We start from the raw sequence: 72,089 nt of genomic DNA, 5'->3' as shown, positions 1-72,089 counted from the left end.
CACCCCGCCCCGACGTGTGGGAATAAGGAACCGCACATCTCCCGGGGCCAAAGACGGACTTGCCAGGAGACTTGGGAGTTGCAAGATGCCACGTGGACACATGTGACAATTTGCATTTTTACCGAAGCCTATTAGCCTATAAACCCTTTGGAGTGTGAGAGGGAACCCGGAGCACCCGGAGGAAACTCATGCAGGTCACGGGGAGAATGTACAAACTCCGTAAAGACAGCACCCGTAGTCAGGATCGAACCCGGGTCTCTGGCGCTGTGAGGTAGCAGCTCTACCCGCTGTGCCACTGTGACGCCTTGGTCGGCGTGGACAACTCGCACAAAGAGTCTGTTTTTGTGCAGTATCGCTCTACGCTCCAAAGATCTAAAGATGAGGGGACACCACATTGAAACTTACCGAATGGTGAAAGGCTTGCATGGAGTGGATGTGGAGAGGATGTTTCCACTGGTGGGAGAGTCTAGGACCAGAGGTCACAGCCTCAGAATTAAAGGACGTTCCTTTCGGAAGGAGATGAGGAGGATTTTCTTTAGTCGCTGGGTGGTGAATCTGTGGAATATTTGGCCACAGAAGTCTCTGGGGGCCAAGTCAATGGAATATATTAAAGGCAGAGATAGATAAATTCTTGATTAGTACAGGTGTCAGGGGTTATGGGGAAAAAGCAGGAACTGATTGTGGATGATCAGCCATGATCATATTGAATGGTGGTGCTGGCTCGAAGAGCCGAATGGCCTACTCCTGCACATATTGTCTATGTTTCTAGGTTTCTAATGGGGTTATGTGGGAATGAGAGAACAGCCATAATAGACAATAGGCAATAGGTGCAGGAGTAGGCCATTTAGCCCTTCGAGCCAGCACCGCCATTCAATGTGGTCATGACTGATCATCCACAATCAGTACCCCGTTCCTGCCCTCTCCCCATATCCCCTGACTCCGTCATCTTTAAGAGCCCTGTCTAGCTCTCTCTTGAAAGTATCCAGAGAACCGGCCTCCACAGGGAACCTGAGGCAGAGAATTCCACAGACTCACAACTCTCTGTCTGAAAACATGTTTGCTCGTCTCTGTTCTAAATGGCCTACACCTTATTCTTAAACTGTGGCCCCTGGTTCTGGACTCCCCCAATTGAATGGCGGAGTAGACTTGATGGGCCGAATGGCCTAATTCTGCTCCTATCACTTATGATCTTATGAAAGCTAAGTTCTTTCCTTGAAAGACATGAGTGATTCAGATGCATTTTTACGACAATCCAGTGACGTCATTGTTATAGTCGCTGGGCCAAGCTCGTGTTTTAATGCCAGATTTATTTAATTACCCCAATTTAAACTGCTCAGCTGTGGTGGTGATTTTGAGAGAGTTTCAGGACAAGGGCTCCAGTACAACAAGTATATCTGAATGAATGAATACGTTTATTGTCATTGCACAATACTGTGCAACGAAATTCCATTGCATCTCCTCCGGTTAAAAAATACAAACACGACAACCATTGACACATATGTACACTTATTAGTAAAAATAATAAATAAGTATTTTAAAAGAATTTTAAAAGAATGTTGCATTTCTTGGAATTACATTTTGCTTCCCCAGCGTTCTCTGTTGGAATTAAGTTCTTTTATCGCACATGGGTAGAAACTATTGTTTAGTCTACCGGTGCGAGCCTTCAGAGTCCTGAATCGCCTCCCAGAGGGTAGCAGAGTGAAAAGGTGGTTGGCAGGGTGGGATGTGTCCTGCTTGATGTTTGTGGCCCAGCGCAAGCATCGGGCCCTGTATATATCATCCAAGGAGGGCAGTTGAGCGTTTGTAATGCTCTGTGCAGTTTTTATAACTCTCTGCAGCGCCCTCCTCTCAGCCACAGTGCAGCTAGCAAACCACACCAGGATGCCATAGGAGAGGATACTTTCCACGGCGCATCGGTAGAAGGACAGCAGCAGCGGCTGTGAGACGTTTGCTCTCCGCAGAGACCTCAGGAAATACAGCCGCTGATGTGACTTCTTCACGAGAGTGACGATGTTTATTTGCCATTTGAGGTCCTGGGAGATGTTTATTCCCAGGAACTTAAAGCCAGTGACTCTCTCCACCATGTCTCCTTTGATGTATAAAGGAGCAGGTTCCTCTCTCCTCTTCCTCCTGAAGTCAAGGACCAGTTCTTTTGTCATTGATGGGTTGAGTACCAGGTTGTTTTTGGTACACCAGACAGTCAGTTTTTGGACTTCATCTCTGTAGGCAGACTCGTCGTTGTTGTTTATCAGTCCCACCACAGTCGTGTCGTCCGCAAACTTGATGATCCTGTTTGTACTGTGTGTTGGTGTGCAGTCATAAGTGTATATTGTATACAAGATGGGACTCAGCACACAACCTTGTGGTGCTCCTGTGCTGAGCGTCAGGACTGGGGAGTAATTGGACCCCATCCTGACAGTCTGTGGGCCGTCTGTTAAGAAGTCCTTAATCCATCTGCATGTGTTTGCATTAACACCTAGATCAGACAGTTCTGCACATTACCCCACTCATTCCTGGTGAGGTTAAACATTCAGTTTGTAAATTATAAAACGTCACACTTTTATCAAATGTCCTGGATATACTGGTAGAGGAAGAAATAGTTGAGTTTAGTTTATTGACACCTGTACCGAGGTACAGTGAAAAGCTTTTTGTTGCGTGCTAACCAGTCAGCGGAAAGACAATACATGATTACAATCGAGCCGTTTACCTTAAAGACACAAAATGCTGGAGTAACTCAGCGGGACATGCAGCATCTATGGAGAGAAGGAATGGGTGACTTTTCGGGTCGAGACCCTTCTTCATCACTGTTCCAGGCGTAGACTGACCTTATCCCCGAACTCTACCTCCGCTACAGGGTTTCCAACACCCATTTACAGGGTACAGATACATGATAAGGGAATAATGTTTAGTGCAAGGTAAAGCCCGATCAAAGATAATCCGAGGGTCACCAATGAGGTAGATGGTAGTTCAGGACTGCTCTCTGGTTGTGGAGGGATGATTCAGTTGCCTGATAACAGCTGGGAAGGAAATGTCCCCGAATCTGGAGGTGTGCGTTTTCACACTTCTGTACCTCTTGCCCGATGGGTGAGGGGAGAAGAGGGAGTGGCCGGGGTGGTCCTCGATTATGCTGCTGGCCTTGCCAAGGCAGCATGAGGGGTAAATGGAGTTAATGGAAGGGAGGTTGGTTTGTGCGATGTCTGGGCTGCGTCCACAATTCGCTGCAGTTTCTTGCAGTTTTGGATGGAGCTGTTTCCAAACCGTGCTGTGATGCATCCCGATAAAATGCTTTCTATGGTGCATCTGTAGAAGTTGGTGAGAGTTGTAGGGGACATGCCGAACTTACTAAACCTTCTAAGGAAATCGAGGCAATGGTAAAAGAACAAATCTCAGTTTAAGTAAATGCACTGGCAAAGATTCCAGTTTAAATCTGTTATCCGTGTTTGCAAATTGATTCCATTGCTCTGTCTCCTCCCAACACAACTTCCTGTCTCCTCCCAACACAACTTCCTGTGTCCTCCCAACACAACTTCCTGTGTCCTCCCAACACAACTTCCTGTGTCTTCCCAACACAACTTCCTGTGTCCTCCCAACACAACTTCCCGTGTCCTCACAACACAACAAACTGCGTCCTCACAACAGAACTTCCTGTGTCCTCCCAACACAACTTCCTGTGTCCTCACAACATAACTTCCTGTGTACTCCCACACAACTTCCTTGTCTTCCCAACACAACTTCCTGTGTCCTCCCAACTCTGCTTCCTACCGACCTGTGATCACTTGATCCTTCTAGGGCTCCTCCACTGTCAGATTGAGGGCCAACGCAAATTGGATGAACAGCATCTCACATTTTGCTTGGGCAGCTTCCAGCCCAGTGGCATGAATATTGACTTCTCTAACTTCAAGTCACCCTTGCTTTCCCTCTCTCTCCATTTCTCCCCCATCCTAGTGGCATTGTTACTATCCCTGCCATCAGTGGCGCTCTAGAACTGCCCACTACTGTGGGCACGACTCGAGAGGCTGTGTGTGTGGGAGGGGGGGGGGGGGGGTGAGTAAACTGCAGGTTTTTCATTTCCTCGTACGACAAGCTTATGACGTAGAGCAAATCCCGTTCTGTCATCCCGTTCGCGTTTTTTTCCAACACGTTGCTGGTCTATTGAATCGTTAGATTTGAAAGTCGGGCTCAACTTCAACGCTTTCAAAATCACGGATCGCAAGTTCAGGACAAAACAAAAGGTGTGTAGGACGTTTATTTAACATCTTATCTAGTTTTTTTTTTTTTTTTTTTTTTTTTCCATCTGTTTTTTTAGATATATACTCCCTTGTGGGTCTTTTAAAATTTGCGAGTTAAACCTCCAGAACGATTTATTCATAGACATTCCTTCTAGTTTTAAAACAAAAGTTAACGGAGAGTGGTCTGAGATCGCATTAATGTGGTGTTTAGGGTTCATAGTGTGCGGAATTAATTTTGTATCCACAAGAAAATAGTGTATCCGTGAGTATGTTTTATGCACCGTTGAATAAAACGAATAATCCCTTCCCGTCGGGTTTGCAATCCTCCACACATCTACTATATTTGTGTTTTCCATATATGTATGTAAAAGTTCACTGGTTTTAGATTTCATATTACCTTTTTGTTTTTGCATCGATTTATCTAGATAAGGGTCTAAAACACAGTTAAAGTCTCCTCCAATTATAACATTTTGATAATTAAATTCTGCAATTATATTCAGAATTTTATTAAAAAATTGAGGGTTATCAAAATTGGGCGCATATATGTTTACCAACGTAATTGGCATATTATTGATCTCTCCTGCTACTATAAGGTATCTCCCTTCCTTATCTGAAATAGTATTCTTTGATTTAAATGAAATTCCTTTACGAATAATGATTGCAGTACCTCTAGATTTGGAAGTGAATGAAGAGTGAATTGTTTGGCCTATCCAGTTCGCCCTCAGTCTCGTCTGATCTTGATGTTTAAGATGCGTTTCCTGTAGAAACGAAATGTCCGTGTTGTATGATTTCAACTGAGCTAGAGTCTTGCCCCTTTTAATAGGTTCATTAATACCCCTTATATTCCAACTACATAGTGCGATTCCTCCCATTTTCTTTTGATTGTCGTCATACATTTTTACCAATTTTGATGACCTTATTTATTATGGTGCATTCATACCTCAGAACTCTGGTTATTTTGGGGGCATTTATATTATAGACTTCCTTGGTAGTTCCCCTCTGCGATTGTCCTTGAAAAAAAACCACATAGATGTGACATATTGTGATTAAAAAAAAAAGTATATCAAATAAATTTACGGTGTCTGAGTTTCCGACACCGTAGTGAGTGGCCCACTCGTCTGTGGGGTACGACATCGATATCGCTTCCGGCGTAGATGTTATGAGGTTAGCCCCGCTGCCTTTATTACCCAAAACCTAGGGGGTCGGTACCGTTTCCAAATCAGTTCTATTTCACCCAGTTGCAGTATATATATATATGTTTCATTCCGACTTATCAAATCTAATCATGTATTCAGTTACATATATTCCTCACTCTTTATCTCTTAACTATTTGTAATTGGTTTTAGTATTGTTAAAAGTGAGCTGTTCGCTGAAAGGGTTAACCGGAGTCAGGCTCCTGGAATTATGCCAGGTGCCTGAGTCTCCTCCCCTCCCCACTCGAGCTGCGGAACATATGTGATTACTGTTGTCTGCGTTATAAAGCAGGCAACACATTTTTATCAGTTTCAATTGCTATTTCTATATTAGTATTGTTAATTATTAATTATTAACAGGACAAAACAAAAGGTGTGTAGGACGTTTATTTAACATCTTATCTAGTTTTTGATGTAATTTAATTTTAATCTAATGATGCGAAATAAGTTAATTAGGCCCCGATATCGGCAACATGATCGTTATCCGTATTTTGTGTAATTGTCTATCCATGATCAATGTTTACATACTATATATCTGATTAAAAACTTCCACAGTACGTACAGTTCGGATTGTGGCCGCCCCCATGTTGAATATGACCGATCTGTATGTATGTCTGGGTAAAACGGCCCTTGTCCTCGATCACAGCTTTTGTATTCAGTCAATGGAAAAACAACAGAGAACAAGATGCTAATTTCCGAGTATGAAAATGACCTTAACTTTTTTAATAGTGAAGATATGAAAGTGGATTAGGTTAATAGTAAAGGATTTTTTAATGCTTTATCTGATGGGATAAATGACAGGTTTAATTTTTAACATCTCAAAATGTTGTAACATTCCTAATCCTAGTTCTCTGACTAGTTTCACTGTCCTCCTGATTAAATTTAACAGATTGCATGCCTCGTTGTCACATGTCCACCTTTCCAAGTTGCTGCCTGACCAGCTGAGTTCCTCCAGCACTTGGTGTTTTGATCAAGGATTAGAGGACTAAGGGCCAAATGCAGGCAAATGGGAAGAGCTTAATAGAACCTGGTTGGAATGGACAAGATGGGCTGAAGGGCCTGTTTCCATGCTTCCATAGTTCAAGTTCAAGTGAGTTTATTGTCATGTGTCCCTGTATAGGACAATGAAATTCTTGCTTTGCTTAAGCACACAGAACATAGAAGGCATTTACTACAAAACAGATAAGTGTGTCCATATACCATAATATAAATATATACACACATGAATAAATAAACTGATAAAGAAACGGCACCGTTTTCTGCCGTTTTCCTGATCCAGGTGAGTTGATTGAAGTTGTATCTAAGCCTTTTAGGTTCCGGAGCTCCGCAAAAGTTGCCATCTTGGCAACAAGCTCGAGAAACTCAATGTTTAGAAGGAATGTGTACAGAAGCTGCACAGATGTAAAAACGTTGTCTTGTGGGAGAAGCAGCTGATGCGGATAAAGGGATCAAACAAGATCAAAGCCGGGACTAATCAGGGCTGAGTTTCTGGTGCATCTTTTGGATGGATCCATGGTAGCAAATGGAAGTCACACTCACGACGATACCTTTATTTTAACAACACAGCTCAAGGTGCCGTTACCGGAAGTTACAAATCTTATGCTCAAGCCATTGAAGGACTTTGAGGGACAAAGGGCAAAAGTTTGGACCGAACAGTAGTTTTGAAAGAATATTTTAATGAGCTGGGAATATTAGCGAGGTGGAAGAGTTCGTAGAGGGATTTTGAGAGCTTTATCTCTGGCAGCTGAAGACACAGCTGTCAAATTGTGAAGCAATTGAAGTCTGGGTTGCTCAAGAATTCGGAATCGGAAAAAGGTGAGAATGTAGAGTATAGAACAGTGAAGGACAAGAAGGGGCCCTTCGGCCCACAATGTCCATGCTGAAGATGATTAATATAGACACAAAATGCCGGAGTAACCCAGTGGATCAATCCCAGCTTGAAACGTCACCTATTCCTTCCCTCCAGAGATGCTGCCTGACCCTCTGAGTTACTCCAGCTTTTTGTGCCTATCTTCAATATAAACCAGCATCTGCAGTTCCTTCCTGCACAAAAGTTAGATAGAGCTCTAGGGACTAGTGGAATCAAGGGATATGGGGAGAAGGCAGGCACGGGATATTTATTGGGGACTATCAGCAATGATCACAATGAATGACGGTGCTGGCTCGAAGGGCCGAATGGCCTCCTCCTGCACCTATTGTCTATGTTTCTATGTTTCTACCACCCATGCAATACATTCCAGGCACTCACCACCCTGAAAAAAATGGTCATGACCCTTCTTCATGCCGAAACAGCCACAAGTTAAGAATAAGGGCTAAGCCATTCAGAACGGAGACGAGGAAACACTTTTTCTCACAGAGAGTTGTGAGTCTGTGGAACTCTCTGCCTCAGAGGGCAGTGGAGGCCGGTTCTCTGGATACTTTCAAGAGGGAGCTAGATAGGGCTATTAAAGATAGCGGAGTCAGGGGATTTGGGGAGAAGGCAGGAACAGGGTACTGATTGGGGATAATGGCCTACTCCTGCACCAATTGTCTATTGGTTATCTATTCCCTCCCCAGATGCTGCCTGACCGCTGAGTTCCAGTGCTCAAGATTCCAGCATCTGCAGTCTCTTGTGTCTTCCTTGAAGCCCTTCCCATCCACATCTGTCCAGATGTCTTTTCAAAGTTGTTACTGTGTCCACTTGTGCAGCTTCCTCCGGCAGCTCTTTCCAGATACGGACTACCCTCTGAGTGGAAAAGTTGTCCCACTTACAACTCTCCCCTCTCATTAAGAAGTACCAAATCGTTCTACTACATGTGAGTCCCTCTTGAAATGAGGTTACTGCTGTCTTTGTAGTGTAGAAGGCTGAGGCGTGACCTTATTGAGTTGTACAAGACCAGGGGAGGCACGGATAAAATGAATGTTTCATGACCTTTTTCCCAATGTAGAGGATTCTAAAACTAGAGGGTGCCTGCTTAAGGTGAGAAGGTGGCTTTGTCCCATTCCTACTTCCCTTGCCCAGAGTAGGGGAATCGGGAACCAGAGGACATAGGTTAATAGTGAAGGGGAAAGACTTAATAGGAATCTGTGGGGACATTTTTTCACACACATGGTGGTGGGTGTATGGAACAAGCTGCTCGAGGAGGTATTTGAGGCAGGAACCATCATAATGTTTAAGAAGCAATTAGACAGGCACATGGACAGGACAGGTTTAGAGGGATATGGGCCAAACACAGGCAGGTGGGCCTGGTGTAAATGGGACAAGTGTAGATGAGACATGTTGACCGGTGTGGGCAAGTTGGGCCGAAGGGCCTGTTGCAACACTGTATCACTCTATGACTCTAAGGATCCTGACCAGAAACATAGCCTGACAATGTTCTCCAGAGATGCTGCCTGACCCACTGAGTTACTCCAGCACTTTGTGAATCGTCACCTATCCATGTTCTCCAGAGATGCTGCCTGACCCACTGAGTTACTCCAGCACTTTGTGTCTTTTTTTTGTTAATTGGAAATGTTAGTTTACATTTCATTGGTGAATACAGAGAGGGAAAAATCTGATGGTGTTGATTTTAGGATAACACAGCAAACAACTGCAGCTGGGAATAACTGCGGTGAGGATAGTTATCTGATGCTATAGGTTTTTAATGAGAGTGCCGGCACCTAGCGTGCTGGGAAAACTAGGGCAAACGCAGACATTTCACATTGTTCATCTCTCGCTCCAATCCCAATTTTGGCTCCGTCTTTTCCCGAAGGAATCGAGGTTCGCGCAATGGTGGTGTTTGGGAAAGTGTTCCACAGATGGGGGAGGTGATTGGGAATAGGTTCACTGCTGCTCTTCGACCCGGACAGCTTCCAACTGGCATCAACCCAGGTCTTCAGTCCATGCTGTGTGCTGCTTGACCTCAAGCTAAGCATCAAGATCAACAAAGTGCTGGAGTAACTCAGCGGGTCGGGCAGCATCTGTGGAGAACATGGATAGGTGACGTTTCACAGAGTGCTGGAGTAACTCAGCGGGTCGGGCAGCAACTCTGGAGAGAAGGAATGGGTGATGTTTCGGGTCGAGACTGAAGAAGTTTGAAGAAGGGTCTCGACCCTCAGAGGTTATGGGGAGAAGGCAGGAGAATGGAGTTTTATCCAGCATCTGCAGTTCCTTCCTACACATCAAGATCAACTCTCCATCTTACACCACGTGGCTGAATGGAGAACATGGTCATTTGTTCATAAGTGATAGGAGTAGAATGAGACCATTCGGCCCATCAATCTACTCCGCCATTCAATCACGGCTGATCTATCTCTCCCTCACAACCCCATTCTCCTGCCTTCTCCCCATAACCCCTGACACCCGTACTGATCAGGATTCTTTATAATGTTAAATTGCTGGAGAAACTCAGCGGGTGCAGCAGCATCTATGGAGCGAAGGAAATAGGCGACGTTTCGGGCCGAAACCCTTCTTCAGACTGATGGGGGGTGGGGAAAGAAAGAAGGAAAAAGGGGGGAGGAGGAGCCCGAGGGCGGGCGGATGGGAGGGGGGGAGGAGACAGCTAGAGGTTGAAGGAAGGGGAGGGGACAGCACAGGCTAGCCAAATTGGGGGAATTCAATGTTGATGCCATAAGGGCGCAAGGACCCCAGACGGAATATGAGGTGCTGTTCCTCCAATTTCCGCTGTTGCTCACTCTGGCAATGGAGGAGACCCAGGACAGAGAGGTCGGATTGGGAATGGGAGGGGGAGTTGAAGTGCTGAGCCACCGGGAGGTCAGGTAGGTTAAGGCGGACTGAGCGGAGGTGTTCGGCGAAACGGTCGCCCAACCTACGCTTGGTCTCACCGATGTAAATTAGCTGACATCTAGAGCAGCGGATGCAGTAGATGAGGTAGTTGTATTCTTATTAATGTGCTGCAATGGCAACAATGTGTTGCAATAGACAATCGGTGCAGGAGTAGGCCATTCGGCCCTTCGAACCAGCACCGCCATTCAATGTGATCATGGCTGATCATACACAATTAGTACCCCGTTCCTGCCTTCTCCCCATATCCCCTGACTCCGCTATCTTTAAGAGCTCTATCTAACTCTCTCTTGAAAGTCCGGCCTCCACCGCCCTCTGAGGCAGAGAATTCCACAGACTCACAACTCTCTGTGAGAAAAAGTGTTTCCTCGTCTCTGTTCTAAATGGCTTACCCATTATTCTTAAACTGTAGCCCCTGGTTCTGGACTCCCCCAACATCGGGAACATGTTTCCTGCCTCTAGCGTGTCCAAACCCTTAATAATCTTATATGTTTCAATAAGATTCCCTCTCATCTTTCTAAACTCCAGAGTGTACAACAATTGAATACGTTTGTTTTTCAGATACATCCAAGTACAGCCAAGTGGGACTAGGTCGGTTTGGCAATTTTATTTAGCATGGATGGATCGATTTGAAGGGCTTATTTCCACGCTATGCAGCTCAAAGGCTAATATTTGATAGTGCTAGCCAGTTTAGTTTTGCTTTTAGTTTGCTTTAGAGATACAGCGAGGAGATTGAATTCCTCAGATTCACCACCCTCTGACTAACAAAATTCCTTCTCATCTCCTTCCCAAAGGAACATCAAATCAAATCCCTTAATGTAGTAGCCTGGTTTGGTCAGATATATGGATAGTAATGTTCCGAATGTTGGGGGAGTCCAGAACCAGGGGCCACAGTTTAAAAATAAGGGGTAAGCCATTTAGGACAAAATGAGGAAACACTTTTTCAGAGTTGTGGGTCTGTGGAATTCTCTGCCTCAGAGGGCAGTGGAGGCCGATTCTCTGGATGCTTTCAAGAGAGAGCTAGATAGGGCTCTTAAAGTTAGCGGAGTCAGGGGGATATGGGGAGAAGGCAGGAACGGGGTACTGATTGTGGATGATCAGCTGTGATCACATTGAATAGTGGTGCTGGCTCGAAGGGCCAAATGGCCTACTCCTGCACCTATTGTCCATTGAATGGATTTCAGGGCTATGGCCCAAATGCAGGCAAATGGGACAAGCCTGTATGTCACCCATACTTTCTCTCCAGAGATGCTGCCTGCCCCGCTGAGTTACTCCTGCATTTTGTGTCTAGCGCAGTATGTCAACTTGGTCAGCATGGACAAGGAGGGCCGAAGGGCCTGTTTTCATTCAGTTTACCTCTGTGACGGACACTAAGATGGGTAAAAGGACAATTCGGGATGGGCAATAATTAACGTGAAATGGGATTAAATATAAAATTGTAGGTAGACAAAAATGCTGGAGAAACTTAGCGGGTGAGGCAGCATCTATGGAGCGAAGGAATTGGTGACGTCACCTATTCCTTCGCTCCATAGATGCTGCCTCACCCGCTGAGTTTCTCCAGCATTTTTGTCTACTTTCGATATTTCCAGCATCTGCAGTTCCTTCTTAAATATAAAATTGAAGTCAGCCCATTGAAAATCACCAACGAGAAAGCTGCTCTTGACATTAAAGGAAATACATTCATACTTTTCCAGTAAAGCAAATTTATTTTAATGCATGTAATTCATTGAAATCTTAATTCAAATAAACAGCATCCACTTTGAAAGATCTTTTGATGGCTGTTTATTACAAAAATCTGCGTGCTACTTGGACGGTAAAGTGCACAGTCACGCAGCGGGTAGAGTCGCTGCCTCACAGCGCTGGAGACCCGTGTTCGATCCTGGCCTCGGGTGCTGTCTGTGTGTGTGGAGTTTGCACGTTCTCCCTGTGGCCGCTTGGGGTGCTCCAGTTTCCTCCCACATCCCTCAAAAACATACGGGTTTGCAGGTCAAATCGGCCCCTCTGTACATTGCCCCTAGTGTGTAGGGAGTGGAGGAGAAAGTGGGATAACACAGAACTAGAACTAGTGTGAACGGGCGATCGATGGTCGGCGTGGACTCGGTGGGCCGAAGGAGGCCATTTCCACGCTGTATCGTTGAACTAAACAAAAAGTTGGTTTCTCATGAATGAAGTTAAATCTATGCTTCAGAGTTAAATAAACCAGCGTCTTAGGAATTGACAGGATTTGTGTTCTCAGGAAAAACAGATTCTGTCTGCAACTTTAAACCTTTTGAGCTCTTTGCAGTTGTTTTTTTCACCTTTTTTTCTCATTAATGGGTTTATAGCTCAGAGCCTCTGCTCATCCAGATCACTTGTACTTAGAGCACCGCACTGAATATAACACTGCTTCGCCGGGAGTCTAAAGCCTAGGGGGAGAGAGGGATTTCCAATTACTTGCTGCTGTTAGTCAGTCAAGTGGAACTGAAGAACAGTGGAGCCCGCAAACTTAGTTAATACCTTGTCAACTCCGAAGCCCACCATTTGTATCACTGGCGGATAACTGGTAGCAGAATGGGCAGCTGCAAATACTGTATATATTTGTGCATTTCCTTTACGCTTCTGGTGTCTATTCCCAGTTTTTACTCTCTCTACTAGTAGAACATCACTGAGTTATGGTCGGTCACGAGATTAAAATTGAATCATTGTACTAGACTGGCCCTTAATGAAGTCAGCTTCTGTTTTGAGCATCTCGCAGGTACCCATTCAAGTAGAACACTGAAGGATTACAGGACAACACACATATAAATCTCCTCTTGAATGCAAAACGTCTCAAAACCATTCCACAGCAGGACTTCAGTGAGTTGAGCTTTTTTAAAAAAATTTTGCTTTAACACTTGATTGCTTTTCCAACTTCCTGTTCTAAATCTCCATTATAACAGTGTCATAGTTAAATGTAACACATATTTTGTGTAAGAAGGAACTGCAGATGCTGTTTTAAACCGAAGATAGACACAAGAAGCTGGAGTAGCTCAACGGGACAGGCAGCTACTCTGGAGAGAAGGAGTGGGTGAGGTTTCGGATTGAGATCCTTCTTCAGAACGGTCACCCATTCCTTCTCTCCAGAGAGGCCGCCAGTCCCGCTGAGAACGTCCTTGTCCCTCTGTCAGATGTATGACAATAAAACATACTTGATCCTCTCCACTTGAGATGAGTGTTAAGGGGCCTGTCCCACTTGGGGGACCTAATCCGCGCGTTCTGGCGAGTTTGCCCTCGACTCATATTTGCAGCATGGTCGACACAAGGTCGTAGGAGGTCTTCGTAACTCTCCTTCATGCTCGAGAGTGGTCTCCGTGTACTCGAGGCCTCAGCTAGGTCGCGGCGTTTTTTTCAATATGTTAAAAAATGACCGCGAGTAAAAAAAGGTCGCCACGGAAAAAATCGATACTTTTTTTACTCGTAGGTTTAGTCGTAGTATGTTGTAGTAGGTCGGCATGTTAGTCATAGGTAATCGAGGGTAGTCGAAGGTAGTCGTAGATAGTCTTCATCATAGTCGAAGGGAGGTTGAAGGAGATCGAAGGAGGTTGTCTTCACTCTCCACTATTCGGTGTCCAATTTTCCCAAAGTTAGTCATAGCTAGTCGTAGCTAGTCGAAGCTGGTCTTCTACATAGTCGAAGGAGGTCTTCAACATGTTATTTTTTAAAACCCTTCTAAACTCGCCAATTAGGTCGCCCAAGTGGGACATCCCCTTTAGGATATTTGCCAACTCAGACAAACATTTACAAGGCACTGGGAAAAAGTACATGGATAGGAAGGGATTAGAGAATGTGGGCCAAATGCTGGCAGGTGGGACTAGCTTAGATGAGGCATCTAGCTTGGCACAGACTAATTGACCGAAAGATTGACGCAAAATGCTGGAATAACTCAGCGGGACAGATAGTATCTCTGGAGAGAAGAAATGGGTGACGTTTCGGATCAAGACCCTTCTTCGGTCTGATGTGTGATTGTGTTGTGCTGCTGTAAGTAAGAATGTCATTGTTCTATCTGGGACAATAATACACTCTGGACTCTTGAACATTGCTAGTGTGCTGGGACTTGTTGATAACCCACCGTGGATACTAATGGACCTGCCGATGTTTACGTATCTAAATGGAGGCAAGTGTGGAAGCTTGGAAACATCCCATGGCCTTGAATATATCCAACAGCAGTTCCAGCTGTACGTGTGAAAATCATTCGCTGCTGAAGTCCCATGGAGTTCAATAACAGGACTCAGTCAAGCTGCGATTCCCATTATTTATCTTGTGGCAATGGCTCCTCGATCTTGCGCCAGATTACACTTGATTTTAAAAAGAACTGTGAAGCTGCTGTAGAGAAAGTGGAAGCAGAGTTATTGAGTGACACAGCGTGGACACAGGCCCTTTGGCCCAACCAGCCCACACTGGCCAACATGCCCCATCTATACTAGTTCCATCAGCAAGCTTTTGGTCCATATCCCTCCAAACCTGTCCTGTCCATGTACCTGTGTAGGGAGGAACTGCAGATGCTGGTTTAAATCGAAGGTAGACGCAAAATGCTGGAGTAACTCAGTGGGACAGGCAGCATCTCTGGAGAGAAGGAATGGGTGACGTTTTGAGTCACGGCATGTCTATGAAATAATGAGTCAAGCAGTGTAGGAAGGAACTGCAATGCTGGTTTACACCAAAGATAGACACAAATGCTGGAGTAACTCAGCGGGACAGGCAGCATCTCTGGAGAAGGTAGACACAAATGCTGGAGTAATTCAGCGGGACAGGCAGCATCTCTGGAGAGAAGGAATGGATGACGTTTCGAGTTGAGACCCTTCTTCAGGCTCAATGAGACAAGCAGCCTCTTGTTAGGACGTGATACGCACAGAGGCAACTTCAAATGCGCCGACTTCAAGAGTAAAACCTTGCACACTTTATCGATGTCCTCTATTTCCTTCGTTCCATAGATGCTGCCTCACCCACTGAGTTTCTCCAGCATTTTTGTCTACCTTTGATTTTTCCAGCATCTGCAGTTCTTTCTTAAACCTTAATATCTGTACTGGTTTGAAGGTCCTGATCTGTAAAACATTCCCAGAATATCCTGCATTCACAAAATGGTTTCATGTTATATTCGATTTTTCAATTTACAATTTTACCGAAGCTAATTAGTCTTCAAACCTGCACGTCTTTGGAGTGTGGGAGGAAACCGGAGCACCCGGAGAAAACCCACATGGGTCCCCTTTCACAATACCTGTCGGTGTCACAGCGGTAGAGTTGCTGCCTCACAGCGCCAGAGTCCCGGCTTCGATCCTGACTACGGGTGCTGTCTGTACGGAGTTTGAACGTTCTCCCCGTGACCTGCGTGGGTTTTCTCTGGGAGCTCAGGTTTGCTCCCACACTCCAAAGAAGTACAGGTTTGTTGGTTAATTGGCTTGGTATAAGTGTAAATTGTCCCTAGTGTGTGTAGGATAGCATTAGTGTGCAGGGATCGCTGGTCGGCGCGGACTCTGTGGGCCGAAGGGCCTGTTTCCACGCTGTATCTCTGAACTAAAGTATACTAAACCTGCTTTACATTTGACTCCTCCCATTTCCTCCAAACACAAGGCGTAGCTATGGGCACACGCATGGGCCCCAGCTACGCCTGCCTCTTTGTCGGGTACGTTGAACAATCCATGTTCGAGACGTACCAGGGCCCCATCCCTGACCTCTACCTCCGCTACATTGACGACTGCTTTGGCGCCACCTCCTGCACCTACACACAACTGACTGACTTCATCCACTTCACCACCAACTTCCATCCGGCACTCCAATACACCTGGACGATTTCCGACACGTCCCTACCATTCCTTGACCTCACCATCTCCATCGCAGGGGACAGACTCCTGACCGACATACATTACAAACCCACTGACTCACATGGCTATCTGGACTACACGTCTTCCCACCCTGCCCCCTGTAAAGACTCCATCCCCTACTCCCAATTCCTCCGCCTACGCCGCATCTGTTCCCAGGATGAGACATTTCATACCAGGGCATCGGAAATGTCCTCGTTCTTCAGGGAACGGGGATTCCCCTCCGCCACCATAGATGAGGCTCACACCAGGGTCTCATCCATACCCCGTAACACTGCTCTCTCTCCCCATCCCCGCACACGCAACAAGGGCAGAGTCCCTCTGGTCCTCACCTTTCACCCCACCAGCCGGCAAATACAACACATAATCCTCCGCCATTTCCGCCACCTCCAACGTGACCCCACCACTCGCCACATCTTCCCATCTCCCCCCATGTCTGCCTTCCGCAAAGACCGCTCCCTCCGCAACTCCCTCGTCAATTCTTCCCTTCCCTCCCGCACCACCCCCTCCCCGGGCACTTTCCGTTGCAACCGCAAGAAATGCAATACCTGTCCCTTCACCTCCCCCCTCGACTCCATCCAAGGTCCCAAGCAGTCGTTCCAGGTGCGACAAAGGTTCACCTGTATCTCCTCCAACCTCATCTACTGCATCCGCTGCTCTAGATGTCAGCTGATTTACATCGGTGAGACCAAGCGTAGGTTGGGCGATCGTTCCGCCGAACACCTCCGCTCAGTCCGCAATAACCTACCTGACCTCCCGGTGGCTCAGCACTTCAACTCCCCCTCCCATTCCCAATCCGACCTCTCTGTCCTGGGTCTCCTCCATTGCCAGAGTGAGCAACAGCGGAAATTGGAGGAACAGCACCTCATATTCCGTCTGGGGACCTTGCGTCCTTATGGCATTAACATAGAATTCTCCCAATTTGGCTAGCCCTTGCTGTCTCCTCCCCTTCCTTAACCCTCTAGCTGTCTCCTCCCATCCGCCCGCCCTCGGGCTCCTCCTCCTCCTCCCCTTTTCCTTCTTTCTTTCCCCCCCTCCCATCAGTCTGAAGAAGGGTTTCGGCCCGAAACGTCGCCTATTTCCTTCGCTCCATAGATGCTGCTGCACCCGCTGAGTTTCCCCAGCAATTTTGTGTACCCCCTATACTAAACCTGCAACAGTTTAAAGCTCCTAATCTGTAAAACCATTCCAAAATGGTTTCTTGTTATATTTGATTTCTGACAGCTGATATGTTGCTTGCCGTTCATTGATCGAGTGCCAACATGGTGATTCTTGAGGGAGACACAAGAAACTGCAGATGCTGGTATCCAACAGCAAAAAATAACTTTTTTTTAGATTTTAGATTTTTTTAGATTAAGGTGTGGAAGCTTTGGAGAGGGTGCAGAAGAGGTTGATCAGAATGATGCCTGGGTTAGCGGGTAGTAGCTACAATGAGAAGTTGGATAAACCTGAATAGTTTTCCCTGGAGCCTCTTAAGTTGAGGGGAGACTTAATGGAATTATATATGTGAGGTCTAGATAGGGTAGACAGTGAGAACCTTTCACCCAGGAGGGAAATATCAAAAGTTAAAGGGCATAGGTTTAAGGTGAGAGGGGCAAAGTTTAAAGGAGAGGAGAAGGGAAGGGCAGAGGAGGGGGCGGAGTGGGGGAGAGAGGAGGAGGGGGGAGAGGGACCTGACCCGAGACGGACCCGACCCAAGACGGACCCGACCCGAGAGCTCGTTCTTCACTCGCAGCGCGTGGAACGCATAGCGCAGATCCATTGTGACGTCATCAGCAAAAGACGCAGGTTTGTTTTCAAAGTTTTTTCAGATTTGCGAACACTTTGATTAATAGCTCGAGCAATAAAGCAGGAATTTTGCAGATAAGGTGATTTTGGACTCCACGGGATAAATCTCTAACGGAATATGTAAAATATTTACCGTTAGCGCGTCGTTTTTTCGAGAAGGTGTGATTATACACACACACACACGCACACACACACACACACACACACACACACACACACACACACACACACACACACACACACACACACACACACACACACACACACACACACACACACACACGCACACACACACACCCCAAGATCAGAGTTTTAAAATTATAGAGATGAGTGTGGTAAGTTATTTTTTACACAGAGGGTGGTGGGTGCCTGGATCGCGCTACCAGGGGTGGTGGTGGAGGCAGATACGATGGTGATATTCAAAATGCTTTTAGATAGGCACATGGATATACAGAGATATGGATCGCATACAGGCAGAAGAGATTAGTTTAACTTGGCATCATGTTTGCACACACATTGTGGGCCGCAGGGCCTGATCCTGTGCTCTACTGTCCTACAGTATGTTCTTGTTTAAGAAAGAACTGCAGATGCTGTAAAAATCGAAGGTAGACAAAAATGCTGGAGAAACCCAGCGGGTGAGGCAGGATCTATGGAGAGAAGGAATAGGTGATGCTTCGGGTCGAGACCCTTCTTCAGACAGTATGTTCTTAATTTTCCAGTATTTGAGAAATCGATAATCTTAACTCATTAACCATTAGTCCAATCAGTTTATTTCTATATTTATAGATTTTGCTATCAAATAAGGTTGATGATTGTGGCAAAATGTGTAGGAAAGAAGTGCAGATGCTGGTTTAAATCTCAGTCACTCAGCGGGACAGGCAGCGCCTCTGGAGAGGAGGAATGTGCCACCCAGTCTGAAGAAGGGTCTTGGCCCGAAACGTCACCCATTCCTCATCTCCAGAGATGCTGCCTGTCCCACTGAGTTACTCCAGCTTTTTGTCCCTTAATGATTGCCGGGATGGATATGCAGGGATTAAAGGGATATGGGTCACGTGCAGGCAGAGGAGATTAATTTAACTTGGCATCATGTACAACATGGACATTGTGGGCCGAAGGGCCTGTTCCTGTGCTATACTGTTCTATGTGTAGGAAGGAACTGCAGATGCTTGTTTAATACTGAAGATAGACACAAAAAGCTGGAGGGACAGGCAGCATCTTCACTCCAGAGATGCCTACTGTCCCGCTGAGTTACTCCAGCTTTTTGTGTCTATCTTCTGCACTGTACTATGTTCTATGTTGCAATTTAATGGTGGTTCCAATCGGTTAGAAAGAGCAGTGGGCAAGATTACAATGCAAAGCGTGTGGAAGCTGAAACTGGGGACTGATGCATTTGGTTATCAACAGCTGGAGATGCTGGAAACTGAAGTAGAAATGGGAAGGTTGTTGGCAATCAGATAGGTCACGTTCAAGTTCTCAAATTCAATCGCAATGTGAACCTTTGATCAGGGAAGATGAGAGTTGAGATCTGTGGTGTGCATTGGACAGTCACAGCCCTTCTTCCCAGCAGTACAAATGTCAAAGACTGGAACGGTGCAAGGAAGAATTACGAGGATGTTGCCAGGACTAGAGGGTGTGAGCTATAGGGAGAGGTTGAGTAGGCTGGGTCTCTATACCTTGGACGCAGGAGGATGAGGGGTGAACTTATAGAGGAGTATAAGATCATGAGAGGAATAGATCGGGTAGGTGCACAGAGTCTCTTGCTCAGAGTAGGGGATTCGAAGACAAGAGGACATAGGTTCAAGGTGAAGGGGAAAAGATTTAATAGGAATCTGAGGGGTAACTTTTTGACACAAAGGGTGGTGAGTGTACGGTACAAGCTGCCAGAGGAGGTAGTTGAGGCTGGGACTATCCCAACGTTTAAGAAACAGTTGGACAGGTACATGGATAGGACAGGTTTGGAGGGATATGGACCAAATGCGGGCAGGTGGGACTAGTATAGCTGGGACATGTTGGCAGGTGTGGGCAAGTTGGGCTGAAGGGCCTGTTTACACACTGTATCACTCTATGACTCTGTGAATAAGATTTAAGTTGAGAAGTGGAAAGTATAAAGGAGATGTGGGACGGGGTTAGTTTTTGTAAACAGAGGGTGGTGGGTGCCTGGAACGCGCTGCCAGAGGTGCTGGTGGAGGCAGATACAATAGTGGAGTGTCACCTTGTCGTGGTGGAGAAGCTCGTGTGGACCTGAGATCCTGAGAGCGATGCCGTCTGGAGCTATGCTTCTGTTAGGGCCACCCATGGCGGTAAGGTCGAGGGGGAGGTCTCTGACAAAGAGCAATCCAACCAAGACCTCAACGGTGGAACAGGCGGAGGACGATGGCTGACTTTAGTGGAGCGTCACAACGGCTGGGAAGGCGGATGAAGGCTGCAGCAGAAAAGGGTCTCCGGTCGTCTTGGACTCCATGCCACTGGATCCTGACCCAGATCTGTCAAGGACCATGGGGTGGCTGTCTGTGCACCAGTCTCCCCACGTTAAACAAAGTCACGCACAGGCGTCCTCCATGAGAGGACATTCATGCTCCCTTCGAGTGACCGCCGATGATATTGATGATGATGATGATGATAGTGATGTTCAAGAAGCTTTTAGATATGCAGGGATTGGAGGGAGATGGATCATGTGCAGGCAGAGGAGATCAGATTAACTTGATGTTGTGTTTGGCACGGACATTGTGGACCGAAGGGCCTGTTCCTGTGCTGTACTGTTCCATGTTCTATGTTCTAAAAATAGAAGATGCCTCGCATTTCTAACTCTATTGGAAACAGGCGGGATCCAAATCCGAAGATGTTATTAAAAGAGCACAAGGAAGTGGATTCTCGTCAGATATGTTGCCAGCACCCACTGGCATGGGAATTACCCACAGGAAAAGAACAACGGCCGTCTTCCCAAACTCACAGCCAAACTATGAATGAAAGCATAACTTGTGCTTGGAGAGCATCTTTCACAACTGCCTCGCAGCGCCAGAGACTCGGGTTCGATCCCGACTATGGGCGCTGTCTGTGCGGAGTTTGTACGTTCTCCCCGTGACCGGCGCGGGTTTTCTCCGAGGGTTTTTTCCTCACATACTCCAAAGGTGAGCAGGTTTGTAAGTTAATTGGCTTGGTATGAATGTAAAATTGTCCCTAGTGTGTGTAGGGCAGTGTTAGTGTGCGGGGATCGCTGGTCGGTGAGGAAGGGCCTGTTTCCGTGCAGTATCTCTAAACTAATCTGAACTAAATGGAGGCTGCAAAGGCTACTGATTATTTGTCGCATACTTTTCTGCTTCAGATCACAAATCACCAAAGGTTAATGCATTTATAGAGACACAAGAGGCTGCAGGGCGGCACGGTGGCGCAGCGGTAGAGCTGCTGACTTACAGCGCCAGAGACCCAAATTCAATCCTGACCTCAGGTGCTGTCTGTGCGGAGTTTGCATGTTCTCTGTGACCGCTTAGGTTTTCTCCCGGTACTCCGTTTTCCTTCCACGTTCAAAAGACGTGCAGGTTTGTAGGTAAATTGGCTTCCGTAACACATTGTCCCTGGAGTGTATGATAGAACTGGTGTACGGGGTGATCGCTGGTCGGTGTGGGGGCCGGTGGGTAGTTCAGGCAGGTACGAGAATAACATTTAGACCAGGTACTTTGATAGGCAAGGTTTAGACAATAGACAATAGACAATAGGTGCAAGAGTAGGCTATTCGGCCCTTCGAGCCAGCACCGCCATTCAATATGATCATGGCTGATCATCCCCAATCAGTACCCCGTTCCTGCCTTCTCCCCATATCCCCTGACTCCACTATCTTTAAGAGCCCTATCTAACTCTCTCTTGAAAGTATCCAGAGAACCTGCCTCCACCGCCCTGTGAGGCAGAAAATTCCACAGACTCACATCCTTCTGTGTGAAAATGTGATTCCACGTCTCCGTTCTAAATGGCTTACCCCTTATTCTTAAACTGTGGCCCCTGGTTCTGGACTCCCCCAACATCGGGAACATGTTTCCAGCCAGGCGGGTCACGGGGAGAAGGTACAAACTCTGTACAGGCAGCGCCCGTAGTCGGGATCGAACCTGGGTCTCCGGCGCTGCATTCGCTGTAAGGCAGCAACTCTACCGCTGCGCCACCGTGACTGAACTACTTCGGGTTCAAGCAAAACCAAGCATGGGAAGGAAGCAATGTTTGATTGATTGGTTCTGACAAGTTCAAGTCATGCTGCACAAAGATCTTGAACGATTCCGACAGTCATCATTGATTTTTCTCTGAGTTTGCTCTCTGGATGCTGGTGCGAGCGACAGGCCATGTTTACGGCCCTTCCCTCATTACACTGACCATCTGACCATTGCTGACCAGCTGCAGCGAGACCCAAGACCCAACCATGCTGTGTGGGAACTGAGTCCCACCTTCATGAGTTCATACGTTCTAGGAGCAGAATGAGGCCATTCGGCCCATCACATCTACTCCACCATTCAACCATGGCTGATCTATCTCTTCCCCCTAATTCCATTCTCCTGCCTTTTCCCCATAGCTCCCGACACCCGTACTAATCAAGAATCTGCCAATCTGGACCAGACTAACTTCAGGTAGCAGAGGCTCTTCCTTGAACAGGTACATGAGTGGATCAGTTAGAATATTCACCTCTAATCATCATTTTCTCAACCCAAAATATACCAGGGGGACTTAAAAATAGACACAAAGTTCTGGAATAATTTGGCGGGTCAGGCAGCATCTCTGCCAAACATGGACAGGTGGCATTTTGGGTCTGGACCCTTCTTCAGTCCCGAAACGTCACCTATCCATGTTCTCCAATGATGCTGCTTGATCCGCTGAGGTACACCAGGGCTTTGTGCCTTTCTTTTGTAAACCAGCATCTGCAGTTCCTTGTGTACCACTGTGGTGAGTTACATCAACTTCGCAGCAACCAGTCTTTCCAGGTGCGGCAGAGGTTCACCTGCACCTCCTCCAACCTCATCTATTGCATCCGCTGCTCTAGGTGTCAGCTGCTCTACATCGGTGAGACCAAGCGCAGGCTTGGCGATCGCTTCGCCCAATACCTCCGGTCAATACGCATTAACCAACCTGATCTCCTGGTGGCTCCAACTCCCCCTCCCATTCCCAATCCGACCTTTCTGTCCTGGGCCTCCTCCATGGCCAGAGTGAGTCCCACCGCAAATTGGAGGAGCAGCACCTCATATTTCGCTTGGGTAGTTTACACCCCAGCGGTATGAACATTGACTTCTCCAATTTCTGGTAGTCCTTGCTTTCTCCCTCCTTCCCCTCCCCTTCCCAGCTCTCCCACAACCCACTGTCTCTGCCTCTTCCTTTCTTCTTCCTGCCCCCCCCCCCCCCCCCCCCCACCCCCACATCAGTCTGAAGAAGGGTCTCGACCTGAAATGTCACCCATTCCTTCACTCCATAGATGCTGCCTCACCTGCTGAGTTTCTCCAGCATTTTTATCCACCTTCAACTTCACAGCAGGTCATGGGGTGAGAATTCAACCTACACCAGCTCCATTATACTTGTGCCTGTATCTGCAAACCTCTGGTCCATGGGCTCTCTCCTGGTCCCAGCACACCGATGCAATTATTAAAAGCACATCAGCGCCTCAACTTCCAGAGAAGATTACGGAGAGTCGTTATGTCAAAGAGGATTCTCTGGTACTTCTACAGGTGCACGGTAGAGAGCATGCTGACTGGTTGCATCGTGGCCTGCTTCGGCAACTTGAACGTCCAGGAGCGGAAAGGACTGCAAAAAGTTGTGACCACTGCCCAGTTCATCACCGGCTCTGACCTCCCCACCATCGAAGGGATCTATCGCAGTCGATGCCTCAAAAAGGCAGCCAAAATCATCAAAGACCCACACCATCCTGGCCACACACTCATCTCGCCACTGCCATTGGGAATAAGGTACAGGAGCCTGAAAACTGTAACGTCCAGGTTCAGGAACAGCTTCTTCCCCACAGCCATCAGGCTATTAAACACAACAACAAATAAGCTCTGAACTACAACAGACTATTATTATTATTGCACGATATTTGTTTATTTATTGAGTATGTGTACATGTGTATATACACACTGAACTTTTTTTCTCCCGTTCTGTATTATGTTTATATATTCTGTTGTGCTGCAGCAAGCAAGAATTTCATTGTCCTATCTGGAACACCTGACAATAAACTCTCTTAAAAATCGGCCGACTTGGGGTTACTGACGCGATCTAGGCATAAGCTCAGGGGCGACCGCACCTTTGTGGTTGCAGCTCATAGACTGTGGAACAGCATCCCTCTTCCCATCAGAACTGCCCCCTCCATCGACTCCTATAAGTCATGACTTAAAACTCATCTTTACTCTCAAGCCTTTCTTGACGTCCTCTGAGGGAGGGCTATATGTATGTAGTGATGTATGTACTTAATCTATGAACCAATGTTGTATAACGTTAGTACCACCACCAATGTAAAGCATTTTGGCCAACAAGAGTTGTTTTTTAAATGTGCTATAGAAATAAAAGTGACTTGACTTGACTCTTGACCCTTGACTCATCGCCTTCCATCACAGACTTTATTGCCTTCCATCAACTCGCCATCCATGGAATGTGGAGTCACTGTGGTGGATGCGTATGTCAAACTTTTATGTGTTTGTGTGTCTTGTTGCTCTTTTGTTATGACTGTGGGCCAAACCAAATTCCCCATACGTTTCAAAACAGATTTGGCTAATAAATTCTGATTATGATTAAAGCAAACTAGTGTAATGGGGAATAAAGTACACGAACAAAGACACAGAGCGAAAAGAAAAGATTTAATAGGAACCTGCGGGAGGAGTTTTTCACGCTGAGGGTGGTGGGTGCATGGAGGTAGTTCAGGAAAGTACAATGGCAAGATTTAAATGGCAGGAACCTTCAGCAACAGACTGGTTCCACCAAGATGCAGCACAGTACGCCACAGGAGATCCTTCTTCCCTGTGGCTATCAAACTGTACAACTCCTCCCCTTCCGTCGTGGGGTAGACGGAGACTGAGACGGAGATTGGCGGATTAGTACGGGTGGCAGGGGCGATGGGGAGAAGGCAGGAAAATGGGGTTCGGACGGAGAGATAGAGCATCCATGATTGAATGGCAGAGGAGACTTGATGGGCTGAATGGCTTTATTCTGCTCGCAGAACTTATGAACTTATGGGTTTCCCAATTGTGTGACTATGACTCTACAATGCCAAGTCTTTGCTGAGTTGACATGAGTATGCTTGGGCACCAGTTCGAGGCTGCAGTTGGCCTCAAGGTTGAGAGCTAGAATGGACAGGCGACATATGAGATGTTCAAGAAGGAACTGCAGATGCTGGAAAATCAAAGGTAGACAAAAATGCTGGAGAAACTCAGCGGGTGATGCAGCATCTATGGAGCGAAGGAAATAGGCAACGTTTCATGCCGAAACCCTTCTTCAGCCGAAACCCTTCATCATTTTTGTCTACCAGGCAACATATGAGAGATTGAAGAACTGTCCCGACTCTATATGTCACCTGACCCTGTCACCCACAGATGCTGCCCGACCCACTGAGTCTCCCCAGCACTCTGAGTCTTGCTCAAGATTCCAGCATCTGCAGTTCCTCCAGAACGGAGAGATCTTGCTTCGAAGCTCTGCTGCTCATCAGGCTTTGCTGGAACGTGCCTGTGTGGGGATGTGGTGGAGGATGAGATCAGGCTTGGCTCCAATATTCTCCGCAGCCAAACAGCTGGGTAGCATCTGCAGTTTGATATGCAAAGATATCGGCAGCCCGGACAATGGGTTCACAGTAAGCTTCAATCAGGGCCTCAAGGAACAAAAGATAGAAACAAAATGATGTAATCGTCGATAAAAAAAATCGAAAGAGCTTATGTAATAAAAATTAACTGCAGCTGCTGGTTCATACCAAAGATAGGCACAAAATGCCAGAGTAACTCAGCGGGTCAGGCAGCATCTGTGGAGAACACGGATAGGTGACGTTTCACAGAGTGCTGGAGTAACTCAGCGGGTCAGGCAGCATCTCTGGAGAACGTGGATAGGTGACGTTTCACAGAGTGCTGGAGTAACTCAGTGGGTCAGGCAGCATCTCTGGAGAACACGGATAGGTGACGTTTCACAGAGTGCTGGAGTAACTCAGCGGGTCAGGCAGCATCTCTGGAGAACACGGATAGGTGACGTTTCACAGAGTGCTGGAGTAACTCAGCGGGTCAGGGAATCCCTTGTCAAGTTGTTGGTGATGTTAAATTAGTATAAGGGACAGATCACTCTACCCACTCTGTACTCATGACTGTGTAGCCGGTGCAAACTCCATCATCAAGTTCGCCAACGACACCACCTTTGTTGGACAAATTACAGATGGTGATGAGTCAGAGTATAGAAGTGAGATCGACCGATTTACCAACTGGTGCCAGCACAACAACCTGGCTCTCAATGTCAGGAAATTAGGATAAGAGATATGGTAATCAAACAGACTTGATCCTCTCGACTTGAGATGAATGTGAGGATATGTGCCTACTCAGACAAATAATAACATTTTCAGGACACTTGGAAAAAGTACATGGATAGGAAGGGATTAGAGAATAGACAATAGACAATCAACAATAGACAATAGGTGCAGGAGTAGGCCATTCGGCCCTTCGAGCCAGCACCGCCATTCACTGTGATCATGGCTGATCATCCACATTTAGTATCCCGTTGCCGCCTTCTCCCCATATCCCCTGACTCCGCTATCTTTAAGAGCCCTATCCAGAATGTGGCAGGTGGGACTAGCTTAGATGAGGCATCTAGCTTGGCACGGACTAATTGGCCCAAAGATAGAAACAAAATGCTGGAGTAACTCAGCGAGACAGGCAGCATCTCTGGAGAGAAGGAATGGGTGACGTTTTGGGTCGAGACCCTTCTTCAGACCCATATGACTAAATAGGACTAGCTTAGATGGGGCATGTTGGTCAGCATGGACATGTGTGGTCAAAGGGCCTCTTTCCACACTTCAAGGCTCTGTGACAATCATGACTGTCCCATAAGATGTTAAATCGTAAAAATCCTACACAAACAAAAGGCAAAATGTCAAGCAATCTGCCTTCACCGTGTTCCTGTCTAGCCTTATGTATTTGAAAGCATTTTGAAAATTCTTCAGTTGTCTGATTATTAAAGATGTTGCAACATGATGGAAAAGTATTTTACTTGTGATTGAATCTTTAACCTGAAATTGATTTTGAAGTCAAGGCAGGAGTTTTTGCACTACAGAAACTTCACAAATCAAAATCACCCCAAGCTGTTAATGAAGAACAAATATATTTTATCTGGCAACTCCAAGTGAAGTCAAGAGGCTAAAATTGACTGACGATAGACTCAAAACATTCCTTCTCTCCAGAGATAGACAATAAACAATAGGTGCAGGAGTAGGTCATTCGGCCCTTCGAGACAGCACCGCCATTCAATGTGATCATGGCTTACCATCCCCAATCAGTACCATCGTAGATGCTGCCTGACACGCTGAGTTACTCCAGCATTTTGTGTCTATCTTCGGTGAAAAGGGCCTGTCCCACTTTCCCGAGTCACTCACGAATTCTCCCGAGTTTTCCCCTTGCTTCAAACTCGGAGAATGTCCGTAGAGAGTCTGTAGGAGTCCGTAGATATTTCGTAGCGGCTCGTAATGCCAGCCGTAGGTACATCAGGTAAGTCGGGACGTTTTTTCAACATGTTGAAAAATGTCCACGAGTAAGAAAAAATAGCCCCGAGTACCTACGGCTGGCAATTGCCATAATTTTCCGAGTTTGAATCAAGGGGAAAACTCGGGAGAATTTGTGAGTAACTCGGGAAAGTGGGACAGGGGCCTAAGCCGGCATCTGCTGTTCTTTAAGGGCCTGTCCCACTGTACAAGGTAATTCAAGAACTCTCCCGAGTTTAAAAAAAAGTCAAACTCGTGGGAAGTACGTAGAATGTACGTAGATGGTACGTCGGAGCTCGGGACGTCTCTTAGCGGCTCGTAACGCTAACGGCAGGTACTCGCGAAATGGGGTAAGCTCGTGAAGTTTTTTCAACATGTTGAAAAATATCCACGAGAGCCCCGAGTACCTACGAACGGTCATTATCATATTTCTCCGAGTTTGAATCAGGGGAAACTCGGGAGAACTCTTGAATTACCTCGTACAGTGGGACAGCCCCTTTACTAATCGGCTTAAATTCACTATCTTCGGAAAGTCCACCAGAATTTGAAGTGAAATTTCACGAAAGGACAATGGAGATTGTGTAGATGCTGGTTTGTGGAGTGTAGAGGGAAGTGAAGATTGCTGGACAATATATCGCTTGTGGTTGGAAGGTACAATGGCATAGCTGGTGGAACCACTGCCACCTCTGGGGAAAAGGAACGGGTGACATTTCAGGTCGGGATCATTCTTCAGACCTGAAGCTACACCAGACCAGACCAGACCAACAGCAATTTAGAGTCATGGAGTGGTACAGTGTGGATAAGGCCTGTCTTGATAAGAAAAGAGACACAAAATGCTGGAGTAACTCAGTGGGACGGGCAGCGTCTCTGGAGAGAAGATTTTGTGTCGAGACCCTTCTACAGACAGTCAGGGGAAAGGGAAACGAGAGATATAGACGGTGATGTAGAGAGATGTAGAACAAATGAATGAAAGATATGCAAAAAAGTAACGATGATAAAGGAAACAGGCCTTTGTGAGATGTTTGCTAGGTGAGAACGAGAAGCTGGTGTGACTTGGGTGGGGGAGGGATGGAGAGAGAGGGAAAGCAGGGATTACTTGAAGTGAGAGAAATCAATGTTCATACCACTGGGGTGTAAGCTGCCCAAGCGAAATATTAGATGCTGTTCCTCCAATTTGCGTTTAGCCTCACTCTGACAATGGAGGAGTCCCAGGGCAGAAAGATCAGTGTGGGAATGGGAAGGAGAATTAAAGTGTTTAGCAACCGGGAGATCAGATAGGTCGTGGTGGACTATTGATAAAAAAAGGCTGATTCCACATCCTGAATTATATATTATTGACACTAAATGTATTCTTACAACAATCTGGTTATAAGATTTGTTCCCCAGACTTGGTAGTTGAGGCAAGGACTATCGCAATGTGTAAGAAACAATTAGACAGGTACATGGATAGGACAAGTTTGGAGGGATATGGGCCATACGCATGTAGGTAGGACTAGTGTAGCTGGGACATGTTGGTCGGTGTGGGCAAGTTGGGCCGAAGGGCCTGTTTCTGTGCTGTATCACTCTATGACTCTGTGACTTCTTTAAATCCCCAATTTATAGTGGGATTTCAGGAAGAATTGCCCAGGATACTTGAGATGAGATCAGGTAATTGTCAAACACAGGCAGGTGGGACATATTGGTCGGGGTGGGCAAGTTAGGCCGAAGGGTCTGTTTCCATGCTGTATGACTCTATGACTCTGGGCAGGAGCTCACCTCCGTGATTGGACCATCTGCATCATTGTTGACACGCTGAGTGGGAGGATCGGTGTGAGCGGTCCACGTTATCCCACTTTCCCAACTATTCCAGACACACCAGGGACAATTCACAGAGGGCCAATTAACTTACAAACCCACACGTCTTTGAAAAACTGGTGGCACAGTGGTAGAGTTGCTGCCTTACAGCTCCAGAGGCCCGGGCTCGATCCTGACTACGAGTGCTCTCTGCACGGAGTTTGTACGTTCTCCCTGTGACCTGCATGGGTTTTCTCCGGGAGCTCCGGTTTCCTCCCGTGCTCCCAAGACGTGCAGGTTTGTAGGTTATTTAGCTTTGGTAAAAATTGTAAAATTGTCCGTGGTGTGCGTAGGATAGTGCTAGTGTACGGGGTGATCGCTGGCCGGCGTGGACTCATTGGGCCGAAGGGCCTGTTTCCATGCTGTACCTCTAAACTAAACTAAACACCCGGAGAAAACTCACATGGTCACAGGGGGACCGTGCAAACACACTGAAGAAGGGTCCCAACCCCAAACATCACCTAGCCAAGTTCATAACATCATAGAACATAGGCGCAGAAATAGTCCATTCAGCCCATCAAGTCTACTCTGCCATTCAACCATTGCTGATCTATCTTTCCCTCTCAACCCCATTTCCCTGCCTTCTCCCCATAACGTTTGATTTGAATGGATTTATTGGCCAAGTATATTCACATACAAGGAATTTGCCTTGGTGCTCCTCCCGCAAGTAACAACACAACATACAGTAAACAATTAAGAATGACACTTAAAACATTAAAACATTAAACATGTGAATTAAATGAAATACCAGAGCAAAAGGAGGCTACAGGTTTTTGGTTTTATGTCTGGCTGTGGCAGCTTTGACAATCCGGAGTCGCCTTCCAGAGGGAAGTGATTCAAAGAGTTTGTGGCCAGGATGAGAGGGGTCAGAGATGATCTTACCCTCTCGCTTCCTGGCCCTTGCAGTGTACAGTTTGCAAATGGGGGGGAGTTTGCAGCCAACAACCTTCTCAGCTGATCGAACGTTTCCGTGTTCCCCAGAGATGATGCCCACACTGAACTTTATTTTCTCGTTTATTATATTGTTTACAGTGCACGATGTTTACATATTGTGTTGTGCTGTTGCAAGTAATGGGCCTGTCCCACCTACGCAATTTTTTTCGGCGACCCGTCATAGTCGCACCAGGTCTCCGAAAATGTTCAACATGTTGAAAATCCAACGGCAACCAGAACAAGGTACGACTCTTTGGGCGACTACTCACAACCATACAATTTTCGGCGACCTATGACGGGTGCCGGCAGTCGCCGAAAAAGTTGCGTAAGTGGGACAAGCCCATAAGAATGTAATTGTTCCTTCTGGGACAGAAGACAATAAAACACTCTTGAATCTTGTCTCTCGACCCGCTGAGTAACTCCAGCACTTGGAGTCTTTTTTTTTTTTGGATGCCAGCATCTGCAGTTCCTAGTTCCTGCAGAGATGGCATCGAGTTTGTGTTAATTTCCACATTCAATAAAACTCGAGGACTTCAAGTCACTGGGGAGTGTAATGGAACAAGCCGAGTGTGCCTGAGGTCCTTTTATGAACTCGTTATAAATGGACGATAAAAGAACCATCTATCACCAACTCTGTTGCCATAGTTTTGCCTGGACAGATTTCCACACATAGGGAATAAAGAAACACTGATTAGTTCCAGCCATCAAGGACAGCGCAAAATATCATCGGTGAAAAAGATATTTAGCAAATAACACAGCTGGTTTCATTTTTAATTTAGTTTAGAGATACTGCACGGAAACAGGCCCTTCAGCCCACCGGGTCAGTGCCGACCAGCGATCCCCGCACATTAACACTACCCCGCACACACACACACAAGGGACAATTTACATTTACACCAAGCCAATTAACCTACAAACCTGCACGTCTTTGGAGTGTGGGAGGAAACTGAAGATCTCGGAGAAAACCCACGCAGGCCACGGGGGGAACGTGCAAACTCCGTACAGAGAGCACCCGTAGTCGGGATCGAACCCGGGTCTCCGGCGCTGTGAGGCCGCGACTCTACTGCTGCGCCACTGTGCTGGTGAATACAATGAAGGACAAGTGGCTCACTGATTCCAGAAAATCATAAATTAAGCAGCTAATGTCTGTCATAAACAATTCATGCTTATTTACTGGTATATTAGTGTCTTCCTGCTTACTGAAGGAGAACTGAAAGGTTTAGAATTTACAACTTTGATACACCTGCTGGAAGTGAAAACATTAGCAGCTAACAGTGTGAGCGATGTTCTAAAGACGGCACAGATGAACAAGCAACACACAAATATGTAACCGGGGAGTCTCCCTGCACAGTGCGAGGGAAAAGCAACGTGTAATTCGTGAAAGCTTTTTATAATTACTCCATCAAATATCCGCGTGGATGTGACACAATATTTGATGTAGATGTGGCAGCAATGAATCTGAGCGATCTTTAACAGCTCATAAAAAGGCACTTCAGGGCATCAATCTGTCTACTCCATTCATTGGAGGCAAGAGCAATGCCCACAATGTTAATGAGAAAATTGAAAACGTACCCTGCGAACAGTCATCATGCATCCGCTGCTCTAGGTGTCAGCTGCTCTACATCGGTGAGACCCAAGCACAAGCTTGGCGATCGCTTCGCCCAACACCTCCGCTCGGTTCGCAATAACCAACCTGATCTCCCGGTGGCTTCCCTCCCCTCACAGATGCAGCCCACTATTGCAGAGTCATCTGAAAACCTCTGCAGGAGGCAGGAGACGGAGTTATATCTGAAGTCCGAGGTGTAGATGGTGAACAGGAAGGGAGAGAGGACCTTCCATGTGGGTCCCCTTGTGAAGTCAGTGCCAACTGTTTGTAGTCATTGGAGGAGCTGGGTTCTGGCCCCTTATACACCTCTATAAGATCTCCCCTCATCCTCCTGCGCTCCAAGCAATAGAGACCCAGCCAAGTCAACCTCTCCTTGTAGCTCACACCCTCTAGTCCTGGCAACATCCTCGTAAATCTTCTCTGTACCTTCTCCAGCTTGACAACATCGTTCCTATAACATGGAGCCCAGAACTGAACACAATGAAGCTCAAGATTCAAGATAGATAGATTTACTCGTCACATGTGCCAGATGGCACAGTGAAATGAAATTCCCATACAGCCATACAATAAAAATAAAAATAAAGGACACAACACACTATAGAATTTAACATAAAACATCCCCACACAGCAGAATCAAAGTTTCCCCACTGTGTGGGAAGGCACCAAAGTCAGTCTCTTCCTCCACTGTTCCCCGTGGTCAGGGCCTCCCCAAGCCCTCCGCAGTTGCAGCTACGGGCGGCCCAATGTCCAGGACCGCTCGCCGGGGTGATACAAGACCGACGTCGGGGCTGCGGGACGTCCTCAGTGGCGTGGACGCCAGAGTCGGCCCCCTCCTACCGGAGTCGGCGGCTTCCAAAGTCCGCAGGCCGCGCCGGATGGAGACCCGCTGCTGCAGACCCTCTGCAAGGCGCCCCAGGACTCCACGATGTTGTTCAGCGCCGCCCGCGTTGGAAGCTCTCCGCACCAGAGCTCCACGATGTTGGAGCAGCGGCCCAACGCTCCGGAGCTCCAACCGGCGACCCAGGTAGGTATCGCCCGCTCCGCGGTGACTCCAACGCTGCGCCGCCGCTGTAGCAGCCCTGGTCCGGTTCCCGGTCCCCGGCAGGAAAGGCCGCTCCGATCCAGCTGGTAGGCCGCGAGGTGGGGGGGCGAGGATGCGACTCGGAGAAATAGTCGCGTCCCCGCCAGGAAGAGACTGGGAAACGGTTTCCCCCTTACCCTGCCCCCCTCCCCCACATAGAAAAGTAAAAGTTTCCCCCTAAAACAGACTTTGGACTAACTGAAAATAAAAAAAGATAGAAATGACAGACAGGCTGTAGGTAGAGGCTGCTGCCAGTGCAGCGCCCCTAGAGGACTGAACACTGAAGTGCGGTTACTAAAATTAAGCTGAACACTTAAGCTGAACACTGAAGTGTGATGTTACTAAATCATGCCACCCATCCATGTTCTCCAGAGTTGCTTTGTATAGTTGGCCGTTCATTTCACTGGACATCTTTGTTCAGTCTGCCTCGACCTATCTGATCTACCAGTTGCCAAAAACTTAATTTCCCCTTCCCATTTCCACACTGACCTCTCTGTCCTAGTCCTCCTCTACTGTCAGAGTGAGGCCAAACGCAAATTGGAGGAACAGCATCTCATATTTCGCTTGGGCAGCTTACAACCCAGCGGTATGAACATTGACTTCTCTAACCCTCTCTTCATCCCTCCCCCACCCAAGTCATACCAGCTTCAAAGTCGTCTTGTTGAGTCTCGTTGTCTATAACACGTTTTCACCTAGTTCACTGCTAGCATTGGCCTGTTTCCTTTAACATCGCTACTGTTTTGCATATCTTTCATTAATTTGTTCTATATCTCTCTATATCACCGTCTATATCTCAACAGACAATAGACAATAGGTGCAGGAGTTGGCCATTCGGCCCTTCGAGCCAGCACCGACATTCAATGTGATCATAGCTGATCATCCACAATCAGTACCCCGTTCCTGCCTTCTCCCCATATCCCCTGACTCCGCTATCTTTAAGAGCCCTATCTAGCTCTCTCTTGAAAGTATCCAGAGAACCGGCCTCCACTGACCTCTGAGGCAGAGAATTCCACACTCACAACTCTCTATGTGACAAAGTGTTTCCTCGTCTCCGTTCTAAATGGCTTACCCCTTATTCTTAGACTGTGGCCCCTGGTTCTGGACTCTTCTGCAGTTGTATAAGGCACTGGTAAGAAAACATCTGGAGTATTGTGTACAGTTTTGGTCTCCTAATTTGAGGAAGGACATCCTTGTGATTGAGACAGTGCAGCGTAGGTTCACGAGATTGATCCCCAGGATGGCGGGACAGTCATATGAGGAAAGATTGAAAAGACTAGGCTTGTATTCACTGGAGTTTAGGAGCATGAGGGGGGATCTTATAGAAACATATAAAATTATAAAAGGACTGGACAAGCTAGATGCAGGAAAAATGTTACCAATGTTGGGCGAGTCCAGAACCAGGGGCCACAGTCTTAGAATAAATCATTTAAGATAGGGGTGAGAGAAAAGTTTTCACCCAGAGAGTTGTGAATTTGTGGAATTCCCTGCCACAGAGGGTAGTGGAGGCCAAGTCGTTGGATGGATTTATGAGAGAGTTAGATAGAGCTCTAGGGGCTAGTAGAATCAAGGGATACGGGGAGAAGGCAGGCATGGGTTATTGATTGGGGATGATCAGCCATGATCACAATGAATGGCGGTGCTGGCTCGAAGGGCCGAATGGCCTCCTCCTGCACCTATTTTCTATGTTTCTATGTCTATGTTTCTTAGTTGCGATCGTGTTTTAAGCTGAAAATCAAAAGCTGCCTCAATGTCACAAGCGTTTAAGGCAACAGGCCGTGGATATGTTGTTGGAATGCTGAACACACTGACCCGCCCGCCACAGCTGCAAGCATACAGTGTGGCTGTGTGCCATCAACATCAGCACCCCGCCTGTATTTACCAGACCTTTGCAAAAAAAAAGGGATGAAGAATTTGCATTGTTTGCGTTTCCCTTCACTCCGCGCGTCATCGGGCTAAATAAATGTGGCTGCAATCTTCCGATTTTGTCAGAATGTTTTGGCCGAGAAAAATTTACAAGAAGCAGACGCAACTGTTCAACTTCAACTCCTGTTTCTGTGAAAGCTGTTTCTCCAGTTACAACCAGGTTAAACGAACCAAAACTCAAGCAGCGAACAATTTGCATCCTATACAGCACAATGTTACATGCAGCACAGGGGAAGGCCCTTCGGCCCACAATGTCCGTGCTGAACATGAACGCAAGACCAATTCATAAATTCCTGCAGGTAGATTGGTCACATTACTTAGTTACTCGCTTTACCTCCCCCTTGACTCCATCCAAGGACCCAACCAGTCTTTCCGGGTGCGGCAGAGGTTCACCTGCATCTCCTCCAACCTCATCTATTGCATCCGCTGCTCTAGGTGTCAGCTGCTCTACATCGGTGAGACCAAGCGCAGGCTTGGCGATCGCTTCGGTGGTCCCTGCTTTCTCCCTCCTTCCCCTCCCCTTCCCAGCTCTCCCACAGCCCACTGCCTCCGCCTCTTCCTTCCTTCTTCCTGTCCCCCCACCCCCACATCAGTGTGAAGAAGGGTCTCGACCTGAAACGTTACCTAATTCCTTCGCTCCATAGATGCTGCCTCACCCGCTGAGTTTCTCCAGTATTTTTCTTTACCTTTGACAGGGCGCGACGTTTTAAAAGAACGTTTCGGGTCCACAGAATGTAAACGGAATAAGCTTTGTAAAGAATCCCAGAATAATTACAATTCCATATCCTTGCCTGAGAAGTCTGGATAGAATGACATTTTAAATAGACAAGCTGAAAACTGGCATCTGTTCATAATTATCATGTGTTTGATGCTGGTGTTCTGCTGCTGACCGAAGCAATATTCATTCACACAAAATACGTTACATGAAGAAATACTAATCACACTAAAATTTACATTGCACCTCCTTCTGTTTACTGTGTGGAAATCACAATAACTTCCTACAGTACTTGGCTTTGGAATTAGCCATGCTTGTATCATCTATTGAAACGTAGAAACATAGAAAGTAGGCGCGGGTGTAGGACATTCGGCCCTTCGAGCCAGCACCGCCATTCAATGTGATCGTGGCTGATCATCCAGAATCAGTACCCCGTTCCTGCTTTCTCCCCAACCCCTTGATTCAGTTAGCCCTCAGAGCAAAATCTAACGCTCTCTTGAAAACATCCAGTGAATTGGCCTCCACTGCCTTCTGTGGCAGAGAATTCCACAGATTCACAACTCTCTGGGTGAAAAGGTTTTTCCTCATCTCAGTCCTAAATGGCCGACCCCTTATTCTTGAACTGAGACCTCTAGTTCTGGACTCCCCCAACATTTTTCCTGCATCTAGCATGTCCAATCCCTAAAGAATTTTATCTGTGTCTATAAGATCCCCTCTCATTCTTCTAAATTCCAGTGAATATAAGCCCAGTCGATCCATTCTTTCATCATATGACAGTGGAATTAACCTGGTGAACCTGCGCTGCACTCCCTCAATAGCAAGAATGTCCTTCCTCAAATTAGGAGACCAAAACTATATTTTTATTTGTTCGCAGTCAGTTTTAAGTCTCATTACCATTGCTTTCAAAACATTATACAAAGCTTTTATCAATGTAGAAATCTGCAATATTGTCAAACACAGAAACTACACTATTTTAACCAGCTTTGAAGTTGAATAAAGTTCCCTTGAAACCATTCTCCAACCATGTGGCTATTATTGCTTTGAGTTTCCTGTGCACCATGGAACATTGCGACCACTGCCAATTTTGCATTACAGTAAATTGCTTTAAAATGCCTTCTTCTTATTTGTAAATAAGCTTTGTTGAAACACATGGTTTAAAGCGTAAATTAAGAAAATTAAATAGTCAGGTTTAGCCAAAGCAACCCAAGGCAGAGGAACAAAATGAAATTACACTTACAGATTGTAACCAGATCTGAAGAAGGGTCTCGACCCGAAACGCCACCCATTCCTTCTCTCCAGAGATGCTGCCTGTCCCGCTGAGTTACTCCAGCACTTTGTGTCTATCTTCAGAGGTGAATATTGCTCTTCAAATCAACTGCATCTGTTGGTCTTGAAGTCTGGAGTTTTTGTTTAAGCTGACTTGCCTGAAAGTTTTAAAAGGAACGTATGCTACAGAACAGCTATTTGCTTGGAGGGAGACAAAACGCTGGAGAAACTCAGCGGGTCAGGCGGCATCTCTGGATGTAAGGAATAGGTGACGTTTGGGGTTGGTTTTGTCTCAGGCCTCATCGCTTATTTTAGTTTTAACCAGAGTTTATTTTTGGTAATGATACACACTCATGCCGTGCACTGGTGTACTGGTGTACTGGTGTACTGTACTGGTGTACTGTACTGGTGTACTGGTGTACTGTACTGGTGTACTGGTGTACTGTACTGGTGTACTGTACTGGTGTACTGGTGTACTGTACTGGTGTACTGTACTGGTGTACTGTACTGGTGTACTGGTGTACTATACTGGTGTACTGTACTGGTGTACTGTACTGGTGTACTGGTGTACTGTACTGGTGTACTGGTGTACTGTACTGGTGTACTGTACTGGTGTACTGTACTGGTGTGCTGGTGTACTGTACTGGTGTACTGGTGTACTGTACTGGTGTACTGGTGTACTGTACTGGTGTACTGTACTGGTGTACTGTACTGGTGTACTGGTGTACTGGTGTACTGGTGTACTGTACTGGTGTACTGTACTGGTGTACTGGTGTACTGTACTGGTGTACTGTACTGGTGTACTGGTGTACTGTACTGGTGTACTGTACTGGTGTACTGTACTGGTGTACTGGTGTACTGTACTGATGTACTGTACTGGTGTACTGTACTGGTGTACTGGTGTACTGTACTGGTGTACTGGTGTACTGGTGTATTGTACTGGTGTACTGTACATGTGTACTGGTGTACTGGTGTACTGTACATGTGTACTGGTGTACTGTATTGGTGTACTGTATTGGTGTACTGGTGTACTGTACTGGTGTACTGTACATGTGTACTGGTGTACTGGTGTACTGTACTGGTGTACTGGTGTACTGTACTGGTGTACTGGTGTACTGTACTGGTGTACTGTACTGGTGTACTGGTGTACTGTACTGGTGTACTGGTGTACTGTACTGGTGTACTGGTGTACTGTACTGGTGTACTGTACTGGTGTACTGTACTGGTGTACTGGTGTACTGGTGTACTGGTGTACTGTACTGGTGTACTGTACTGGTGTACTGGTGTACTGTACTGGTGTACTGTACTGGTGTACTGTACTGGTGTACTGTACTGGTGTACTGGTGTACTGTACTGATGTACTGTACTGGTGTACTGTACTGGTGTACTGTACTGGTGTACTGGTGTACTGGTGTACTTTACTGGTGTACTGGTGTACTGGTGTATTGTACTGGTGTACTGGTGTACTGTACATGTGTACTGGTGTACTGGTGTACTGTACATGTGTACTGGTGTACTGTATTGGTGTACTGTATTGGTGTACTGGTGTACTGTACTGGTGTACTGTACATGTGTACTGGTGTACTGGTGTACTGTACTGGTGTACTGGTGTACTGTACATGTGTACTGGTGTACTGTACAGGTGTACTGGTGTACTGTACGTGTACTGGTGTACTGTACATGTGTACTGGTGTACTGTACATGTGTACTGGTGTACTGGTGTACTGTACATGTGTACTGGTGTACTGTAGATGTGTACTGGTGTGCTGTACTGGTGTACTGGTGTACTGGTGTACTGTACTGGTGTACTGGTGTACTGGACATGTGTACTGTACATGTGTACTGGTGTACTGGTGTACTGTACTGGTGTACTGTATTGGTGTACTGGTGTACTGGTGTACTGTACGTGTACTGGTGTACTGTACATGTGTACTGGTGTGCTGTACTGGTGTACTGGTGTACTGTACATGTGTACTGGTGTACTGTACATGTGTACTGGTGTACTGTACATGTGTACTGCTGGTCTGCTGGTCTGCTGGTTTGCTGGTGTGCTGGTGTGCTGGTGTACTGGCACAGTATACAGCCCAGAAGATCACCAACACACACCTGCCGGCCCTGGAAGAGATCTCTCACTCTCGTTGCCTTCGGAAGGCATCACGCATCCTATAGGACTCATCTCATCCTTCACATCACCTTTTTGCCCTTCTGCCCTCAGGAAAACGTTATAGGCCCAACAATCACACACCACAAACAGTTTATACGCCAAGGCCATCACCACTCTGGCCTCTACGCTGAACACACAGCCCCCATAGCTAATATTTTGTACTGCCACAACACTATACTGTGAAACAGCATCTATGGAGCGAAGGAAATAGGCAACTTTTCGGGCCAAAACCCTTCTTCAGATTGATGTAGGGTGGGGGGGGGGGGGGGGGGAGAAGAAAGGATAAAGGAAGAGGAGGAGCCCGAGGGCTGAGGGAGAGCTGAGACGGGGAGGAGACAGCAAGGGCTACCGAAATTTGGAGAATTCAATGTTTATGCCGCTAGGGTGCAGACTGCCCAAGCGGAATATGAGGTGCTGTTCCTCCAGTTTCCGGTGGTGCTCACTCTGGCCATGGAGGAGGCCCAGGACAGAGAGGTTGGATTCGGAATGGGGGGGAGTTGAAGTGCTGAGCCACCGGGAGATCAGGTTGGTTAATGCGGACCGAGCTGAGGTGTTCGGCGAAGCGATCGCCAAGCCTGCGCCTGGTCTCACCGATGTAGATCAGCTGACATCTAGAGCGGCGGATGCAATAGATGAGTTTGGAGGAGATGCAGGTGAACCTCTGTCGCACCTGGAACAACTGCTTGGGTCCTTGAATGGAGTCGAGGGGGGAGGTAAAGCGACAAGTGTAGCATCTCTTGCGGTTGCAAGGGAAAGTGCCCGGGGAGGGGCTGGTACGGGAGGGAAGGGAAGAATTGACCAGGCAGTTGCTGCTGCACCCGCTGAGTTTCTCCAGCACTTTTGTCTACCTTCGATTTTCCAGCACCTGCAGTTTCTTCTTAAACACTATACCGTGAAATATTGCACATCATGACTTGATGTTTTCCTTGCCGTTTTTGTTAATTTGTTATTCGTTATTATTTATCTGTTATGTTGGAGCTCCGCTCGGGCAGCACGCCTGAAATGTCGATGTATGTATTTACAATGACAATAAAGTGTAGTATCTATATTACTAAAAGTCTGTTCTTGACCGGTTTTGGCTTTCTGTGCTGCGATTTCCGAGAGTATACTGCCACCTACGGCTGTCATTTTTGGCCACCTCGCTCAGCGCCCCCCTCCGCCGCATGTGTGCCGAGGATTTTTCCCGTCGATGAAAATTGACAGAGATTTTAATGTTTTTACAAAATTCCCCATTCTCTCTGCTGCCCCTGCTGGAGGGAGGGGGAGGGACTATAAAACCAGGAAGTGGTGTGCCTCAATCAGTCTCTGCAAGTGGTGTGCCTCAATCAGTCTCTGCAAGTGGTGTGCCTCAATCAGAGCTCTGAATGACACTGACAAATGTCTACAGCACTGTGAGTACCCTTAATTTGGTTTGAAAATGAAAATATGGTTAGAGGTAAAAAAGCACTGCCTGCAAATGGTTGTTTGGGTTTGGGTTGAAGTAAAAAGGCACTCTCTCTCACCCCCCCCCTCCCTCTCCTCTCTCCCCCCCCCCCCCCCATCCCTCTCCTCTCCCCCCTCTCCTCCTCTCCTCCTCTCCCCCCCCTCTCCTCCTCTCCCCCCCCTCTCCTCTCTCCCCCCCCTCTCCTCCTCTCCCCCCTCTCCTCCTCTCCCCCCCTCTCCTCCTCTCCCCCCTCTCCTCTCCCCCCTTCTCCTCTCCCCCCCTCTCCTCTCCTCTCCCCCCTATCCTCTCCCACCCTATCCTCTCCCCCCTCTCCTCTCCCCCCTCTCCTCTCCCCCCCCTCTCCTCTCCCCCCCCTTTCCTCTCCCCCCCTCTCCTTTCCCCCCTCTCCTCTCCCCCCTCCACTCCCCCCCTCTCCTCTCCCCCCTCTCTCTCTCTCCCCTCTTTTTCTCCCCCTCCTCCCCTCCATCACCTCCCCCACTGTTCCTACCCTAAACCCCCCTCCCCTCCACACACCCCTATCCCCTTCCCTCCACCCTCCCTCCCCTTCCCTGCTCCACACCTCTCCCCCGCCCCTCATCTCACCCCCCTCTCAGCACTCCCTCTCTCTCCCCCTCTCTCCTCCCCCCTCCCCCCTCTCTCTCTCTCTCCCCTCCTCCCCTCCATTAGCGTGAGTGCGGGGGAGGGGGAGGGGGTAGTTAGTGTGTGGCGCTACATGCCGCCTCCCCCCCCCCACAACCGCACGTTGGGGGAACAGACCCAACGGGTCTGCACTTGGTCTAGATATTATTATTATTGGCTTGGTATAAATGTAAAATGTCCTTAGTGTGTGTAGGATAGTGTTAATGTGCGGGGATTGCTGGTCGGCATGGACTCGGTGGGCCGCAGGGCCTGTTTCCACACTGTATCTCTAAACTAAATTAAGCAACATATTTTACTTTCTGTGAAGTTCACCTTGAAATTCCTCCTTCACTGCTCATGATAAACAAGTTATATGAACATGCAGAATCATATTTCCAAATATCATTTATTAACTTCTGTGGAATTAGGTTTGGAGGCAGTAAGCAAGGGACTGACATGATTACAGGTGGCATTGATCAGTACCAATCAGAGATGCATTTCCAAGCAGATGATTCAAGCAGCAATGATCAAAACGGACGCGTTTATTAGCCTCCTACACAAAACACTGCAGAATCTGCACTATTTATATGAAGTGATGTACTGCTCTCTGACCCATGAAATGAATCACCTCTTTCACACCGAAGATAGAAACAAAGTGCTGGAGTAACTCAGCGGGTCAGGCAGCATCTGTGGAGAACATGGATAGGTGACGTTTCACAGAGTGCTGGAGTAACTCAGCGGGTCAGGCAGCATCTGTGGAGAACATGGATAGGTGACGTTTCACAGAGTGCTGGAGTAACTCAGCGGGTCAGGCAGCATCTCTAGAGAGAAGGAATGGGTGACGTTTTGGGTCCAGACCCTTCTTCAGACTGAGATTCATTGGGAGAGGGGAACTAGAGTTAAGGAAGGGCAAGGTGTGAAATGTAGAATGGTCCACTGTTGGCTGAGGGGAAGGTGTCGTTTTCACACCTCACCCTTCCATATCTCTAGACTCCCTCTCCCCGACTCTCAGTCCGAACAAGGGTCTCGAACCAAGAGGTCACCCATTCCTTCTCTCCAGAGATGCTGCCTGTCCCGCTGAGTTACTCCAGCACTTTGTGTCTATCTTCGATGTAAACCAGCATCTGCAGTTCCTTCCTAGACACCTCTTTCACATACACTTGCATTGCTTTGTGAGATCAGTTGTATGACTTCACTGGGTTACTGGGGTGGAGATTGCAACCTTCATATGGTCCGCCCTGTTTCAATGAATGCAATCAACCAGACTTGCACAAACAAATAGATCAATTAGTACAAGTTGACCTACAATTTTAGGCTGTGCACGCCATACGCAAGAAGAAGAAGGCTGGGTTATACGCAAAACAAAGCATTTGACTCCACCTAGGTACATGTGACAATGAAGTGCCATTGAATCATTGAATGGAATCATTGAATCCATTTCTGAAGTCCCTACAACATGCTCCTGTTCTTAAATCCGCCTCACCTGAAGAAGGGTCTCGACCCGAAACTTCACCTATTCCTTCGCTCCATATGTTAGCTGCCTCACCTGCTGGATTTCTCCAGCATTTTTGCCTCCTCGATTTTTCCCAGCATTTGCAGTTTTGCATGCTGTCCTATTAAACCAGATAATGCCACACGTAATATAATATTAATGAATTAAACCACAAGTTTATGGCAGTTATAGCACGGTGGCCCAGCGGTAGAGTTGCTGCTCACAGCACCAGGGACCCCGGATGATCCTGGACTATGGGTGCTGTCGGTAAGGGGTTTGTACGTCTCCCCATGATCGCGTGGGTTTTCCTCCGGGTGCTCCGGTTTTCCTCCAACCACTCCAAAGACGTACTAGGCTTGTGGTTAATTGGCTTCAGTAGTTTGTAATTGTAGATTTAAGGACGACAGATGGCACAATGGGCTAAGTGTTCATCTGGCAACCGGAAGGTAGCTGGTTCGAATCCTGCTTGGAGTGCATACTGTCGTTGTGTCCTTGGGCAAGAAACTTCACCCACCTTTGCCTGTGTGTGTCCTTGGGCAAGACACTTCACCCACCTTTGCCTGTGTGTGTGGATGTAATTATGTGAAGCACTTTGGGGTCAATGCAAGTTGACTAAAAATGTGCTATATAAATAAAGAAATTTAAATTTAAATTTAGATAGAGACAAAAAGACGGAGTAACTCAGCGGGGCAGGCAGCATGTTTGGAGAGAAGGAATGGTGTGATGTTTTGGGGCGAGACCCTTCTTCAGACTCGACCCGAAACGTCACCCATTCCTTCTCTCCAGAAATGCCGCCTGGCCCGCTGAGTTACTCCAGATCTTTGTGTCTACCTTCGGTTTAAAGCAGCATCTGCAGTTCCTTCCTATGCAGATTTTAAATTGTTCCTAGTGTGCAAGATTGTGCTAGTGTATGGGGTGATTCGCTGGTCAATGAAGGACCTGTTTCGACAATGTATTTCAAGTCTAAAGCTGATGACAATGAAAAATTCTTGACTCTCTTAATTGTTGACGTTGATGTAAAAGTCGAAAGACCTTAAGACCTTCAAGTGGAATAACAGAATTCATTGATCATAAACATACCTTGCCCCACTGTTGAAATCAAACAACATTGAAAGCTGTAGGAAGGAACTGCAGATGCTGGTTTACATCGAAGATAGCTGAGAGAATGGAGCGGCTCGGCTTGTATACTCTGGAATTTAGAAGGATGAGAGGGCATCTTATTGAAACATATAAGATTATTAAGAGTTTGGACATGCTAGAGGCAGGAAACATTTTTCCGATGTTGGGGGAGTCCAGAACCAGGGGCCACAGTTTAAGAATAAGGGGTAAGCCATTTAGAACGGAGACAAGGAAACACTTTTTCTCACAGAGAGTTGTGAGTCTGTAGAATTCTCTGCCTCAGAGGGCGGTGGAGGCCGGTTCTCTGGATACTTTCAAGAGAGAGCTAGATAGGGCTCTTGAAGATAGTGGAGTCATGGGATATGGGGAGAAGGCAGGAACGGGGTACTGATTGTGGATGGTCAGCCATGATCACATTGAATGGCGGTGCTGGCTCGGGGCCGAATAGCCTACTCCTGCATCTATTGTCTATTGTTTATAGACACCAAATGCAGGAGTTACTCAGCGGGCCAGGCGGCATCTCTGGAGAGAAGGAATGGGTGACGTTTCAGGTCAAGACCCTTCTTCAGACTGAGAGTGAGCGGGGCACAGAGGGAGAGCAGCGAGAGAGGGTGTTGCCGAACTGTGGCAACTTCAGGATTATTTTCCACGGCCCACCTCCTGAAACAAAAGCTAGTGACCATGGTTGCTTATTTAAGGAGGCCTGTTTGCCCACGAACAATGGCCGGATCAATCTTTTAGTGCAAGCTAATAGTTGGCAATCAAATAAACCACTGGAACAGGATGCAGGCACCTGATGTTTAAACCCCCAGCAGATTTGCTCAATGGGTTTTGGATGGGAAAGAGCAAGTGGAGTATTTGTGAAGTGGCTCGTCGATCGCGGTCTCCTCCCCCGCCACACACACACACACACACACACACACACACACACACACACACACACACACACACACACACACACACACACACACACACACACACACACACACACACACACACACACACACACACACTGCGATGGGAATTTGTGTCCCTGTAACAAAGAGCCCACTTCACCACCAATCACACAGATCACCCTTGGATACGCGAGGCATGGGATTAATCCAATGTTTGTGACCATTTCTGCCGAGACAAAAGTAAAATCCCATCGAGCAAACAGACCCCTTCACTGCCAGAGGAGGGGGGATGTGATTGCCTTTTTATCGACAACTTTCTGAAGGAGAATGTGCCTCGACCTGAAACGTCACCCGTTCCTTATCTCCAGAGATGCTGCCTGTCCCGCTGAGTTACAATAGACAATAGACATAGACATAGGGGCAGGTGTAGGCCATTATTTTGTTCTACTTCTCTCTATATCACCTTCTATATCTCTCACTAGACAATTGAAAATAGACAATAGGTGCAGGAGTAGGCCATTCAGCCCTTCGAGCCGGCACTGCTATTCAATGTGATCATGGCTGATCATCCCAAGTTCCTGCCTTCTCCCCATATCCCCTGACTCCACTATCTTTAAGAGCCCTATCTAACTCTCTCTTGAAAGTATCCAGAGAACCGGCCTCCACCGCCCTCTGAGGCAGAGAGTTCCATAGACTCACAACTCTCTGTGTGAAAAAGTGTTTCCTCGTCTCCATTCTAAATGGCTTACCCCTTATTTTTAAACTGTGGCCCCTGGTTCTGGACTCCCCCAACATCAGGAACATGTTTCCTGCCTCTAGCGTGTCCAAACCCTTAATAATCTTATATGTTTCAATAAGATTCCCTTTCATCCTTCTAAACTCCAGAGTGTACAAACCCAGCTGCTCCATTCTCTCAGCATATGACAGTCCCGCCATCCCGGGATTTTTCCAGAAGCATGGTTGTCACAAAAATGCTGTAGAAACTCAGCGGGTGAGGCAGCATCTATGGAGAGAGAAGGGGTTGGCGTTTGAGCAGCGGGGAATGGGAACGATCCTGAGCGAACAAAACAATCCTTGTTGCTACTTGCCACGGCCAATTAACATATTTGTCCACAGACTGAGAAGTCAATGTGGCCACTGCCACAGACGGGGATTCAAAGACCAGAATTTCAAAGCCTTATTATTATTATCTGCGGACCTGGCAGAAACTAGACTTTATAAATACCCAGTGGGGCTGGCACTGAACATACTGCTTTGTGAAGGCAATCTGCTGTGACAGATTTTGCGCAAAGCCTTGGTATTTTTCTGGAAGACACCTGTTAACCAAGGTAGCTTCACACATTAAATGAGGCCTCTTATTTACAGGGTCAAATTTAGCTGTTTAACTGTTCAATAACAGCCCTTGTCTGGAATTTATTTTTCGGTGTGATCAAATTAAAGTCATTCATCAATCATTCACATTTTTTGTTAGCGTTTAGAGATACAGCACGGAAAAAGGCCCTTCAGCCCACCGAGTTCATGCCGACTATTGATCACCTGTTCACACACTAGTTCTACTTTCTCATCCAGTCCCTACACACCAGGGGCTGTTTACAGAGGGCCGATTAACCTAGAAACCTGCACGTCTTTGAGATGTGGGAGGAAACTTGAGCGGCCGGAGGAAACCCACGCAGGTCACAGGGAGAACGTGCAAGCTCCGTGCAGACAGCACACGTAGTCAGGATCGAACCCGGGTCTCTGGAGCTGTGTTATTCCCTTTAAAAGTTATCCTGTATTTGTGTCGCTTCTTTTTGCCGACTGGAAAGCATGCAAGAAAAAGCTTTTCACCGTACCTCAGTACACGTGACATTAACAAACTAAACTAACCAAGGGCGTCACGGTGGCGCAGCGATAGCGTTGCTGCCTCACAGCACCAGAGACCCGGGTTCAATCCTGACTACGGGTGCTGTCTGTACGGAAATTCTGTATGTAGTCTTCGTGACCTGCGTGGGTTTTCTCCGGGTGCTCCGGTTTCCTCCCACACTCCAAAGATGCACAGGTTTGTAGGGTTAAATGGCTTTGGAAAAATTGTAAATCGTCCCTAGTCAATGAAAGTAAGCATGCAGGTAGGGCAGGCAGTGAAGAAAGTGAATGGCATGTTGGCCTTCATAACAAGAGAAGTTGAGTATAGGCGCAAAGATGTCCTTCTGCAGTTGTACAGGGCCCTAGTGAGACCGCACCTGGAGTATTGTGTGCAGTTTTGGTCCGCTAATTTGAGGAAGGACATTCTTGCTATTGAGGGAGTGCAGTGTAGGTTCACCAGGTTAATTCCCGGGATGGCGGGAGGGCCATACGCTGAGAGAATGGAGCGGCTGGGCTTGTACACTCTGAAATTTAGAAGGATGCGAGGGGATCTTATTGAAACATATAAGATTATTAAGGGTTTGGACACGCTAGAGGCAGGAAACATGGTCTTAAAGGGCTCTTAAAGATAGCGGAGTCAGGGGATATGGGTAGAAGGCAGGAACAGGGTACTGATTGTAGATGATCAGCCATGATCACATTGAAAGGCGGTGCTGGCTTGAAGGGTCGAATGGCCTACTCCTGCACCTATTGTCTATTGTCTGTTGTGTGTGTAGGCCAGTGTTAGTGTACGAGGTGATCGCTGGTCTGTGCGGACCTGGTGGGCCGAAGGGCCTGTTTCCGCACACTGTATCTCTAAACTAAACGACACCAAGCGGCTGTCCTACCAGCAGCATCCATGATTATGGAAGATAGACATAAAAAGAAACACCTGCATCTATTGTCTATTGTCTATTGACTCGAAACGTCACCCATTCCTTCTCTCCAAAGATGATGCCTGACCCGTTGAGTTACTCCAGCATTTTGTGTCTTTCTTTGGTTTAAACCCGCATCTGCTGTTCCTTCCTGCACATTATTACGGAGATTGATTTAAAATGGCCAGTGAAGAGGCTCTATATTTCTAACTCAGACACTAAACCAGTTTTTACGGAGAGCTGTAGAAGTATCTTTGACAGGCTAATAATTCAAATCCCGGCCTTCTGTTTTCAATAGAGTTCAGTACTGAGCGCAGCGGTTCTTGCCTGGATCTCAGCGTACAACATTACTTCATCATAGCTGATCGTCCATCAAACCTTTCGGGAGGAAAGAAAAACTTCCAGAAACTCCTCTCAATCCAGGCACGTATTAGTGTCCATTTGAACCACTGCCAATGGTTTTAATCAGCCTCGTCTTCTGGAATGGAAGGGGCACTCTTGGCACGAGATGTCAGCCTTTGGAGCCTGAGACATAACTGGGGAGAAACCCATCAAGAGGGTTGGACAACATCGCGGATGAGTGCGTTACACTCTCACTCGGAAACTCACGCCACTAGTCCTCTCAAGAATCCCTTGGGCATCATTTTCCTTGTACCCCACGGGGGAATATCCTTGACCTCACATCCGAAACCGCTTCTTCATTATCCTTCTTCCTGCCATCAGACTCCCAGGAACAGAATGATGAATGGTGATCAATTATCCATAGCAACTGCAGATGCTGCTTTACACCAAAGATCAACACAAAATGCTGGAGCAACTCAGCGGGACAGGCAGCACCTCTGGAGCGAAGAAATGGGTGATGTTTTGGGTCGAGACCTTTCTTCAGACTCTCCGCTGAATTACTCCAATATTTTGTGTCTATCTCTGGTGATGAATTAAATATCTTTTTATATATAGAGTGAGTCCCACCGCAAATTGGAGGAGCAGCACCATTTCGCTTGGGTAGTTTCCACCCCCAGCGGTATTAACATTGACTTCTCCAATTTCAGGTAGTCCTTGCTTTCTCCCTCCTTCCCCTCCCCTTCCCAGCTCTCCCACAGCCCACTGTCTCCGCCTCTTCCTTTCTTTTTCCCGCCCCCCCATATCAGTCTGAAGAAGGGTCTCGAACCTATTCCTTCGCTCCATAGATGCTGCCTCACCCGCTGAGTTTCCCCAGCATTTACTATTTATATTACATTATTTTTACATTATATTATATTATTTATTACAGTACTGAAAAATTAAATAATTCCCTTTACTATATACCTTTTATTATCTATTGTGTATTGTTACTAAATATTCTATTATATTTTATGATTTATTGCATACAAATAGAAAATAATTGTTTTTTTAAATTATATTTAAAGAAGTGAAAATATTTATAAGAAGTGAAAAAAAAAGCGGAGATATATCCCACTACCCTTCACTACGCCCGCTCACCCGATCCTAGCATCGGTATTGAATTTGTGTTCAACCATTCTGTTGTATTATGTATTATTACAAAATAATGTTATTGTTGATTATAACTAAATACTTTTAATATTTGTTATGACTAAAAATTAGTTTTGTTATATTATCCCTTTCATTATTAAATGATATATTTGTTATTATATTATTTATCATGATACTATTAAACTAAATTTTCATTATTTGATCATTTATTATATATTATTACTAAATAATCATTTATATTATTGCTAACGGATTATTTTTTATTGTCTTATTCATTTTATTATTAAATCATATCTTTTTATATTATACTATTTATCACAGAACGGTAAAGCTAAATTATTCCATTTCACAAACTGAATATTAAGTCAGAAATATTAAAAATACTATGTTGCTCGTATCCCGATCTTGTGTAAGAGAATGTGTCACGATCATTATAAATGAGATGAAACATTTTACGCACAGATTTGTTTTATTTTAGAAAATGCATGGATCGTATTGTGTGGAGAGTTCGATCCGGATTATCCAAGGTTTCATCTTTTAATTTCCATCATGCCTCCTCAACAGTTGGATTGAGATTCATTAACTGAGCACAGGGCGGCAAGGTGGCGCAGCGGGTGGTGCTGCTGCCTCACAGCGCTGGAGGCCCAGGATCGATCCTGACATCTGGTGTCCACAGGCGTATGGAGTTTGCACCGTCTCCACTGTGACCGCATGGGTTTCCTCCGGGTGTTCCGGTTTTCTCCCACATTCAAAAATGCGTGTGGGTTTGTAGGTTAATCGGCCCTCTATAAATTGCCACCGTGTGTGTAGGGAGTGGATGAGAAAGTGGGATAATGTAGAACTAGTGTGAACGGGTCAGCGTGGACTCGGTGGCACGCTTTATCTCTAAACTAAACTAAAAATAAACTAAACATGCGGTTTGAACACGTCAGAGAAATCAGCCCTCTGGAGATATTTCACAAAAGGACACAGAGTGCTGGAGTAACTCAGCGGGTCAGGCAGCATCTGGTGAAGAAGGGTCCCGAACAAAATGTCACCTATCCATGTTCTCCGCAGATGCTGCCTGACCCGCTGAGTTACTCCAGCACTCTGTGAAACGTCACCTATCCATGTTCTCCACAGATGCTGCCTGACCCACTGAGTTACTCCAACACTTCATGGCATGGAATTTCCAGCATGCCATGTTTATATTTAATATTACATACATGAAGCTCTCAAACCATCCAGGTCATGTTTGAATGTCACTTTAGTTTTGTTTAGTTTAGAGATACAGCACAGAAACAGGCCTTTCAACCCACCGAGTCCAAGCCAACCAGCGATCCCCGAGCACTAACACTATCCTACGTACACAAGGGACACTTTACATTTAATACCAAGCCAATTAAACTACAAACCTGCAGGTCTTTGGAGTGTGGGAGGAAACCGAAGGTCTCTGAGAAAACCCACGCAGGTACACACTCTGTACAGACAGCACTGGGATCGAGCCCGGGCCTCTGGTGCTGTAAGTGCTGTAAGGAAACAACTCTACCGCTGCGCCCTTGAACATGATGTGCCAAATGGCCTAATCCTTTTCCAATGCGGAGATGAGGAAAAACTCTTTCACCCAGAGAGTTGTGAATCTGTGGAATTCTCTGCCACAAGGCAGTGGAGGCCAATTCACTGGATGTTTTCAAGAGAGAGAGTTAGATTTAGCTCTTAGGGCTAATGGAATCAAGGGAGATGGGGGGTAAGTAGGAACGGGGCACTGATTTTGGATTATCAGTCTTTTTCTTCTTCTTGTGTATGGCGTGCACAGCCTAAAGTTGCAGGACAACTTGTTCTATTTGATTTTATTTGATTGCGCACGCCGGATTGATTGCATTTGTTGAAACAGGGCGGACCACGTGAAGGTTGCAATCTCCCACCCTGGATGATCAGCCATGATCATATTGAATGGCAGCGCTGGCTCAAAGGGCCGAATGGCCTACTCCTGCACCTATTGTCTATGTTTCTATGTTTCTAATGACCCACAGGCACTTTTCACGCTACATGCAGTTTACACTGGCAACATGAGCTCAGAAAACTTCACTTGTGAGGATATACAAGTTTAAAGAGAGAAAAGTCACTCCTTGTTCAACCACAACAAGCAGTTCCTAATTCAAAAGATCAATATTTAAGTCCAGCCAATTCTGAGTGCAATCATCAGCTGGTTTACCATTTGCAGATTGTGCTTTGATCAGGAACATTAGTGAAAGTATGTGTTTCTCATTATTGAGGCCACAGAATGGGGAGATGAGGTGGGGACCAGTTGTAAAACTTACAACCGAAGCGTTGCTACAAATCTCCAAAGACGCACAGGTTAGTCGTTGAATTGGCATGGTAAATGTGTATTAGATGCAACAGTGACTTTTGCCGATTTAGCGATTTAAGTGGAAAACATCCCACTCAGCACTTTCCACTAAATCTCCCACCGCACAAAGACCACAAGAAGCACAGAGGAAAAACAAGTCTCAGATTGAGATGTCCAGAATTATTTACTCCTGTTTGGAATGAGGGTATCTCTGGCATGGCCGGCAGTTACTGTCCAATGTCACCAGTAATGACTCCTCCTGACAAGGCTGTGGCCACCACTGGACCATTGCCACATGCAGCGACTCTTTGCAAGTTGTTAGCCAACAGACAATAGACAATAGGTGCAGGAGTAGGCCATTCGGCCCTTCGAGCCAGCACCGCCATTCAATGTGATCATGGCTGATCATCCACAATCAGTACCCCGTTCCTGCCTTCTCCCTCAGAATTAAAGGGCGCTCTTTCAGAAAGGAGGTGAGGAGGAACCTCTTTAGTCAGAGGGTGGTTAATCTGTGGATTAAATGTGTCGGGAATCTTCAGAACATTCTTGTATAAGACATTAGACACAAAATGCTGGAGTAACTCAGCGGGACAGGCAGTATCTCTGGAGAGAAGGAATGGGTTGCCAGGGCTCAAGGGGCCGTAGCGACAGGGAGAGGTTGAGCAGGCGAGGACTTTATTCTTTGGAGCGCAGGAGGATCTTACAGAGGTGTATAAAATCATGAGGGGAATAGATCGGTAAACGCACAGAGTCTCTTGCCCAGAGGAGGGGAATCGAGGGCCAGAGGACACAGGTTTAAGGTGAAAGGGAAAAGATTTAATAGGAACCCGAGTGGTAACTTTTTCACACAGGTGGGTGGTGGGTGTATGGAACAAACTGGGTGGGGTATGGGTGGGGTGGGGTATGGGTGGGATGTAGGTGGGGTGGGGAGGGGTGGGGTGTGGGTGGGGTGGGGTGGGGTGGGGTATGGGTGGGATGCGGGTGGGGTGGGCTGCCGGAGGCTCAGATCTCACACACATTTTATATTAAGCAGTGCTTAAGAAGGAACTGCAGATGCAGGAAATTCAAAGGTAGGCACAAATCCTGGAGACTGGATAAGGGTCTCGACCCGAAACGTTGCCTATTTCCTTCGCTCCATAGATGCTACCTCACTCGCTGAGTTTCTCCAGCATTTTTGTCTATCTTATATTAAGCAGTAATCGCAGAGGTAATGTGAAACGGAAATTGTTTAATTTTACACACATAACATTTCCGATGGGCGAATCTGACGCATGTAATCGTGATTCTGTTAGAACGTTACATTAATATAGAGATGTAATCAGTATAATGAATTACAAAATGCAATCAGGCTATTGGGTTGCAGATTGCTGGAGTAATCGCAGCAGGTTGGCTCTGCTCAATTGGATGATTTGTGGGGAAAAATCTACTTCAAAATTTTGATTAAAATGTTCCAAATGCATAATGGCTAATGGTATGTTTAGTGGCATGCTTGGTTTAGTTTGTGATGTAGAATGGAAACAGACCCTTCAGCCCATCGAATCCGCTGCGAGGAGATGGTTAGCTTGGTATCATAACCAGTATGGTTATCTCCGTGGATTGTCACCTTGTCGTGGTGGAGAGGCTTGTGTGGACCTGTGATCCTGAGAGCGATGCCGTCTGGAGCTGTGCTCCTGGTAGAGCCACCCATGGCGGTAAGGTCGAGGGGGAGATCTCTGACAAAGAGCAATCCAACCAAGACCTCAACGGTGGAACAGGCGGAGGACGATGGCTGACCTTAGTGGAGCATCACAACGGCTGGGAAGGCGGATGAAGGCTGCAGCAGAAAAGGGTCTCCGGTTGTCTTGGACTCCATGCCACTGGATCCTGACCCAGATCCGTCAAGGACCGTGGGGTGGATGTCTGTGCATTAGTCTCCCCACGTTAAACAAAGTCACGCACAGGCGTCCTCCATGAGAGGACAGTCATGCTCCCTTCGAGTGACCGCGGATGATGAACCAGTATGGACACTGTGGGCCGAAGGGCCTGTTCTTTTTGCCGTTCTGTGTTCTGTGAGACTGATTGAACAATTCAGAGACACAGTCCCTTCGGCCCAGCTTGTGCACGCTGACCACATCACACACTAGTTCAACGTTATCCCATTTTCTCATCCACTCCCGGCACACCAAGGGCAATTAACCTACGTCTTTGGGATGTGGAAGGAAACCGGAGCACCCGGAGAAAACCCACGTGGTCACGGGGAGAACGTGCAAACTCCATCCAGACAGCAACTGAGGTCGGGATGGAACAATGGTCTCTGGCGCTGTGAGGCAGCAACTCTCTCCGAAGGAAGCCATGGGAGATGTCAACGTTATATATTTTTTTGATGACTGTGTTAGTAAGCAATCTTTTGTACTCTTAAGCCGGCACAGAGGCCTGCTTCTGTCCCACAGGGAATAGGTATTAATGTCAATATTGTTCCTTTGTGATCACAGCTTCAAACACAACTCTGCACCGAAAATACAAACAGGAAAAGTCGTTTCTGTTGAGAAAAGTATTTCAACTTATCAAAAAAAAGTAACTGCAGCCAATCCCGGCAATGTACTATCTATAAGAAGAGTGTCTCAATTATTTGTTCCTCTTTTTAATTTATCTCTAAGGACCGTCACAGTTCAGCAGCACGGCTGTAGGGAACAATTTCAATAGTATTAGTTATAGGTCAATGGCAGACTGATCTGAAACGTTGCATTCTCATTCCCCATTCTTCCCACCATAGACAAGATGTAAATCTGGATACAAGACCAGGCCGAGCACAAACCCGCATTAACCCTTTCAAAGCCCGTCTTAATCTTTTTTATAAACAATTGAAGCACATAAAATTATTTTTTTTCTCTCTGAGGAATGGCCCCGACCCGAAATGCTGCCCATTCAGTTTAGTTTAGTTTTGGAGATGCAGCCTGGAAACAGGCCCTTCGGCCTACCGAGTCCGGGTCGACCAGCGGTCACCCCGTACATTAGCTCTATCCCACACTTTACAGAAACCAGTTAACATTAAAAACTGTGCGTCTTTGGAGGGTGTGAGGAAAGCGGAGCACTCAGGGAAAACCCACGTGGTCACAGGGAGAACGTGCGACTGTACAGACAGCGCCCGTGGTCAGGATTGAACCAGGGTATCTGAAGCTATGAGGCAGCAACTCCACTGAGTTACTCCAGCACTCTGTGAAACGTCACCTATCCATGTTCTCCACAGATGCTGCCTGACCCGCTGAGTTACTCCAGCACTTTGTGAAACGTCACCTATCCATGTTCTCCACAGATGCTGCCTGACCCGCTGAGTTACTCTAGCACTTTGTGAAACGTCACCGATCCATGTTCTCCACAGATGCTGCCTGACCCATTGAGTTACTCCAGCATTCTGTGAAACGTCACCTATCCATGTTCTCCACAGATGCTGCCTGACCCATTGAGTTACTCCAGCATTCTCTTCCCTTCAAATCTCTTCCCTTCTTTGCTCTCCCACAGTCGGGGGCCTCGAGCCCTTCGTTGACGGGAAGATCTTGATTCCCGTAGCCGGCGGCGTTTGGGGCCTCCGCATCGGGGCAATCAGCTCCTGCATCAGGGGGTTGTCAGCTCCCCCGCGCCGGACGATCGGACCCCGCGTCGGGACTGGTCGAGCCTCTGCGTTGTTGGAGCTCCCGACTCGGCCCCTCCCGAGACTGCTAGCTCTCAATGGTAAAGCACGCAGGCAGCGGTTGGAGCGTCGATCCCAGGCAAGGGATCAGCTCTGATGTTTAGTCCATGCCCCGCGGTGGGGCTCAAAGTCAGTCCCGAGCAAGGCCTCCAGCTCCATCGATGGTAGGCCGCAGAGTGACCGGAGATGCGACCCGGAAAACAATCGCATCTCCGACAAGGAAAGAAACTGAAAAAAATTTCCCCCCACATAAAACAAACCGGAGAATATTTACACAGACTTTTAACGCACACTAAAAAATTTATAAAAAGACGAAAAAACAGACAGACTGTTGGCGGGGCTGGCAATTGTGCAGCACCCCTGGTGGCCTAATAGGTGCAGGAGTAGGTCATTCGGACCTTCAAGCCAGCGCCACCATTCAATGTGATCATGGCTGATCATCCACAATCAGTACCCTGTTCCACAATATCCCCTGACTCCGCTATCTTTAAGAGCTCCATCTAACTCTCTCTTGAAAGTATCCAGAGAATTGGCCTCCACTGCCCTCTGAGGCAGAGAATTCCACAGATTCACAACTCCCTGGGTGAAAAAGTTTTTCCTCATCTCCGTTCTAAATGGCCTACCCCTTATTCTTAAGCTGTGGGTCCGGCAGCATCTGTGGAGAACATGGGTAGGTGACGTTTCACAAAGTGCTGGAGTATCTCAGCGGGTCAGGTGGCATCTCCGGAGAAAAAGAAAAGGTGACGTTTTGGGTTGAGACCCTTCTTCAGACGGTGAGTCAAGGGAGAGGGAAAGGAGAGATATAGACGATGATGTAGAGAGATGTAGAACAAATGAATGAAAGATGTGCACAAAAGTAACAATGATATAGGAAACACGCTATTGTTAGAGACAATGAAACTCAGTCTGATGAAGGGTTTCGAGCCGAAATGTCGCCCATTCATTCTCTCCTGAGATGCTGCCTGTTACTCCAGCATTTCGTACTTAACCACAAACAATGAGACTCAACAAGACGACGGTAAATAGACTATTTCGGTTGAGTATTATTATTGCTGCAGCAATTGCTGGGCTGGTCAGGAACATCCTGGGAATGAATTAAAAAAAAATTAAATCCCTTCACAAAAGGCTCTGTGATTGGTGCTGTAAGTGCCAACTGGGCTTGTGTTCACTGGAATTTAGAAGGATGATAGGAACTCTTATAGAAACATATAAAATTCTTAAGTGATTGGACAGGCTAGATGCAGGAAACATGTTCCCCATGTTGGGGGAGTCCAGAACCAGCGGCCACGCAGTTTAAGAATAAAGGCTAGGCCATTTAGGACTGAGATGAGGAAAAACGTTTTCACCCAGAGAGTTGTGAATCTGTGGAATTCTCTGCCACAGAAGGCAGTGGAGGCCGATTCACTGGATGTTTTCAAGAGAGTTGGATTTAGCTCTTAGGGCTAACGGAATCGTGGGATATGGGGAAAAAGCAGGAACGGGGTACTGATTTTGGATGATCAGCCATGATCATATTGAACGGTGGTGTTGGCTCAAAGGGCCGAACGGCCTACTCCTGCACCTATTTTCTATGTTTCGATGTTTCTATGTAAGTCATCACGAGTTCCCTTCAGGGAAACGGAGAGAAGAAAAGAGCAGTAAAATTTCTGAGCGGCCCCACTTGTATTCGGGAAGGACATACTTCATTCTCGTTACAACGTTAAATCTCCGCAGCTAAGTCCAAGCGGCCTCCTCTGTTGCAGCCAATCCTTTTAAACTGTGGATTAGGCCCCGGTACAAAGGCGTCATTCAAAGAATCGCAAATCGCCCGGCTCGCGGGGAATCTGGGTTTTAAATGAAGCCTTTTCTCTTTTGTCTTCCCGGAGAGAGAGAGGCCGGAGTGAACGCTGATTTGTTTGGGTTCACTGAGGCCCTTAAACAGCGGCAGAAAATTGGAAGTGAAGTTCTTTCTGAAGCGTCGCATTCTGGGGTTGGGATTTTAAGAAGTGTTAAGAACACTAATTAAGGGTAAATGCGATGCTTGCAAACTAACGGAGTGACACTGGTGACGTCGCACAATGCTGCCTTTCAGATGCTGCAAATATTTAGAGACATCATTGCATTGTGCGCTTGGTCCTTGACAGCCCGCAAAGTGCTTTCAAGGCTAATGTCAAGATTTTGTGGCATTTTGAGCGTTATAATGGCACGGCGGAGGTGGCAGTGGGGTTACCCCTGGGAGGTACTGAGGAGACTTGTTTCTTCTGCGCCACCATTGTCTTGTCTTTATCAACGTCTGAAATATTTTCAAAACAAAGTGAGGCCAAGTGTTCTGCCTCGACGGTGCACTCACATGGAAACAAGGGTTCTCATGCATTATTCATCTGTGGCTGCTGCAGACTTCACCGCAACATGCCTGACTCAGAGCGGGCAATTTGGATTCCGACGGCCACAATCTGGCGCAGAAACGCTAACATTCAATCGTGGAGTTGTCAAGGCAAATCAGAATTGAGCGCATGAAGATGAGGGGTGATCTTATAGAGATGTGTAAAATCATGAGAGGAATAGATCCGGTAGACAGAGCATGATTAGTACGGGGGTAGATAAAAATGCTGGAGAAACTCAGTGGGGTGAGGCAGCATCTATGGAGCGAAGGAATAGGTGACGTTTCGGGTCGAGGCCCTTCTTCAGACAGATGTGGGGGTGGAGGGGGGGCAGGAAGAAGAGAGGAAGAAGCGGAGACAGTGGGCTGTGGGAGAGCTGAGAAGGGGAGGGGAAGGAGGGAGGAAGCATGGACTACCTGAAATTGGAGGTCAATGTTCATACCGCTGGGGTGTAAACTACTCAAGCGAAATATGAGGTGCTGCTCCTCCAATTTACGGTGGGACTCTCTGGCCCAGGACAGGAAGGTTGGATTGGGAATGGGAGGGGGAGTTGAAGCGCTGGGCCACCGGGAAATCAGGTTGGTTATTGCGAACCGAGCGGAGGTGTTGGTGAAGCGATCGCCAAGCCTACACTTGGTCTCACCGATATAGAGCAGTTGACACCTAGAGCAGCGGATGCAATAGATGAGGGTGGAGGAGGTGCAGGTGAATCTCTGCCACACCTGGAAAGACTGCTTGGGTCCTTGGATGGAGTCGAGGAGGGAGTTAAAGCGACAAGTGTAGCATTTCCTGCGGTTGCAAGGGAAAGTGCCAGGGGAAGGGGTGGTTTGGGTGGGAAGGGACGAATTGACCAGGGAGTTACGGAGGGAGTGGTCTCTGTGGAAAGCCGAAAGGGGAGGAGATGGGAAGATTTGGCCAGTGGTGGGCTCCCATTGGAGGTGGTGAAAATGTCGGAGGATTATCTGTTGTATGTGACAAATGGTGGGGTGGAAGGTGAGGACAAGGGGGACTAAGCTCTCGTTATGTGGGGGGATGGGGAGTGAGAGAAGAGTTACGGGGTATAGAAGAGACCCTGGTGATTAGATTAGATTAGATTAGATTAGATTAGATTTATTGTCATTCAGACCTTTCGGTCTGAACGAAATTTTGTTTCCCTGCAGTCATACATATAATTTAAAAAATGACAAAAACACACAATCAACACAAATTTAACATCCACCACAGTGAGTTCACCAAACACCTCCTCACTGTGGTGGAAGGCGAAAATCTTAAAGTCTCTGTCTCTTCCCTCTTTGTTCTCCCTCTGCGCCGAGGCGACGGTTCAAACTCCGCGGGTGGTCGCTGCCTCCGCAACAGCTCCAGGGCCGAGTCGGGTCTCCGCCGCTGCTGCCGCCGCCGCTACAGCTTCGGTGCCGAGCCGGGTCTCCGCTGCCGCTGCTGCCGCCACCACAGCTCCTGGGCCGAGTCAGGTCTCCGCTACTGCCGCCACCGCCGCTACAGCTTCGGGGCCGAGTGAGGTCTCCGCTGCTGCCGCTGCCGCCGCCGCTACAGCTTCGGTGCCGAGCCGGGTCTCCGCCGCTGCTGCCGCCGCCGCTACAGCTTTGGTGCCGAGCCGGATCTCCGCTGCTGCTGCTGCCGCCGCCACAGCTCCTGGGCCGAGTCAGGTCTCCGCTACTGCCGCCGCCGCCGCCACAGCTCCAGGGCCGAGCCGGGTCTCCGCTGCTGCCGCCGCCACAGCTCCAGGGCCGAGCCGGGTCTCCGCTGCTGCCGCCGCCGCTACAGCTTCGGTGCCGAGTCAGGTTTCCGCTACTGCTGCTGTTGCTGCTACAGACCGATGCCGCCAGCTCCGCCATTAGGCCTCGGCGCAGACGGAGACGGGGAATACGACCGAAGAAAAAGTCGCATCCCCCGAAGGAAGAGACCAAAGCATGTTTCTCCCACCCCACCCACACACATACACAACTTAATAAAACAAAATTAACTAAAACATGACAAAGAACAAAACGAAAGAAAAAAAACAGACGGACTGCAGGTGGGCCGCAGCTGTTAAGCCAGCGCCGCCATCTTGGATCTTGGTGAGAGCCTCATCTATAGTCGAAGAGGGGAACCCCCGTTCCCTGAAGAATGAGGACATCTCCGATTCCCAGGTTTGGAACACCTCATCCTGGGTGCAGATGAGGTGTACGACAGATAATCCTCCGACATTTTCTTCTCTCATGTCAGTATAGTATGAATAACAAGGCAGGAGGGAACTGCAGATGCTGGTTCACACCAAAGACAGACACAAAGTGCTGGTGTAACTCAGCGGAACAGGCAGCATCTCTGGATAGAAGGGGCGGGTAACATTTTAGGTCGAGACCCTTCTTCAGACTGAGTCGCCATTTCTTCCTCTCCAGAGGTGTTTCCTGTCCCGCTGAGTTACTCCAGCATTGTGAGTCTACCTTCAGTCCAAGGTGGCAAAACTCCAATCTTCTCGAGTGTGAGGAAGGCCCAAGGTGAAGTCTGCGGTGGCGTGATACTGAGAAAAGATGAATAATATAATAAGATATCTTGTGGCATCCACTTTGTACAGGAATTCTAATAAAAGCCAGGATACAAGAGACAGATTGTATGTTTTGCCATTGTGTAAGGTCTTTTGTCTATTTTCTAAAGTCAACCAGATCAGACAGCTCATTTTCTAGTTTGCTGAACTTCCTAGAAGGTGGAATCCATTTAATTGAACAAAACAATTACAGTTGAGTCACTTTTTTAGAAACAGAAACATAGAAAAATAGGTGCAGGAGTAGGCCATTCGGCCCTTCGAACCATTCAATTTGATCATGGCTGATCATCTAAAACCAGTACCCCGTTCCTGTTTTCTCCCCATATCCATTGATTCCTTTATACTCCCAGAGCTAAATCTAACTTTCTCTTGAAAACATCCAGTGAATTGGCCTCCGCTGCCTTCTGTGGCAGAGAATCCCACAGATTCACAACTCTCTGGGCCGTTGACTGATGTATCTATGTTTTCTGACACAGATGCAGTAATATCAAAATCAGGTAGACTCACAGCCTCACAGCGCCAGAGACCCGGGTTCGATGCTGACCTCGGGTGCTGTCTTCGTAGAATCTGCACGTTTTCATTGTAACCTGCGTGGGTTTGCTCCGAGTGCTCAGGTTTCCTCCCACATCCCAAAAATGTGCGGGCTTGTAGGTTAATTGGCCCTCTGTAAACTGTCCCTAGTTTGTGGGGAGTGGATGAGAAAGTGGGATAACATAGAGCTAGTTTGATCGGTGGTTGGTGCAGACTCGATGGGCCGAAGGGCCTGTTTCCATGCTTCATCTACTTACTAACCTGAACAAACATATAGGCACATTGTCTCCTTTGATCTGTCATTTTCACACCTTACCCTTCCATATCTCTAGTCTCCCTCTCCCCCGACTCTCAAGGGCCTGTCCCACTTACACAATTTTTTCGGCGACTTGCCGGCACCCGTCATAGGTCGTTACAGGTCTCCGAAAATTTTCAACATGCTGAAAATCCAGCGGTGAACAGAACAAGGTACGACTCTTTGGGCGACTACTCACGACATGTCGACACGTGACGCCTGTATGGTCGTGAGTCGTCTCCTCAGTCGCCCAAAGAGTCGTAGCGTCTTTCTGGTCGCCGCTGGATTTTCAACATGTTGAACATTTTCGGCGACTTGCAACGACCTATGAAGGGTGCCAGCGGTCGCCGAAAAAGTCGCGTGAGTGGGACAGGCCCACAAGTCTGAAGAAAGGTCTCGACCCGAAACGTCACCCATTCCTTCTCTCCAGAGATGCTGCCTGTCCCGCTGAGTTACTCAGGCATTTTGTGTCTACCTTCGGTGTAAACCAACATCTGCAGTTCCTTCCTGCACATCCTTAACAAACATACCTCCATCCAAGCAACAGAATTGTAATGAAACTCATGCATCAACAAGACACGGAATTCTGAATTAGCAACAATTGATTTCTTCTGCCTCATTACTTTTCTATCCCTCTCCCTCTTTAAGAAAATTGTAATCTTTTCTTCACCTTCTCGCCCCAGTTTGGAAACACATTTTCTCTCTTGTGTTTCTTCTCCACATTTTTCCCCAAAAAAACTCTTTCCAGGCCAATCGGCGTTTTTATGCGCTCGAAATCGATTGAACAAAATAAGATACTTGGAATTGTAAGATTTCTATCAGCCTTTCCATTAAACAGGAAGAAATAAGATGGTTTGGGTAGAACAGAGAAATATTTGTTTTTTTCCCCCTTGCACAGAGATAAACGCGTGTTCAGTTAATTTATATGTAGCGTGGGATTTCGATCTTAAAATAAAGCAATTTCCTCAGTTACTGTACAGAGGAAAAAAATTCAATCCTAAAGCCTTCCCAGAAGCATACAGAATGATTGAATATATAATTTCCCATCCATTATAAAATTCATGGTTATATTTCCCGTTTCATACATCGGAGTGCATCTCATGTGTAGCCAAGAACCAAAATATTATTTGCACGCTGCTCACGCAGTTCTAAATCTATTATTCTTTCAAGAGGCAAGGCTCAAGAGTGTTTTATTCTCATATGTCCCGAAATGGAACAATGAAATTCTTACTTGCAGCGGCACAAAGATATATCAACCTTCCCCTCAGCCAACAATAAACCATTCTACATTTCCTCGGTCGTCGTCTGTTTTGATCTGTCCTTTTCATACCTAACATTTTTGTTGTACCCTCCCATACCTCCCCCCCGACTCTCAGTCTGAAGAAAGGTCTCGACCCGAAACGTCACCCATTCCTTCTCTCCATTGATGCTGCCTGACCCGCTGAGTTACTCCAGCGCTCTGTGAAATGTCACCTATCCATGTTCTCCACAGATGCTGCCCGACCCGCTGAGTTACTCCAGCACTTTGTGTCCTTTAGTGTATTAACCAGCATCTGCAGTTCCTTTCTACACAGATGAACATGGTAGACATAAAATGCTGGAGTAACTCAGCGGGACAGGCAGCATCTGTGGAGAGAAGGAATAGGTGACGTTTCGGATCGTGACCCTTCTACAGACTGAGAGTCAGTGGGGAGGTATGGAAGGGTACAAAGAGAATGTAAGGTGGGAAACGGACAGATCAAAGCAGACGATGAGCAAGGAAATGTGTGATGGTTCATTGTTAACTGAAGAAAGATTTTGACCCGAAACGTCACCCATTTCTTCTCTCCACAGATGTTGCCTGACCCGCTGAGTTACTCCAGCACTCTGCGAAACGTCACCTGTCCATGTTCTCCACAGATGCTGCCTGACCCGCTGAGTTACTCCAGCACTCTGTGTCTGCCTTGTGTCTTTTTGTGACACTTATTTTGTAAACCAGCATCAACATTTCCTGAATGAATCTGAAGAAGGGTCTCGACCCGAAACGTCACCCATTCCTTCTCTCCATAGATGCTGCCTCACCCGCTGAGTTACTCCAGCATGTTGAATCTACCTTCGATTTAAACCAGCATCTGCAGTTCTTCCTTACACCTTCAACATTTCCTCGTTCGTACAAAATACATTTCTCCCTAGTTTTACAAATTTTGAGGCACAAATCACTCCCATCCTCTGTACTGTTGAGTTTCCAGCTTTGAGCAAGACAGGAAAAGGGGAATAAATCAAACACTTGGTGTAACGTTGCAGTGGCTGGTTATTTGTACCGTTGTACTGTTGTTCACGAATAAGGGGTAAGCCATTTAGAACGGAGATGAGGAAACACTTTTTCACCCAGAGAGCTGTGAGTCTGTGGAATTCTCTGCCTCAGAGGGTGGTGGAGGCCGGTTCTCTGGATACTTTCAAGAGAGAGCTAGATAGGGCTCTTAAAGATAAAGGTGTCAGGGGATATGGGGAGAAGGCAGGAACGGGGCACAGATTGTGGATGATCAGCCATGATTACATTGAATGGCGGTGCTGGCTCGAAGGGCCGAATGGCCTCCTGCACCTATTGTCTATTGTCTATTGATTGTTGAACGACAAGTAATACACTCTGAAGACAATTTTCAGCTTTAATACTTCTCCTTACTTCCAGATGTCACGTTAAATATGTTTACCAAATAAGTCCTCTGAAAATGAATCCTTTTGTACTACCCAGCGGGCGTGGACGTTGAATTCTCTAATTTTAAGTCACTTCTACTAACTCCTCCCCTTCCTCCACCCTAATCATTTAACCAGCTCCGCAGCTCGCCACATTGTATCCCTCTTGAAAGCACACCTTCCCCAGCCAGCCATCGATCGGCCTACCTGGGCACCACCCTCCCTGAGGTCATCTGTTGCTAGTCCTGATTTGACCTGGTCTTTTCTCGCCTCAAGTTCTCTTACTCTCCCCACTTTCAGACTGAAGAAGGGACCCGTCTCAAATTTGGAGAATGCTCTACCCCTGCCCAGAACAGAGGCCATTATTTCATCAATCAACTCCGACCATCACATATAGAAAAGGTAGATACCAAGTGCTGGAGTAACTGAGCAGGTCATGCAGCATCTCTGGAGAAAGCCTGAAGAAGGGTCTCGATCCGCAACGTCACCCACTCCTGCTCTCCACAGATACTGCCTGTCCCGCTGAGTTACTCCAGTATTTTGTGTCTATCTTCAGTGTAAACCAGCATCTGTAGTTCCTTCTCACAGCATCTCTGGAGAACATGGATAGGTGACATTTTGGGTAGAGACACTTCTTTTCAGACCTATCATAAATAAGTTCATAAGTTCATATGTGATAGGAGAAGAATTAGGCCATTCGGCCCATCAAGTCTACTTCGCCATTCAATCATGAACCAGGCAATGAAGAAAGCTCATGGCATGTTGAAGATTGAGAGGGGATCTTATAGAAACTTACAAAATTCTTAAGGGGTTGGACAGGCTAGATGCAGGAAGATTATTCCCGATGTTGGGGAAGTCCAGAACTAGGGGTCACAGTTTAAGGATGAGAGGGGAGTCTTTTAGGACCAAGATGAGAAAATCATTTTTTACACAGAGAGTGGTGAATCTGTGGAATTCTCTGACACAGAAGGTAGTTGAGGCCAGTTCATTGGCTATATTTAAGAGGGAGTTAGATGTGGCCCTTGTGGCTAAAGGGATCAGGGGGTATGGAGAGAAGGCAGGGATAGGATACTGAGTTGGATGATCAGCCATGATCATATCGAATGGTGGTGCAGGCTCGAAGGGCCGAATGGCCTACTCCTGCACCTATTTTCTATGTTTCTATGTTTCTATGTTGTCCTTCATAATGAGAGGAGTTGAGTATAAGAGTTGAGTACAGGAGCAAAGAGGTCCTTCTGCAGTTGTACAAGGCACTGGTGAGAACACATCTGGAATATTGTGTGCAGTTTTGGTCTCCTAATTTGAGGAAGGACATCCTTGCTATTGAGGCAGTGCAGCGTAGGTTCACGAGATTAATCTCCGTGATGGCGGGACTGTCATATGAGAAAATATTGGAAAGACTGGGCTTGTGTTCACTGGAATTTAGAAGGATGAGAGGGTATCTTATAAAAACATATAAAATTATAAAAGGACTGGACATGCTAGATGCAGGAAAAATGGTCCTGATGTTGGGGGGAGTCCAGAACCAGGGGCCACTGTCTAAGAATAAAGGGGAGGCCATTTAAAACTGAGATGAGAAAAAAAAAATTCCCAGGGAGTTGTGAATTTGTGGAATTCTCTGCCACAGTAGGCAGTGGCCAATTCACTGGATGAATTTAAAAGAAAGTTAGACAGAGCTATAGGGGCTAGTGGAATCAAGGGATATGGGGAGAAGGCAAGATTGTGGATGATCAGCTGCTACTGATTGTGGATGATCAGCCATGATTGTAATGAATGGCGGCGGTGCTTGCTCGAAGGGCCGAATGGCCTACTCCTGCACCTATTGTCTATGTTTTCTACTTTAACCCCATTCTCCTGCCTTCTCCCCATAACCTCTGACTCCCGTGCTGATCAAGAATCTAACTATCTCTGCCTGAATAATATCCACTGACGAGGCCTCCACAGCCTTCTGAGATATTTTCTGCCTGGCCCATTGGAGTTACTGCAGCACTTTTTGTCTATCTATGATATCAATCAATCAATCAGTTTTATTCGTCACTTGCACATAAAGTGCAAGTGAAATTAATTTGCCAGCAGCAGTACAATAAAAAAGAACACACAATACACAATAAAAATTTAACATCCACCACAGCATTCATCATTGTGGTGGAAGGCAGAAAAATTGGCCAGTCCTCCTCCATTTCCCCCGTGGTCGGGACCTCAACCCTCCGCAGTCGCCGCTGCGGGTGTCCAGATGTGTAGACAAGGTAAAGTCCAGGTAAGTCCTGAATAGGTGCCTCCCCACCGGAGACAGCGGCTTCAAGTCGGCGTAGGCCGTAGGCCAGCGGTCGAAGATCTAAAGTCCCCGCCGCGCCGCAGCCAGAAGCACCGTCGACCGCAGGGCCGGCGGTCGGAGCTCCTCTCCAGGGATCCCCAGTGGGAGACCCCATTCAGGATGGTAAGTCCCCACCGCACCCACGGTTAGAAGTTGGTCGCGGACAGGCGGTCGGAGCTCTTCTCCTCCTGGGTCGCCAACGAGGGATCCCAGGCTGTGGACGCTGCGCCAGCTGGAACTCTGCAGACCGCGGCTTCAGGCTGCCGTGGGCCAGCGATTGGAGCGCGCCCCTACGGCGATCCCCGGCGAGGGCTCGCCCGCTCCGCGACGAGAGTCCACGCTGCGCCCGCAGCTGAAGCCCCGGGCACGTCTCCGGGAAAGGCTGCCCGATCCTCGATGTAGGCCGCGAGGGAGGCGACCTGGAAAAAGTCGCCTCTACTTGGAGGAGGCCACCAAAACGGTTTCCCCCTGACCCCCCCCACACCGCCCCCCCCCCCCCCCCCCCCCACACACGACACACAGAGAAACATTAAAAACATACATTGGGACATACTAAAAACACAAAAAAATAACATGCTGCTGGCAGTGCAGCCGGCTTGCAGCGCCCCCACCGACCTAAATGAGCCAGCATCTGCTGTTCTATGTTTCTACCCATTCTAACAGTGGTTGTTACACATGACCACAGTACCCCCACGTGCAAGAGAAGCAGTCCTATGTTTTCTTCCAGGGTTGGCGTTTAAATATTGATTTTGAGGTATATTGTAACTTCATCCATCTGTCTATGTGACAGGCCCCTACTGTTATCGCAGCAAAATGAACACACTTCAGTGTTCTCTCATTATAAAGCAATGGTATGATTTGGTAAGGGATACTTGCTCAAAGTCAAAGATAACAATCCATTACATGTCTTTTTCATTTGAATCCTAGCTGATTATCAGAGCAAGTTTGAGCATGAAATCAAACATGTACAGCTAGATTATAGACTCATTTGTTACTGCTATTCTTAAAATGTTTCTATTAGATGCAGGGATTGTGTTGCGATTTTAATGGATCATTTAATATTTTATGGGGGGCATGGGTTGGTGAGACAGGATGGTTGGGACTAAGATAACATATTCATATCAAGAAGGACAGCTGGGCGATGTAACTCAATAAGTTGCAGTGTGGTCTGGCCCAGAGATTACTTGTGCTTCTTTTACAGTTTCACGTACAGTCTGTGTAGGAAGGAACTGCAGATGCCGGTTTCCACCGAAGATAGACACAAAATGCTGGATTAATCAGCGGGACAGGCAGCATCTGTGGAGAGAAGGAATGGGTAAGGAGAAGGAATGAAACATATAAGATTATTAAGTCTGAAGAAGGGTTTCGACCCAAAACATTGCCTATTTCCTTCGCTTCATAGATGCTGCCTCACCCGCTGAGTTTCTCCAGCATTTTTGTCTACCTAAGATTATTAAGGGTTTGTACACGCTACAGGCAGGAAACGTGTTCCCGATGTTGGGGGAGCCCAGAACCAGGGGCCACAGTTTAAGAATAAGGGGTAAGCCATTTAGAACGGAGACGAGGAAACACTTTTTCACACAGAGAGTTGTGAGTCTGTGGAATTCTCTGCTGCAGAGGGCGGTGGAGGCCGGTTTTCATGATATTTTCAAGAGAGAGCTAGATAGGGCTCTTAAGGATAGCGGAGTCGGGGGATATGGGGAGAAGGCAGGAACGGGATACTGATTGGGGATGATCAGCCATGATCACATTGAATGGCAGTGCTAGCTCGAAGGGCTGAATGGCCTACTCCTGCACCGATTGTCTATTGTCCATTTTCACCTAGAACCACAACTTAGTGCCGGAGGGGAAGCTGCAGGAATCCTCCCTTCAGTAAGTAAGTAATGTCTTCTTTTTATTTATAAAAGCATAAATAATTGATTGATTTATTTACAATAATGTGTACAATACGAAATCATTAAAAACTAAACCTACCACCATAATACAAGTCAAACAAATATTCTTCAATAATAAATTTACTATTAAACCGAAGGTTGGGAATTTAGGGATGAGATGAGGTAAAACCTTTTGACCCAGAGAGTTGTGAATCTGTGGAATTCTCTGCCACAGAAGGCAGTGGAGGCCGATTCACTGGATGTTTTCAAGAGAGAGTTAGATATAGCTCTTTGAGCTAATGGAATCAAGGGATATGGGGAGAAAGCAATTATTGTCTATGTTTCTATGTTTCTATTCACCAGCATTTTGTGTCTATCTTTGGTTTAATAGTAAATTTGTTATTGAAGAATATTTGTTTGACTTGTATTATGGTGGTAGGTAATAAAAAGAAGACACTACTTACTTTCTGAAGGGAGGATTCCTGCAGCTTCCTCTCCGGCACTAAGTTGTGGTTCTAGGTGAAAATGGACAATAGACAATCGGTGCAGGAGTAGGCCATTCAGCCCTTCGAGCCAGCACTGCCATTCAATGTGACCATGGCTGCTCATCCCCAATCAGTACCCCATTCCTGCCTTCTCCCCATATCCCCCGACTGCTATTTTTAAGAGCCCTATCTAGCTCTCTCTTGAAAGTATATAGAGAATCGGCCTTCACCGCCCTCTGAGGCAGAGAATTCCACAGATTCACAACTCTCTGTGTGAAAAAGTGTTTTCTCATCTCCGCTTTAAATAGCTTACCCCTTATTCTTAAACTGTGGCCCCTGGTTCTGGACTCCCCCAACATCGGGGACACAGGAGGTGGTATCAACATGCTTTCTGTTGTAGGTGCAGCGTAACTAACTGTGTGAATGGGGACTAATTTGCAGTACATGACCCTGGTGTCAATTCATTCAGCTTTGTGACAAACCTTGAAATCATCCTATCAATTAATGGCTGACGGCCATTCAGCGTGATTGAATTAAAGCTGGGGGGAAGGAGAGGTAAGTTAGTGTTATCATCATTACCGCAGTACAAACAAGGAATATCGGCCAAGGGAATAACCTTTACCCTCTCCACAACGGAGCCTGTCAGGTCCAGATGGATATTGCAGAACCCACAGGTTTCCACAGGGAACAGGGTTTCACTCGGTGGCAGTAGAGGCCACGGTGGCCCAGCGGTAGAGTTGCTGCCTTACAGCGCTTGCAGCGCCAGAGACCCGGGTTCGATCCTGACTACGGGTGCTCTCTGTACGGAGTTTGCACGTTCTCGCGCGGGTTTTCTCCGAGATCTCCGGTTTTCTCCCACACTCCAAAGACGTGCAGGTTTGTAGGTGAATTGGCTTGGTGTATGTGTAAATTGTCCCGAGTGTGTTTAGGATGTTATTAATGTGCGGGGATCGCTGGTCGATGCGGACTATGTGGTCGAAGGACCTGTTTCCGCACTGTATCTCTAAACGAAACTAAACTTAACAACATATTTGTACGCCTAAGTAAACCCCTTGAAGCGGCTGTCCTCAAAGTTTCTTGCCTTGTCTTCCAGTCACGCAAAACATACTCAAAAGTAACTAAGTCAGTATGAAGAAGGGTCTGGAGAAGGGTCACCCATTCCTTCTCTCCAGAGATGCTGGCTGTCCCGCAGAGTTACTCCAGCTTTTTGTGTCTATCTCAAAATGATGGCCATGATCACATTGAATGGCGGTGCTGGTTCGAAGAGCCGAATGGCCTACTCCTGCACCTATTGTCTATTGCCATTATCTTTCAGTGCGTCTTGTCTAATATCTGAGTAAGATGGTCTCGTGGACTGAGGGTGTTGCAAATATTGATTAATACAAGGTTTACACAAAATGCTGTGCCCAGATACAGTACAAAAGGGGACAGCATTTGGTAAAAGATAAAGTCTGATTAAAGGTGGTTCAAAGGTCTCCAATGAGGCAGATGGGAGGTTCAAACCTTTCTCTAGTTGGTGATAGGATGGTTCAGTTGCTTGGTAACAGCTGGGTAGAAACTGTCCATGAATCTGGAGATGTGTGCATTTTCACACTTCTGTACCTTTTGCCTGACGGGAGAGGGGAGAAGAGGGAGTGGCCAGGCAGAGACTGGTCCTTGATTATACTGCTGGCTTTGCCGATTTGATGAAGTCACTGGAAGGGAGGTTGGTTGTGTGATGGTCTGGGCTGCGTCCACAATTCGCTGCAATTTCTTGCGGTCTTGGATGGAGCTGTTCCAAAACCAGGTTGTGATGCGTCCCGATATGTAATGCATTCCATGGCGCATCTGTAGAAGTTGGTGAGGTTGTAGGTTTAAGGTGAGAAGGGAAAATTGAGTGGGAACCAGAGACGTTTCACAGAGTGTTGGAGTAACTCAGCGGGTCAGGCAGCATCTGTGGAGAACATGTTACTCCAGTACTCTGTGAAACGTCACCTATCCATGTTCTCCACAGATGCTGCCTGACCCGCTGAGTTACTCCAGCACTCTGTGAAACGTCACCTATCCATGTTCTCCACAGATGCTGCCTGACCCACTTGACTCCAGCAGTTTGTGTCTACCTTTGGTACAAACCAACCTCTGCAGTTCCTTTCTATTACATTTTATAACAACATAACACTCTTGACTCTTGAAGATCATGAGGGGCTTGGATTAAGTGAATGCTCACAGTAATTTCCCCAGGTTAGAGGATTCTAAAACTAGAGGGCACAGGCTGAGGGTGAGAGGCGAGAGATTGAAGAGGGACCTCAGGGGCAACTTTTCCACTCAGAGGGTAGTCCGTATCTGGAACGAGCAGCCGGAGGAAGCTGGAGAAGCGGACACAATTACGACATGTAAAAACCGTTTGGACAGATGTACAGATAGGACTTTGTGCTTCAGCTAAACTAGAGTTGTACATTGTGAAGGAATTTGCTAGACTAAAGATGCATCTATCAGAGATGCAGTCTGACACAGAGCAGAGATGGTGTTTATTCATGCAGAGGGTGACGTCGATATGACTGTCAGAGAAACAGGGCCGACCAATGTTTGCTCTCTTGCTCATTTCATTTCTTCAGCACAATCCTTATGGCAGAAAGACAGCAGGGTGGTGCAGCGGTAGAGTTGCTGCCTCACAGCGCCAGAGACCCACGTTCCATCCCAACCACGGGTGCTGTCTGTACGGAGTTTGTACATTCTCCCCGTGACCTCCGGGTGCTCCGGTTTCCTCCCACACTCCAAAGACGTGCAGGTTTGTAGGTTAATTGGCTTGGTATATAAGCATGTATGTAAAATTGTCCTTAGTGGGTGTAGGATAGTGTTCGTGTGCGGGGATCGCTGGTCGGCGTGGACTCGGTGGGCCGAAGGGCCAGTTTCCACGCTGTACCTCTAAACTAAACTAAACTAAACTAAATTAAAAGCAAATCTCTGCCAGAGAAACCAGGACCATCCCCTCCCGGTTCTGAAGAAGTGTCTCGACCCGAAACGTTGCCTATTTCCTTCGCTCCATAGATGCTGCCTCACTCGCTGAGTTTCTCCAGCATTTTTGTCTAGCTTCAATTTTTCCAGCATCTGCAGTTCTTTCTTAAACATGTTTGTTATCTTGGTCACGTCACTTTTTTCAGCACAATCCTTCTGGCAGGAAGACCCTATTCCCTCACGGAGTTGAAAACTGGAATGGATCGGAATATTTTGGCTACAAGTCAGTGATTTACACTACACTCTTCCCCGCGATGAAATGCTCCAGTGTTTCAAAACATGAATGAGCGTTTGCTGACAACTAACATCACAAGCCCTGGCCACACACTCATCTCTCCGTTGCCATCAGGAAGAAGGTACAGGAGCCTGAAAACTGTAACGACAGGGTTCAGGAATAGCCACTTCCCCACAGCCATCAGACTATTAAACACTACAACCTCCAAATCGGCTCTAAAGTTTGTGTGGGAAGGAACTGCAGACGCTGGTTTACACCAAAGACAAACTTGTTCGGATAGGAACTCCACTCTGCCCATGGGATAAGATGAGGGACACAAAATGCTGGAGTAACTCAGCGGGACAGACAGCATCTCTGGAGAGAAGGGCGCAGTGTGAAGAAGGGTCTTGACCCGAAACGTCACCCATTTCTTCTCTCCATAGATGCTGCCTGTCCGGCTGAGTTACTTCAGCATTTTATGGCTTCGTACAGGTTTTCGGATATTCGGCTTGGTATAAATGTAAATTGTCCCTAGTTTGTCAGGATAATGTTGGTGTGCGGGGATCGCTGGTCGGCGCGGGCTCGGCGGGCCGAAGGGCCTGTTTCTGTGCTGTAACTCGAAACTAAACAAAACTAAACTAAATCCTATGCGAGGTGTTGTAATTTAAGTTGGGGCGGTGTTCAATTCTGTAAGTACATGTGTATCACATTATTTAATTTGATGTTCGAAAACCCAGATCCTCTTTCAGATCTCTAAAGTGTCTGCAAGTTTCTGCTTGTCAGGCATGCATTAAAAAGCAAGTGATACAAGAATATCACAGGTAAAATCTGAACTGCAGATTTAGACTCGAGAGATTCAGTGTGCAAAACAGGCCCTTCGGCCCACTGGATCCGTGCCAGCCACTATCCTACTCACTGGAGAAAATTTATAATTTTACCGAAGCCAATTTAGTTTAGTTTTGTTTTGTTCAGATAGACAGTGTGGA

This window comes from Amblyraja radiata, chromosome 13 (genome assembly GCF_010909765.2).
Source record: "Amblyraja radiata isolate CabotCenter1 chromosome 13, sAmbRad1.1.pri, whole genome shotgun sequence".
NCBI lineage: Eukaryota > Metazoa > Chordata > Chondrichthyes > Rajiformes > Rajidae > Amblyraja > Amblyraja radiata.
The sequence above is the reverse complement of the archived record's forward strand: the minus strand, read 5'-3'. Positions refer to the sequence as shown.